At 43.0% G+C, this 70,211-nt stretch overlaps 3 protein-coding genes across 4 annotated transcripts; 1 reads left to right on the top strand and 2 right to left on the bottom strand.

The window, feature by feature from the left end:
• Nucleotides 1-748: 748 nt before the first annotated feature.
• Nucleotides 749-23,376, bottom strand: DYRK4 (dual specificity tyrosine phosphorylation regulated kinase 4). Its single transcript, XM_040062249.2, has 15 exons — nucleotides 23,294-23,376; nucleotides 18,288-18,429; nucleotides 14,545-14,628; nucleotides 13,043-13,192; nucleotides 11,899-12,034; nucleotides 10,557-10,720; nucleotides 10,050-10,186; nucleotides 9,063-9,203; nucleotides 7,316-7,454; nucleotides 5,061-5,142; nucleotides 4,194-4,366; nucleotides 3,260-3,320; nucleotides 2,558-2,687; nucleotides 1,677-1,822; nucleotides 749-1,231 (listed from the first exon to the last, which is right to left on the bottom strand). The coding sequence occupies exons 2-15, from the start codon at nucleotides 18,309-18,311 to the stop codon at nucleotides 1,005-1,007; spliced, it is 1,794 nt and encodes a 597-aa protein (XP_039918183.1). The 5' UTR covers nucleotides 18,312-18,429; nucleotides 23,294-23,376; the 3' UTR covers nucleotides 749-1,004.
• An 8,051-nt stretch (nucleotides 23,377-31,427) lies between these two features.
• On the bottom strand, nucleotides 31,428-37,774 carry RAD51AP1 (RAD51 associated protein 1). The gene is made up of 8 exons (XM_040062417.2): nucleotides 37,670-37,774; nucleotides 35,695-35,744; nucleotides 35,318-35,444; nucleotides 34,569-34,678; nucleotides 34,177-34,251; nucleotides 33,610-33,759; nucleotides 32,809-32,961; nucleotides 31,428-31,955 (listed from the first exon to the last, which is right to left on the bottom strand). Exons 1-8 carry the CDS (start codon nucleotides 37,687-37,689, stop codon nucleotides 31,828-31,830), a joined length of 813 nt encoding a protein of 270 aa, XP_039918351.1. The 5' UTR covers nucleotides 37,690-37,774; the 3' UTR covers nucleotides 31,428-31,827.
• On the top strand, nucleotides 37,731-57,058 carry C4H12orf4 (chromosome 4 C12orf4 homolog). 2 transcript variants are annotated; one of them, XM_040062416.1, is made up of 15 exons: nucleotides 37,771-37,837; nucleotides 38,453-38,583; nucleotides 38,953-39,147; nucleotides 39,407-39,552; nucleotides 40,647-40,828; nucleotides 41,976-42,075; nucleotides 42,155-42,276; nucleotides 43,500-43,606; nucleotides 45,131-45,328; nucleotides 46,532-46,660; nucleotides 47,711-47,779; nucleotides 49,249-49,451; nucleotides 54,486-54,543; nucleotides 55,788-55,855; nucleotides 56,801-57,058. In XM_040062416.1, the coding sequence occupies exons 3-15, from the start codon at nucleotides 38,970-38,972 to the stop codon at nucleotides 56,891-56,893; spliced, it is 1,653 nt and encodes a 550-aa protein (XP_039918350.1). In that variant the 5' UTR covers nucleotides 37,771-37,837; nucleotides 38,453-38,583; nucleotides 38,953-38,969; the 3' UTR covers nucleotides 56,894-57,058. The 2 variants fall into 2 exon arrangements, with proteins under 2 accessions (XP_039918349.1, XP_039918350.1); XM_040062415.1 differs by lacking the exon at nucleotides 38,453-38,583 and having other exon boundaries at nucleotides 37,731-37,837.
• The last annotated feature ends 13,153 nt before the right edge of the window (nucleotides 57,059-70,211 follow it).

Consider the following 70,211-nt stretch of genomic DNA (forward strand, 5'->3'; position numbering starts at 1 on the left):
ATTTCCATATCCTTTGGATTTTCCTTTTGCAAAAGAGCCTGTGGGAGTTCGCTGCTATGGTGACTCTAAACACCTCTGACTGAACACCTCTTTCCCTTGGGGCTGCTGCCGTGTCACTGCTAAAGTAGCAGCTGCTTTTGGTAGGACAGCTTTCTCATTATCCAACTGAACTTCTAGCTCTGAGCTCCAGTAAATGTAAGAGGTGTAAGGAGGTGGGTACTTTACAAATGCAGTGAAAAGATAGTCTGTTCAAAGAGCAAAATACCTAAATTGAACACATAAGCCATAGGGATCATAGAAATTAATTTGGTTTTTGTTGGGGTTTTTTTCAGAGCATTAAGTTAAACTTGCCATGAAGGACAATTTTTCCAAATCAAACCTGCTTGCTTTAATCCCTTCTTCCTGTTGAGTCCCTGTAGAAACGGGCCCAGAATACCACTCTGGCTTTGTTGTTGCTAGAGAGCTAAAGAGCATAATTTACATTTCTAAATCTGCTAGGAAGGTGTGACAATGGTTTCCATCTAGCAGCTACACTATAAAAAGAGGAGGATGGAGAAGGAGGAAAATGAGGATGCTGGGTTTGATCCCTCTTGGTTTTTTTTATGCATAAGTAAATCCAGCAATCTTATCCATTAATTAGTCCTGACTTATGCTGCTGTAAGTAAAAGTCAGTCAACACATTTGTTCTTTTAGATCCAGGAAAACATAAAATTCAAAAGTCTGTTATGACACCAAGAATAAGCCACTCTCCACCTCTACAGTCTCCATTTTATTGCTGCTGGTTGTGAAGAATCTCTGATCACAAGGATGTAGATGAGGAAAAGGAATGGTTCTCAAATTCTGTTTTGGTTGACTAGATGATTTCAGGGTAAAAAGAACTTTAAATATACTTACAATGTGCACAGCCCATGAACAGACAGATATAGCTTATATTCCTGAGTACAAATAATACCTACAAAATATATTAGGTATGCAACTGAGCCAATCATAGCTTGTGCTCTGTGTTACTTAATTGGTGGGAAAAAAAGAGAAGTTTTTGGAAGAGCTCTTTCGCCACTGTCTTCTGCTTGATCGTATTTAATAGGCTTTTCCATGTGGCTTTCCAAATATTTCTCTGGAATAGCATGCTTCCTTGTGTTCTGCACATCACTTTCTGCTGTGCCTGTGAAGGGAGTCAGTCTGTCAGCCAGTTCACTTCTCACTTTGTCAGCTGCATTTTTCCAGAGATTCTCTGCAACAACAAATCATTAAAATGAGAGGGTTAAGGCTGCAGCCTCTTTAACAGCAGAATGAAACACGGGATTGACACAGACTCCCAGCAAATCAGGTGGAAGTTTCCTCCGGGGATCTTACACTCCTCACTGCTGCATTCTTTTGCTCTGAAAGTGACATGCACTGTGTTGTGGTGTCAGCAGGGAAAAGAGCTTTGCTCTCAGCAGGGAAAAGAGCTTTGCATGTGAATCCTCAGCACTTCCAGTCTCCTTGCAGGCAGCTGAACTGAAACATAAGGCATGCAGTTCTACACAGGTGAGGGATGCTGCCTTTACCCATTCCATTTCAGTCATCATCCATTATCTCCGCACTTTCACCTCCCCTTACTCCAGGCAGATGACGCTAAACACAAAGCAACACCAAACACTGATAAATGCGCTTAGTTCTGAGTGGAACATGCTTACGGATCGTCTCTCTTCTGCTTTCCAGTGCTGAGAATGAGCCATCACTCATCTTCCTCGGAGCCGGGCTTTTCCGGAATATTTTTGGCTCCTGGATCCACGCGTGTTTCATCGCTTCATCAGGAGTCATGCGCAGGGAAGGCTCCCACCTTAAATCCACGGGAGACAAATCATTATTCAACTTGTTCCTAGCTCAAAATTAGTACAAAGCAAAAGAGTCAGCCTTGTCTTTTGGAAGCTGGATCGTGAGAATTCTTTTTTTTTTTTTTTTTTTTTGAAACAAAATAATTTTATCTTTTTATCCCAAAACCATGGAAAAATCTTATGTGATCTTCTCCATCCTTCAAAACCTATTTACGTCAGCACTGTGCTGATCAAACCCTCTGCAGCATCAAACCATTTTTAATATGCAGTTCATGGTTCTACTAGGGTAGGGATCCAAAATTCCTTGTTTAAGGCTTGGTTTTTTTGCTCCACTGAAATTATTTCCTGAAAATTCTGATTCAACCAGCAAACCAAAATGAATCAATGATTCACACAGACTTGGCAAACAGAGAACACTGAAAGCAACCTTCTTGTGAAAGAGAGTGGGATGATTTTTTTCTTCCCTCCCCATGTAACCACAAGTTAGCAGTTTCTTTAGAATTTCTTTAGGAAAGTGCTGCTGAACTGCTAGAAAGAAATTGGAAGTCGCTGCTAAAGAAGACATAGTAAACTGTCAATAATAATAGTTATACAAATTATGCCATGTGGAAAACAAAACAAAAACCCAACCAAAAAAAAAGCCAACAAAAAACACAAATACAACTGAGACAAAGATTTTAAAGGTGTGAAAGAATGAAAGCAAAGTCAAAACTAGCTTGTTGCATAGAGTATGAACTCACATTAAGCATCCTTTCAAAAAGTCCAAGAAACCAGCATCATGGGTGTTCAGCACTGTGCTTAGATCCTTGGAGTCTGGGCATCTCTTTTTCCCCTTGCTGTTAGTTATGGATTTAGGAAAACCCTTGGAATCTTTAAAAAAAAAAAAAAAAAAAAAAAAAAAAAAAAAGACATCCTCAAAAAAATTACATTAAAGCCCTTCACTAAATACTTTAAAAAGTTGCATAAACAGTATCCATGTCCATCCCACTAACTCCAGTTTTGCCCTGTTGTATTAATAATCTGCCAGAATTGTGGCAAGCAGGAATGGTTACATCCTAGAGACCACATCCTACACTTTGTTGGTTTGTTTGCTTTAAGCAATTTCCAAACCCAAATTATACACAGAGAAATGAACAATGTAAAAATTAGTTCCCAGAGCCCACTGCATTCCTTTCAGCAACAGTAATTTTAATGAGCAACTTCTCATGTTAATGCCAACTATCACTTTGGCAATTAGAGGCCCATAAAACATGAAGAGCAGAGCTTCAGGTTCGTTTATATGCCTCATTTTATCCTTTCGCTTTTTTTTCATACTTCTTCCTGGAAGTATTTTTATCAGCTAGGAATTAGCTAAAGATCTCTGACCCTATTCTCTACCAGTGCTATTAATTAGTGATTTCCAGGGAGGGATCCAGCAAGGACAAATAATCAGAAGAAATTACCAAAGAATGTTCTCCTCCTTGACGCAGCCTGGATAAAATCAGCTGGTGGAAGACCCAATACCTTCGTAGAAAATTAATTCATAGAGTTACTCCTCATTTCATAAAGATACACAACAACCATCAGGTGAGATGTGGCATTTTGCCCTCCTTATGAAAAGAAGCCGATTGTAGCAATTTACGGAGAAATATCTGCAAAATATTTCCTCTTGTTGTGGAGGGAATTAAGGGATTCCTTAGTGCTGCCCGTACATGCCTTTGTATCAAAAATAGCACGGCCAGCAGAACCAGGGCAGGGACTGTCCCTCTTTCCATGGCACTGACGAGGCCACAGCTCAAATCCTGTGTCCAAGCAGAACCAGGGCAGGGACTGTCCCTCTTTCCATGGCACTGGCGAGGCCACAGCTCAGATCCTGTGTCCAGGCAGAACCAGGGCAGGGACTGTCCCTCTTTCCATGGCACTGGTGAGGCCACAGCTCAGATCCTGTGTCCAGGCAGAACCAGGGCAGGGACTGTCCCTCTCTCCGTGGCACTGGTGAGGCCACAGCTCAGATCCTGTGTCCAGGCAGAACCAGGGCAGGGACTGTCCCTCTTTCCATGGCACTGGCGAGGCCACAGCTCAGATCCTGTGTCCAGCTCTGTGCCTGTCCCTTCAGGAAGGACACTGAGGGGCTGGAGCATGTCCAGCGAAGGGGATGGAGCTGGGCAAGGGGCTGGAGCACAAGTCTGATGAGGGGAAGCTGAGGGAGTTGGGGGGACTCAGCCTGGAGGAAAAGAGGCTCGGGGGAGCCCTTCTGGCTCAAAGAGCCGTCTGGCTGCATTAAACCTCCCTCAAAGGCCAGGCCGTAGCCGATCATTTCATTATTGCTCGAGGTTTCTCTTTGTTCGCGGTGGTGCGGTTTATCAAATGGGTATGCAGAGCAATCCCAGAAGTTACCTCCATGATGCAGGCAAGCTGGTCAGACTCATTTTCCCCTGGGAATAGCGGGTAGCCTGTGTAAAGCTCCGCTATGATACAGCCTAAGCTCCACATATCAACAGCCATAGCGTAAGGATGACCGAGGATCACCTCAGGGGAGCGATAAAAGCGGCTCTGAACATAGGTGTACACTGGATGAAAAATTAGACAAGAAGCAAAATATCACACTTGGGACTGAAATGTCACTTGCAGATTTCACAGAAAAGTGGCATATGTTCAGGAATCATAAATCTGTCTAGCCACAGATTGCTCATATAGGCTCCGGAAACGTTTTCTAATCCCATCCTAAAAGTAATGGGTGATACACTTTCCACTGTTCTATACAGAAATTGTTCTACTAATGCTGTGATTCAATTTATCCATGCTCATTTTCCTGTTTGAAGGTGTTCCATTTGCATCAATCAACAGTTCCTAAATTAAAATCGCCGTTTCCATTTCCCTCCCGGTAGTATTTATACAAAAAGTATCAATTATAATTTAACCATCTCACAAGAGAAAGGCTCTCTGGACCCGACAAACTTCTTGGTAAGTGAAATATTTGGATTATCCTCCTAAGTTTGTTCCAGCTAACCACTCCTGAAAGTGCAGTTGTGATTTCAGCAGGAGTAGAGGAGCTGATCGGGCTTGGGACAAAGAAAAAGAACAGTAATATCTTACTTGTCTCTACCAGTATTTGCTCCACCACCAGCAGCTGAACAATTCACCAGGTTCTAGTTAAGGGCATAGGTCACTATATTAGCCCAATTCAAGAAATAGCTTTTCCACATTATTTAAAATTAAGAAAGCTTATTAAAAAAATTACATCAACTTGACTTTTCTGCAAACCTCTTTGGTCTTCATAGCAGCTTGATCCAAAATCAATAACTTTGACTGAACCTTGGCCATTGTGGTATAATAGTATGTTCTCCTAAAAAGAAAAAAAAATCAAAGGGAAAAGCGGGGTTTAGCACCATATTAAGTTAGTGAACACTTGGGAAAATTAGAACGCAAATCACATTTACACTTCTCTGCACAATGAGAGCTCCAAAATTCAACCTCCTTTGGAACGCATTTGCTAACACGAGGAGGCAGCCAATAACGTGCAATTGTGCAAAGCAGAGGGGGGATTTGGAAAGGTACCCAGGTGAGCCACAAAGGGCACCAGCGAGCTCCCCAAAACTCAGGGTTGCTTATCTAGTAAAAGCCAAACTGCACCTGGCTTTGCGCTGTGCTGAATTAACCAGAACCATCCTTCTGTAAGCACAGAAAGCCCCTGGCCCGTGAAGGAGCCACACTCCACCGCTCTTCCCTGCACTGCTTGCTCCAGACTCTGTGTCAGCTCACCCCTCCCCACCTGTGTGATGCACAGGTCTCGTGAGAGGGGTAAATGGACAAGGCAGGGTGCTGTGGATTCTTAGAGGGGTGCAGGTGGGTACAGCGCTGGATTCCTGCAATCCCAGCTGGAGAAGCAATCCTTAAACAGGCAGCTCAGGGATATGTGCCCTGATGAGCAAACACAGCCTTCAGCTCTCTTCTGCAGAGCTGAGTTTTAGCCTCCTTAAAAGTCTGTCTAAATGAAGGATTTCCTTCTCCACTCCTCAGCAGACTGATGCTTACCTCTACCAACCAGTTTTACAGTGATTATATGCCAGGGCTTTGAATGACTGAACACTTCCCAGGTGGATGCCAAATAATGACGAAGTGGTTTCCTGGGTAATTAGCTCAAGGAAATGCTTCACGTGCCAGGAAAGAGAAGCTGCTACTGGTGAAAGTCAAGGCAAGGACTGACTTCCACATTCCAGCTGCTCTTGGTTCTGGTAAGGGAGGCAGCGTCCCCTCTCTGCAGCTCAGAACCTGTTTGTGCTCATGGTAGGAGACTCTGTCTCTAATTCTGAACCCCTCACAATGCAACAGAGCTGATCAAAGCTGGAAAGCCAGGACTGACTGGAAAACCAGTTTTTGGAGGCAGTGATTACCTAGCATAAAGGCCAGAGAAACTCCATATTCCACCTTACGCGGAGAAATATCATAGGAGGCAGATGGGATAACAGATGTGAGTTTCAGGCAACATAAATTCATGAAACTGTACAATCGTTGAATGAGAACAAAATTGTCTTTTAAGTTAACTCACTGCATTTTCACTAATGTGTTGCTCTATTTAAATACAGACTAGACTAATTGATGCTGCCGACGTCATTCCTTGTCAGTGGCTGCCTGGAAACAGATTTCCCATTGGGCTAATTGTTTGTGATTCAGGTATTTGGGTTATCGTGCAGGCATCTCCTCTCACTACAAATTGGTCTGGCAAAGATGTTGGCAAGACAACAGGTACAGACAGTATGTGACTTCTCAGAATTCTAAATCAAGATACGTCTAGCAAAGTGAGAACGGAGTTTTACCCTCAGCATTTTTACCTGAGGACTTGCTTATTTCTTTATTGGCTCATTTGCCTTTTTAAAAGGAAATCAAGAGAATCTTTCACCTGAAGTGAAAATATAATTCAAATCCTTCAGAAATCTCAGAATATTGCAAAAATTTAAATTTGGGGCTTAAGGAGAAGGGAAATGTTTCACCTAGCATGAATGCTTAGCAGATACAGTAGAGGGAATTGGATGACAGACGTTCCTCCAGAAACAGGTGAACACCCTAAATACTGTTCCACAGAATTCCTTTGACATTTACTAGCCTACGTAATTGTTATAGTTATGCCTAAGAAATTAAATAGACTTAACAGGATAACCTGAAACAGGCTGCCATGTGAATATTCCTTGAATTACAATGGCCCTCATCTTGAAATACTTGATAATTTTACAAGTACTTCTCTTTTTCTCTGAGCAAAAAGTCATTACCTAAATTTGATTCACATTTGCATACGTTTTGGCAAGGAAATAATCTCATTTAATGCTTTGGTGAATGAACTGAATCAACGGTAATAATCAGTTGACTGTAGCATGAACATAATCCGAAATAAATTACAGCTTCTGTACAAACATCATAGTGGGTTTTAGGGTTTCTCCTGACAGTTCCTCTCAATCAGTAAAGAACAGGATAAGCTCATTTGCTCTGTACAGAATACCAGGTGATGAAATGATTGTACTTACAGGCTTCAGATCACAGTGAATGATTCTTTCCTGGTAGAGCACTTGTAAGCACCTCAGCACACACCGAGTGAAGTGGCGAATCAAAGACAGGCTGAAGCCTTGGAAATTGTTCTTTTTGATCAGCTCATACAAATTGATTCTGTGGGGGAGGAAGAAGCAGCCGACAGAGAGCAGATAAGAGATTGGGGCATTTAGTTTTAAAGGCGCGATTAGTTTCCAGTGAATTAAGAGCTTGTCTTCCCACATGGAGGACTCATGCAGAGGAAAATGACAGCTATTTTCCTCCCTGACAATGCTGCTCTGCATGTGATATTCACAGACACCTCCCAGATCTAAAGCAGATGTAAAATCAGTGAACTTGCCTGCTAAGCTCTCTGCTGTTAAGCAGCTGTGCTGATTCTCACCAAGAACAATAATCATTGAGGAACTGAAATAAATTTCCTTCTGTCTCCTGCTGTCATTTCCTTTGCTTTGGCATCTTGAGTAAATAAGTTCTGTCTAAAGGTTTTTAACCAGCAGTAAATATTTCTAGATAACCCCCCCCCCCCCATCAATTCAGGTCTCATTTGGTTTTTATATCCCTCCTGTGACCATCACATCTTAGCTCCTTCCAGTAGCCTGGAGAAAAGGCAGCTCTGGAAGATCTCACTGCAGCTTTCCAGTGCCTTAAGGGGTTTACAAAAAGCAGAGAAAGACATTTTTGATAGTGATAGGACAAGGGGCAATTATTTCAAACTGAAAAAGGAGTAGGTTTCGATTGGATATTAGGAATAAATTCTTCCCTGTGAGAGGTGTCCTCAGCACTAGCACACATCTGCAAGGACACGACCAGCTGGAGCTTTCTGCCTTCCCCACTGGAGTGTCCACTGGTGGCAGGCACAGCCCATTCCTTTGGAATTAAAGTTGCCAAGACTTAATGGGAAAGATCACAAATCAAAAGCTCTTCACGATATTTTAAAGGCAACGAAAAATTTACCAGACAAACATTTTTCTATGACAACCAGTCTTCAAATCCTCTGTAAAGAACTAAAGATAGTGGCTATCCCAATTCCCTGCGTGTTTCCATAGCAGCTTGCAGAAAAGACTGATCTGTGTCTTCCCTGGAGAGGAGTCACCTCTTACCCTGTGTGCCTGTAAGTGACAGACTCACATGCAGCAACACAAGGGATTTAGGCTTCTTTGGGATCAAGCTGTCCATATGAGACTGAATCTTCAGCAGGGGCTGTAGCACAGGCAGCACCAGGGGTTTTTCTCTAAGGGCTGGGGAAGTGTGGGATAATTCCAGTTTAACTCCATTTTGATTCTCTGATTACAAGAAGGCTGATGAATAAAATGATCTGACTTCACCAAAATTCCTCTGGAATTCCTCCTAAGATGCCCTGAAGCAAAGATTCATAAAAAGCAAGACGCAGACTTATTTTTAAATGATTTGTTATTATTCATATTTATATACCCTGAAGTTTACCAGTCCTGAATTTACTCTTTTCCTCACAGGTCTTTCGGGGAAGAAGACTTCAATACCCAGCACAGAAAATAAGGGTTGGATCATGTCATTGCCCGTGTGAAGTCTGAACGTGGCCTTTTTCAGTTCACCTTGGGTGATCAAAGGCTCAGTTATGCAGTCTGTATTTAGACAGTGTTCCTTTCTAGCTGCCAATTCTTCTGAAGAAGACATAAAAATTAAATCTTGTAAGGCACAAAATCTGCAGTTCTCCCCAAGGTGCGTGCAAAGAAAAAGGTACTTTACCCCAGCAGTTCAAAGGCGATACAGAAGTGATTGCGAAAGTAGAAGTATTCCTTCATGTGGATAATATTGTGAGTATCATCTTTGTCTTTCTTCAGCAGAGCATCAAGGATCTTCACTTCTACCAAAGCCTGGCTGTGAAATCTGAAAGATCACATGACACGGGAACGGTGACATCAGCTCTGGGCAGCATTTGTATTTCTGCAAATGCTACAAGCACCACAAGCTTATGGTAAAGTTCATCAGGTGGGACAGTTATTAAAATGTTTCATTCAACCCTGTTAACTACTGTAATTTTGATTTCTTATGGTTGATTCCTAGTCTAAATACACTGGCCTTACATAACACTTCAGGGTACCTAATTTGATTTGTCTGAAAAAAGCTTTAAACGAAAAGGTTTCCAACGAGCATCCAGACTAAAATCCTGGTGCTCTCAAGTCTATAGGAGCGCTTCACTTTCCCTGAATAAGGCCATGTTTCACACCTACCACAGTCAGTGGGTTTTGACAAGCAGCTTTACACGTAGCGCTCACTGAGGGGGAAAACGGAACAGCTGAACATCTGTTTCACTGACTCTGCTTCAAACTCACAAATTTGTAACCAGACACTTAACAGGAACAGGTTGCTTGGGACCACAATGTAGAATTTTTCATGTTCAAGCAAGTGATGGGTGCCTTCCAGCATATTCCTGTGCTTTTGGAGTTTTGTGGGGATGCTCCCCGCTCTCAGTCCTGCACGGCTGGTCACCTGGCTTGTGTATTCACAGTGCAGCAGACAGAGAGACCTCCTTGTGAACCTGGAGAAACTGGGCTTGCTTTCCTAGGCTCTCTCTCCTCTGGGTCCAGGCCAGTTCCTGACATCCTCTTCCCTCAGTGTGCCCTCACTGCGTTTCATGACTGTACAGGAGGTTTGATTTTGATTTGTTGGCGTATATAGATGTTCTGTTTAACAGGGGTGACTGTACTGGTTTAAAGTCAGCAGATAACTCACCTTTTCTTATTCCTTATTATTTTCAATGCCACTAACTCATTGGTTTTGTGATCCAGGCATTTGGCCACCTGCCCAAACGACCCTTTCCCAATGACCTCCAAGACTTCGTAGCGGTAGGCAATGTGGTCGTGTAAAACCTTCGAAAGAACACAAAGAGTTCAGATTCAAAGAGCACAACAAAGACCAGGCTTCCAAGTAGCTCAGGTGTGTGTGTGTGAGTCTGCTGTCCATGACAGATGGTGGGTTAGCCGCAGGTGAAGTCTACATCAAATAAGGGTAACAAGGAAAATCCCGAGTGATGATTCCATAGCCCACCGACCTTGCATCAACCCTGCACGACATGCAAAGCAAATTCTCCCCTGAGCTTTAAAAGGCATTTTTTCACTATGTGAATATTTATCTTCTAGAAACAACATTTATCTCGCAGACAAGAACACTTAAGAGTTTGGCATAAAATCACTACAGACTTACTGAGCTCAAAACGAATACCATAGTTTTTCCACTTACCTTTAAGTAGGAACCATGCTCATCATCATAACAATTATTATTCTGGGTTTCAGGCAAACCTTCAATCTTTTTAGCTTCCAGGCCAAGAAACCAGAGCTCTGTATAATTGAAAATTTCTTTTTGCTCATAGACCGTTAACTGGTTTCTAAAATTTTTCAAGGCTTCTAAATCAGAAAACAAGAACGTAAAACCAAAAATCAATAAAATGTCAGAAACCTGATGGCAAAGTGCTTTTACAATGGAACATTTCGCCGTAGAGCGCGCCCACATCTTTGAGCAGGATGCTGAGAAAAGTTGCTAGAATTCCCTTCCAACTAAGATTTCTCTGCTTCTACAGTTTGGTACAATTTCTATTTTGTTTTTCTGTCTTGCAGTATTAAGTTCAATAAAGCATTCGTGATCTGTCAGCAAGACTTTTAAGAGAGTTTAGGTAAAAATTATTTAATTGTGAGGGAAGTTATGTAAATAGATGGTTTTGAAAATCCCATCTGTTGTCTATCTGCTCCCTCAGGCTCCATAACTTACATGAAAAGTTACATTTTACTGGTTTGATTGCCGTATTTATAAATTGTCAGTAATGTCTAGTTAACCAAAGCTTTCAAGCACTTGCTTTTCTGATAAAAATCATCAAGCTCAGATGCCTGAGGTTAGGAATTAAATGGAGCCCAAATCTGCTTTTCTCCTAGTTCTGATTCTTCCTGCACAGAATTTCAGCTGCCCTAACACCTCCACTCCCATCATTTAAATGTGGATATATATTCAGACAGGAGCATTTTAAATCAATGTGTTGCATGTATGTGTGGGTGTTTTGTTAAACAGTGGCAGATCTTCATCCAGCAATGCAGGGATGCTAAATCATTCCAAAGCAAAAGGCCATTACTTTTTTTTTTTTTTTTTTTTTTTTTTCCCCCTAGACTCCTTCTAGAAATAGATTAACTGTCAGAAACTTTCTGGATCCGAGAACTCCCAAAATGCAATTTAGCTCACATCAATAAAATGGGACACAGCCACAAGAAAGTGGGAAAGGATTTTATCCCTCTAATGGACTATTGCTGTCACCTACCCTGCCTAAGTCTTAGACAAATATACATTCCTTTTTATACTGCACGTTTCTCTTCTGTATTTGTGTCAGTCAAATCACTCTCCTCTTAGGTACCTCCCCAAGCTGGATAATTAGAAATCATTGAGTCTCATCCATATTGCTGTGCTGTAAATTGTTAAATATTTCAGCAGCCATTTAGCATGGCACCTCTGGTCCCTGGGAGTCCTGACTGCACACACTCCTCATCTGTGCAGGCAGCCTGTCACTCCAGTCCTTTCAGTTTATCCAGGGATATTCTACCTGAAGCTGTCATAGGCAGCTTGACCCCAATGCTGGTGCTCTCCAGTTCAGATGGTTTTGTATGGACTCTGGGGTCACTCTCAGGAAGACTGTCTGGAAGGTTAAACTGGGGAAAATTGCCTTGAGTTCCATTTTCCTGTCAAGCACAAAAAAAATTTAAAAATTAAAAACTGCTATATTCACAGAGACAAAGCCACAATATATTTATTTTGGATTAGTTGAGTAATCTCGACGTCAATTTTGTGCTGAGACAGAGCAAGCAAGCTTGGGTGCTAAGAACACCCTGCTTATTCAGAGCAAATTCTGTCAGAAGCACTAAAGGCTGCTGGACCATGGAAAGATAAATCTCTATAAATGAAAGAAGTTCATCTTCCAGATTCATTCAGTATAGGGACTCTCTAGCAATGCCATCTATACCAATGCTGGTCGGCCTTGGAGGGCTGTGGAACAATTCCTCTCGGAAACCACGCCAAACCAATGAAAGACAGGAAGTTGATTGGAAATAACCAGCACAGATATGTCAAAAAACGGTGTCTGAACAACTTGGCTTCTCTGATGAAGTGATTGGCTTGGCCAGTGGGAGAAAAGCAGTGAGCATCTTGGACTTTGCCTTGAGCAGGGCCTGTGACACTGGAGCCCAGTGAGCAGGAGATGAACTGGATAAATGGATCATAATGTGAGCAGCCTGCTCCAAGTTTGCTCTGCTTGTAGTGGAGAGGCTGGGCCAGATGTCCTTCAGAAGTGTCTTCCAACCTAAACAATTCCTTTATCTATTTATTTCTCATCCCTTGAAAAAGTCCTCCTAGAAGTGGGGCTGGATGGAGACTAAAGAAGCTCAGTGTCTGTCTGTGTCAGAAGGGTACCAAAGCCGTATTCAGAAACCAGCACACGGTTGCCAAGACAAGGAGAACCCAGGTGATGGGATATGGACTAACAAGCGGGCGAAATAAAAATGTGTGTAAGTAAAAATGGGGTCTTTTCAAAATAAAGCATCTTCCCATACTTGTCTCTAATTCTGACACTTTTTCTCTCTTCCCCCGCACTCGCACACTTGTGACAATTTGCCAGTGACACTCTCCCAGCGGTGCTTACAGAGAGGCTGGTTCAGCAGGCAAATGAGCTGGCCAGGAGCTTTATAACTCACCTGAAGAGAGGGGAGGACACTCTGCAAGCTCTTATTTGCTGTTTGAGGCAGGCTGCTCTCAAAGGGGGCAGGGTTTGCAGCGTCTGCAGCCAGACCATGCTTCACTTGACCTTCCAGATGTGGGAGGGAAAGGACACCACGACTGACTCTCTAAATAGAAAGCACAAGGCAACGTCACATAACGACCCAGTAAGCAGTTCTGTGCCACACCTACGAACACGAGAGGGATTTAAATTCTTGGCAAATGTGTGTGGTTCGCTTCTGACACCTAAAGGCAAAGGGGAAATGATCTGATGCTAAGGCAGCTCCAGCTGTACTAACGAGCAGCAGGAGGTTGTCTGGGCAATCCGGCACAATTTAGGGAATAATATTCCTCACAGAGGAACCCTCCCATCCAGCAGCAACTGCTTCAGCTGCAAAGGGTGGTTGGGTTTGGAAGCCCAGCTGCTGTTCCAGGCAGGAGGACTCCGGCGAGTGGGGAAAATAAAGCCCACACAGGGTAATAAGTAGGCATGAAGTGTCAATGGCAGAAAATATCATTAACTATTCCCAGTGGCAGAAGAGAAACTGGGACTGGAGTGCTGCCAAACACCAGGGGTGGAAACAGTGGGAAGTCTTTCCTGCGATGGCTTATCCATATTTCCTTCCCCCTCATTTCCTGTGGAGCTCAGTTTGACTGGGCCCTTTTGTTGCACTCCTTATTAGTGAGGAAAAGGCAAGCTCTCAGCAAACTTTGCTTAAAACAAATGCTTATGCTCACTTAAATAATCCAGGATTTCCCCCATTTCCCCCGGACTTCTCCCATTTATTATTTGCAAAACACTTCTATATCATTTGTTAATTACAGTCAGTCATTTAAGGGCACAGTTTAATGCATGTCCTGCATGTCTTTTATCAATGTCTTGAATATGTCAAGTCAGAGAAGTCACACTCTTAGCAGCAAAGAAAACTCTTTCAGGTAGGCTATTTCTTTGGTAAATAATAAAAAAATATTTGAAATAGATCTGAAATAGATCAACTGCGCACTGTGAAATGCAGAATAAAGTCCAGAGAGCTAAAGCTACAACCCATGTAAAAACTGGATTTTTTCTCCTCGGGGAAGCACAGAAACATATTTGGCAAGCTTTTCACAATAAAGGTGAGGTTTGATATTTTCTCAAAAAGCAAAGCAGCAATGCTCGCAAGCCAATCAGCTTCAATGAGTAAGTTTTCCATTCCAATGCTGTGGAATAGCCTTTAAAAACTTAGAACTGGAATTCCAGTAGACTTTTCCTGAAAGCTACAAGAAAACAAAGTGATTTAGCAGAAGAAATGCCTCAGATGCTACTGAACACAGCAAAACCAAAATACTTGCAGGCATTTGGGACAGTCATACAGCCACAAGGGAAATGGAAGAGGACAGGGAATGGAGAACTTGATTATGCCCATATTCATTTATTATAAGAAATCAGTTAAAAAACACGCATTGAGGTATTTTTGAAGTCAGCTGAAGAGCCACGTACCTGATGGAAGACTCTGTTAGAGCCCAGATGATCCCTCTCTTGAACAGTCAGCTGAGACTGAGAAAAAGCATCCACATGGGAAGACTGCAAACATGAAGCGAGGCTTTAATGAAAATTATTCTGGAGGAAAAAATTATGGAATTCCTGCGTGGTTTCTGTGTTTCTCTCCTTTGTGCAATGCCTGTGCCAACACAAGGTGTAAGAGGGGGCCACAAAAGCTGCTGAAAACGTGTTTCACTCTAGCAATACCTCTAGCAATTTCACTCTCTCAGCTGAGCAGCTGTTTTGTGGGCTGGGGCAGAGACAGTTTATTTTGTTATTATGCCTCTCAGATGCTTGGTGTGCCCCTGTGCTCAGCCAAGGGGAAGGGGGCCCTCTGCCATCCCAAAATAGGTACTTGGGAGCCGGCAGTGGGTCTCCTTGGAAGGACAACTTTGCACTGCCTCACGTGAGCCCGTACATTGCTAAAAGCACCATTAAGCTGATTCAACTTGTGCTACAGATTTTAGAAAAACAAAATCAGGGTTTAAGCTTACTGAAATATAGGAAAAAAAAAACCCCATTGCCTCCAATGGACAGATAGTATTAGCAATAAATAGAAAAAAAAAAAAAAAACCATGGGGAAAGTGCTAAGCAGCTCACCATTTTAAAGAGTTTGCTGGTGCTTTCAGCAGATTTTTAATAAACATGCTAAGTAGCATTGTACATTTCTGCCCAATAATGAACTGCAATGAAATGAAGAAATCCTTAGGATAATTTAGACCATGAAAACTCTGTGGCTGAAGATTAGCTCTGCTTTGTAGGTTGGAGTGAACTCCACTGGGTTTGGTCAAAAGGGCTCCTGAAAGAGTGTGTCTGAGCCCAGAAGAAACAGGGACAACTCAGATTAAATGCTGCACCTGTGCCAATGCTCTGCAGATATCCATATATAGTCATAGATACAGACATAGAGAAATATAATATATATAAGCTGTAGTGGGTGAGGGATGCTTGCATACAAACTGATCCACACACACACACTATGACCTTGATAAAGGCAGGGCACATTAGCACGGCTACAAACAGGGAGATCAAACTGAACATACCTTGACAATGACTCTGGCACATCCTGCCTTGCACAGAATCACAGACTGGTCTGGGTTGGAAGGGACCTTAAAAACCAAGCAGTTCCAACCCCTGCCATGGGCAGAGACACCTTCCACCAGACCAGGTTACTTAGACCCCCAGGCTCCAGACGTCCACTGCCTCTCTCAGACAACCTGTGCCAGGGCCTCACCACCCTCACAGGGAAAAATCTCTTCCTCATATCCAATCTAAACCTCCTCTCTGTCAGTGTGAAGCCATTGCCCCTTGTCCTGGCACTCCAGGCCCTTGTCAAGAGTCTCTCTCCATCTTTCCTGTGGGCTCCCTTCAGGCTCTGCAAGGCCACAGTGAGGTCACCCCAAAGCCTTCTCCTCTCCAGGCTGAACCATCCCAATTCCCTCAGCCTTTCCTCCCAGCAGAGCTGCTCCATCCTTCTGATCATCTTGATGGCCTCCTCTCAGCTGACTCCAGAGGCTGTGGCATATCCATCCTTGCATATGCACTTCTACTAGAGACTCTAAAAGATTTTTCCAAACTAAATATGGAGCTAAAACTCTGTATACAGATCTACCTGACTGTATGAAGGAAATGCTGCCTTTTGACTGGTTCAGCTGTCTCCCTATCAGCCAGGAGACACCACTCAAGCTGGAAACTGCCCCTGAGATAACTGCTCTGTGTGTGCTCTCCCTGTTCACAAATGAATAAACAAACCCTTCTGCAAGGGCAGACTTCAGATATAGAACAAACTGAGTTCTAAATCAGATGATTTAGATCTTGAGATGAAGGGTTGAGATGAAGGGTTATGGGTGGCTGTGAAGCACAGGAGAATGGCAGGAAAGGGATAAGTACTAAAACCTTTGCTGGAAATAGTAATTCCCATCTTTGTACTGGAGATCACCCAGACAGGGATAATGGATGATATGCTCTAAATCCAAACTATTCCCAGTGCCAAGACAGCAAATGCCACAGAAGAGGGCCGCTAGATCACTGCAGCCTAAACAGGAATGTCCTGGAGCACGACGCAGTTTCCTCGGAGCACCAAATATCCTCGTATGAATTTCTTTAGATGATGATTCCATGGAAAACAGTGCCAGAGTATTTTTCCAGACAATCTACATACAGTCTTGTCCTGCAATCTACGTATCTTGCATTTCAGGGGACAATCGCATTTGAGGGTGAGTCTGGGATACACATTCAAAACTCTACTAATAATTATATCAGCTCAGCTCTTAGTAAGACTATGAATTTTCACGCATGTTATAATTTTTTTTTCACACTTCATTCATACTTCATTCCCAGCAAGCTATAATTTGCAGTTTCTGGAGCTTATGAAAACACTACATTTCATTTAAAGGTAGTTTCTTAACTGCTTCATGCTTTTCTAGCTACAAGTCAACACAAAGCCAAGATTTTACAGAGAAAAAGCTGTCACTGAAAACCAAAGAAACAATGACTTCACGTACCTGTGCAGACTGCAGAATCCTCACTCCAAAATGGTATTTTATTTCTCAGCAATACTTTTACAAAGCTAGGCAGTTCTGTCTATATTACTAATTTTTTTTTTTTGAAGTAGATTTACCAACAGAGCATGAAAAATTCAAAAAGCGTCTTTAAAACTGAGCAAGAGCTAAGGAAGAAGGTGAGTGGGCTCCAGGTTGTCAGAATTTGGAAGCCATAAATTACCATTCAGTGGGGAAAGATTTACAAGATTTTGAGGTGGACGCTTCTTTACAGTGCAAAAGCAGTCCATGCCTTTTTTTGACCGTGGAAATCTGTGATCCTCTTTGTCTCCCTTTCTCAAAACCAACTTACTAAGGATTTATTGCCCTTTAGGCAATTTATTCAATACAATCAGTAAGTGACCAACCTTCATAAAATTCCCCCAAATGGGTAAATAAACTTTTTATTTGTAGAAAAACTGATCTGTGCTCACACCAGTCCTGCTGGTGGATTGGGGAGCAGGAGAAGTTTTTGGACAATCTACACAGTGGCTTTATTTGATGGCCTTGATCCAGGTTACCCAGCAGAGCTGCTCTAGTAAAACCCTGGAGTTGCCCTATGGGCTCTGCAGCTGAGCTGTTGTGGCTGGGTTCATTCTGGCAGATGCACTCCAAAGAAAAACTGCAGCAACTGTTACTATTCCACTCCATTTCATCCCTGGTCTCCCTGCTCCTGTGGCGCTCAGCCTTGTCCTACAGCTCCAATGCTGCAATCCCAGATTATCATCTCCTGCTATTCAAATCCTGGATCACCTTGCTCATTCCAGTTCCCACCAGAGGAACAGAACAAGGTCCTCATCCACCACCTAGCCCACAGTCACAAAGTTTTCGTTTTACAGCGTTCTGTAAAATCAGACATTGTGACACACTTCTATACTTCTCAAAATATCAGAGTCTCTTTTTTTCAGTATCGTGTTAACCATAGAAACCAGAAATGCATTAAAATTCTGGAAATTTTTAAATACACAACTACATAAAATAAAGACCCCATTGTCTCCCCATTCACATAGGCATTCTCTCCCCTGTTCTCAAAACTGAATGAAGCCCGTAGAATACAGGACAGAATACAACACAGGTGCTAAATCATGCAATATATTAAAAAGCCACAGCAAATACACTCTCTCACTCAGAACACAGTAGGAACACAAACATTTTCCCCACCTTGTCAACTATTTCTGTCAGCATTACTGCAGGAGCTGTTAAGTGCAGGATAAGAGCTGTTTATTCCATTCGGCGAAGGCATTTCAGGAAGCCCACCTTCATCTAGTCAGAGCATAGCAGGAGCAGTTCCATGCACAGTGCCCTGAGCAGAAAAAAAATGGATAATGCTTCTGCTTGGCTTCAGATTTAAATTTTTCTCCCGGAAATATGCCAGTGACTATTAGCTGCTCTAGTATTCTTTTGGTGGCCATCTGTTCCCTTTCTCAGCCTCCTTCTAGCCAAATATAATTTTCCATATTTATCATGGCAAGTCAGTAATAAGAAAGACAAATATAACAGGATTGGCTGTTCTCCTTGTCATCTCAGTCTGTTCTTTCTCACTGAGCTCATGTGCTTGCGAAACCAAAAAAACACTTGAACTTGGATTTTGTCAAAATTTGTCACAGCGACCTTGCTGTACAGTGAGCAAAATCTCTTCAACAAGACTGACAGACTGGAAAATTAAAATTGATTAATTCCTCAAGGGTTGGTTTCTTGTTGGGCACTATATGTCAATTAATGAAGACCAAACTGTGGCACCCTGGTCTCTGGTTCTTGAGGGCATCAGTACAGAGCTGCTCTACCCTGTGAGATAATGAGTCAGTGGATTATTTTGATGTGGATAATGAGACAGAGCTTAGCTGCCCTCCTGTCTTTTCTCTTCCTCCTTTGGATGCTGTGCGTGTGTGATGGGGCACTGATGGAGGTGTCCCTATTCCCCAGCTGTCTTAGGGGAATATCTAAAGCAAAAATACAGTGTGGTCTCCTTCATACAGCCAAAGAATGGTGTGTTCCCTGCTGGTCCAAAATCTGTCAACAACCCAGAATAGTTCTACTTTCACTCAGAAACCAGGGTTTTCAAGGAGGAAAAACATGCTCACCCACTGAAGGCTGCTGCTTTTACAGATGCTGCTGGAATGGTCAAAGGACAAACAGTTATTCCTTTTGCACTCCTGGTGGTCTCTGAAAAGCCTTTCCTGATGTAATTGCTGGGCTGCACCTTCCTAAAAGGCATATTTGCTCCCCCTTCCATCACTCCCACTTTTCCATTCATCCAAGCTTGGCAACCCTCTAAGCAACAAATCCTCCCCAGTATTATAAAACTCATGTGCAAGAGAAACGTCTCATTTTCTTACCGAAAAATCACTCCCATGCCAGCAGGGGAGGAATGCAGATCATAGAAGGGACCTTAAACCATCTCATTCCACCCCCCTGCCATGGGAACATCTTCCACTATCCCAGGTTGCTCCAAGCCTTGTCCAGCCTGGCCTTGGACACTGCCAGGGATGGGGCAACCACAGCGTCTCTGGGCAGCCTGTGCCAGGGCCTCAGCACCCTCACAGCAAAGGATTTTTTCCCCAAAATCCCATCTAAACCCTCAGTGGGAATCCATTCCCCCTTGACCTGTCACTCCAGGCCCTTATCAGTAGTCTGTCTCCATTAGCAGTCCCAGGATAGCCTCCATATCAAAGAGTGAAATACAGATCTGCCCATGTTTCAGTCATCCCCCATTTAGAAGAACATCCTCTACTTTATCTTCATTTCCTTCCTTTGCAATGTTTTTTCTCCTCCTCATTTTACTACATTCTTGTAAACATATTCAAATTTGCTGTGATAAGTCACATAAAGACAGCCTTCAGGATCATTCTTTTGTATTATCTGAAGAGGACCAACTAATTTTTTATGGCATAAGACATTGAATACAGTTTTCTCCTCCATTTCCCAACAATACTCTCAAAGCAAGAGAAACTTGCCAGGATTCTTATTAAGTTTCAGTCATGCCACACTGAAGTAAAAAGCAGTACATAAAAGGTTTCAGCTATAAATTTCAAAGCATTTTTTTTAAGTTTTATGGAAAGATTTATGGTCTTACCAACTCATTTTTAAAAATTACCCACTTCTGAAAAATATTTAATTAAAGGAGGCAAGTGCAATAGCACATAAATTCCTTATGGATGTGATCACTGCCTGTGATCGTTGCACAGACAACATCTTTAACAAATTTGTACGTTTGGCGACATCTCTGGGAAGCAGAATAGTATTAGTGGTAAAGGAAATTAAAGAGCATTCCCTGCAAAGAAAACCCCCTGCATCATGGAGTGGGAAGAGAATTCATTCCATCTCAGCTAAACATTCAAGATAAACAAATTTCTCTGTGGAAGACCCCTGTCCTTTTAATGGCTTGTCTTGAGAAGGAGCCTGTTCCAACAATGTAGATTAGATACCCCAAACTTTTACATCCCTAGAATTAGATTAGATTAATACAGCATTTACTGTTCTACTCCTGCACTTCAGTCTTCCTGATCTGAGTGAGGGCAAAAAGCACAGAGGAACAATGAACTGAGCCCTGTCTCAGTGCTGTGCTTGGGTACTGCCACAGGGAGTGTCCAATGCTGCCACGGAAGGCTGAACCAGGGAAGATAAATACCAAATTCCCAATGTGAGTGGTGTTGACAGAAAACTTTTTAAACCACCCTTGCTCTATTGGCCCTAATAACACATAGGAAGTATGCTTTTTGCCTTTTGCAAAATCAGTGCAAAGGGAATGGGTGATTTAAGGTTTTGCATACATTTACTTGGGCAAAGAACCCACCAGTTGAACCAATCAGTCCAAGTCTGATAGAAATAGGAAAGCCAGTCATGGACTCTGGCTCCTTTAGAATGTTTCTTCCATGGAAGAGTGCAAAAGCTTGGGATATGATAAACTCAGGATTCTAACATTTAAATAAGTTGCTAGTAAATTGGCTCTTTAAAGTTTAGTAACAATTCCTATCACAGTTGAGATCTGTTCCTTCTCCTAGCAAACAAGAAAAGAAAATTACAATGCTGTTTGTTCTAAATGTGCTCAAAAGCCGGATAAGAATCATGAATGCAGTTTTACATAGGGAATTAAGACACTGTGTTGCTAAGGATGTAATCGCTAGAACCTTTTGAGATAATTCCTAACATCTGAGTAAGTGTCCTTGACTGAATTCAAATAGAATTTGGGGACATGGGGATTTTCCAAACAGTTCTTTGACTGTATAAAGCTAAAAGGACCCCAGAAACACCATAATTTCTAGAAAACAGACTGGGCAAAGAAATGACAGCCCAGAAATCAGTGCTCCAACTGATTTTTCTAATGCATCAATCTGTTCTCAGGACTATTCCAAGAACAGAAAATATGGTTATTCCTGGACTCACAAACTGAAGAGGAATCACATGAGAAGCAAGAATTGGACGTGAACCAGACAAGCTGATTTTAAATCAAGCGGGGTGCAGAGATGAAATGTAAATCTAGATATGTTAAAAAGTCACAGGCAAATAAACCCCCCCGAAATCTAACAGGAAAATATATCATAGAATATCCTGAATTGGAAGGTACCCACAAGATCATCCAGCCCAGCTCCTGGCCCAGCACAGGATACCCCAAGAATCCCACCCTGTGCATCCCTGACAGCGTTGTCCAAACTCTTCTGGAGCTGTGGCAGCCTTGGGGCTGTGACCATTCCCTGGGGAGCCTGGGCAGTGCTCAGCACCCTCTGGGGAAGAACTTTTTCCTGATATTCACCCTGACACAGCTCCAGCCGTTCCCTGGGTCCTGTCCCTGGTCACACAGAGCCGAGCTCAGGGCCTGCCCCTCCTCTTCCCCTCGTGAGGAAGCTGCAGAACTGCTGTGAGCTCTGACCTCAGTCTGCTCTCCTCCAGCTGAACAGACCAAGTGCCCTCAGCTGCTCCTTGAGTGGCTTCACCTCCAGGCCCTTCACCATCTCCATGTCCCTCCTCTGGACACTCTCTAACAGCTTTAGATCCTTATATTGTGGCACCCCAAACCACACACGATATTCAAGGTGAGGCTGCCCCAGCCCAGAGCAGCGTGGGACAATCCCCTCACTGGCCCCGGTAAGATCATTATGATGGAAAAGGATTTTTGGCTTGTTTGTCAAGCCCTGAAAGCTTTGCACGAACTTCCCTTCAAGAAAGAGCTCCAACTGCTTCTGCCCATTTGCAGTGAGATGTGGGGAGTGCCTGTGTTATCCCTGTGCTGCCTGCAGTGGAAGATGGAGGCTGGTCCAGGAGAACCAAGGCCTCTCAGAGCGTGTGTAGTTCACAATTATAGTTACTAAATACTTCCCCAAATCCTACTGACATCACACATTCACCTGTGTATTCAGCTATGCTTCCTAAATAATGCCCTCTGAGGAGGGAAACCAGGGAAATCATTTCTCAGCCTCATCACCTCGAAGGGTTACACTCCGTGACATCAGAACCTCAGCAATGAGTGACCATTCACAGTGCTTTTTCTCCAGAAAATCACTTTAAACAGAAGCATCGAATGTCAGTTTTAAACTCAGAAACACACTTTTTTAAAAATAGTGTAGGACATTCGATTTCAGAGTAATGCTCTGTAGAAATACTTAGAGTGAATCGCATCTTTTTTCCCTCTAAAATAAAAAGTAGATCAGCTGGCTACAACATACATATATTTTTAATATACCACAAAGCCTTTCACTTAAACCTAAAGGTCAGTCTGAAATATTTTGCAGACCCCTAGGTACTCTTGAGATTCTAGAAATTAATTATTTGCTTACTATTTATGCAGAAACCTGCTAAGATACCCCTGTAATTTAAAAATGTTAATTTCTTGCCTTCGCAGCAATAGTAATGATAGTGCTTTCATTAAAAATTGCCATCATCAAATCATAGATTCATAGAGCATCCTGAGCTGGAAGGGACCCACAAGGATCACTGAAGCTCTGCACAGGACAGTTTTAAGAATCACACATCTTAATTCCACTTCTCCAAAGAAATTTAAATAATGGTTAATGCAATAAAAATATTATAGGGAATTGATGGCAGATGGTACAACAGACCAAACTATCTTCTTGCTGTTTATTTTCAGTTCCTCGCAACAGGTATGTCACAACCTAACACAAACATTTGTACATCAAACAATAATAATTAAAAAAAAAGCCAACCATTTTTACCTTAGGCTGGACTCTCTTATTTCTTCTCACTTGTAAACAAGAGTTACTGAAGAAGCTGAAATCACAGCAGCTCTCACTGCTCCTTTCTTGCTTTTCCCACAATGACAAAGCTCCGTGTTTTAAATCTGTCTCCATTAAATTGTTCTCTTTGTGATTTAAACCTGACACTGCAGTTAATCTGATCCAACCTGTGCCCCTCTGTGAATAAAAGCTTGGGCTGATTGATGATTTTTAGGGTGAGCTGGTTGCGATCAAGTCCCAGGTTGTTTTACCACGTTCCCTAGCAATGACACAAACCAAATTGAGCTGAACTGGGAAGCTGATGCTCTATGAAATCTTTGAGGACTTTACACCAGCACAACATGTTTGTCAATTAGGCTCAGCAGCATTGCAAACCCATCCCTTGGGGTGCCTCATCTGCTTTGCTTTCCTGCCTTCAGAAAAAATGCAGACACAAATTTTACTAAAGTGAAAGAAGTTTTTAAAAAAAAAAAAAAACAGAGGAGCAATGCCAGCCTTAAAACAATAAAGGCACAGTGGATTTGGAATTTAAAAAAAAAAAAAAAAAAAAGAAAAGAAAAAAGGAATTTTTAAATCACCTTCTCTTTTTTAATCATGGCATCATAGATTGGCCTTGGTTGGAAGGGACCTTAAAAGATCATCTTATTCCACGCCCCTGCCATGGGCAGGGACACCTGCCACTATCCCAGGTTCCTTAGAGCCTCATCCAACCTGGCCTTGGACACTGCCAGGGATGGGGCAACCACAGCTTCTCTGGGAAACCTGTGCCAGGGCCTCACCACCCTCACAGGGAACAATTTCTTCCTCATACCCCATCTAAACCTGCTCTCTGTCAGTGTGAAGCCACTGCCCCTTGTCCTGTCACTCCAGGCCCTTGTCAAGAGTCTCTCTCCATCTTTGCTATGGGCTCCTTCAGGCACTGCAAGGCCACAATGAGGTCACCCCAAAGCCTTCTCCTCTCCAGGCTGAACCATCCCAATCCCCTCAGCTTTTCCCACAGGAGGAAAACCAGTTCGACATGGAAGCGCCAGTGAACCATTTAACAGAAAAGGCACATGACAAACGTAATCAGGACAAGGGGGGATAAATACAGGAATGAACTCTGGCTCTGTGAGTGAATTGTCTGATTGTTAATAGAAAAAGGAAAAAATCAAACAAACAACACAAACAATAACAACTCAAAAAATAAGTAAGTCCATGGCTTCCCAACATTTTGAATTAGGCCTATGAAAGAAACCACCTCTCTCCCCAGACCTCTCTTCACTTTTAACTTCAGTCATCACAACGGGAATTACATGGCTCCTACTAAAACCAACGAAAGGACAGTACTATCCATTGGTTTTTGAACAGAATTAAAACCACTTCTATTTATTATATGGAAATATGCAAAGACAGGATGCAACTTCCAGGCACATCCCTGTGCCTACATTTTCCTTTAGACCACCTGTGAGTGTTTTGCATGGTTCTGTCCTCTTGCAAAGGCAGTATGTGAAGCCCAGGGATTTTGTTTAGGGAAGCTGGATGGCCTTCTGCTGGAATCTACTTTTAGCTCTTGCAAGATGTCTACGTTTAGCTGCATTGGCCCAAAGCCAGTTTTCAGGAATGCTGCAGGCACTTGGGCATTTCAGGAATGCAGGTGCGTGCCTGGTGCAGTGGCTCACTGCTGTCCACTTCTTCCCATCCCCACCAGAGGAGAGCACTGGAAACCCCCGGGATTTCCAGGCTGCTGCCTCCATTTCACACGCTGTGTACCGAGATATGTCTTGAATAACATGCTTGGCCTCCTTTTCTCCAGGCTAAACACCCCCAGCCACTCCTCACAGGAGTCACTCTTTAGGTATCTAGCTCACTATCTGCATACGCTGAATTTTAATACAGTAATCTCAATATATTGACAATAAATGAGCCAAAAAGTCCATGTCTGGCATATGTGTATTGCTGTCATTAATTAAATAGTAGATTTCAAGTATATATTGTGCCTCACTTTCTCTTTGGGGAGGAGGAATTTGTCAGAAATCATCCCCCAGTGGAGTTTCAGGAAAAATACATATTTATTAAAAGAGCTTTCCTGTTATTTGTAGAAAATATTTTAATACTACTCTGCTAATGTGCATTATAAATTCTCAGAATATTAGGGAGACTTCAAAGGAAAACTGCCTTACACACATTACTGCACAAAGAATAATTATAATTAAAGCAGAGGATCCCAAGCAGTGGCTTCAAATCTAAACAATTCTGTGAGAGTGATATTGCAGTGTCACTCTCACCACAGTGACCCTTTGTTTTCAGGTGTTACCACAGCCTTGTCTCACTCTTCACACAACACCACTCACTTTTACACCCTGTGTAAGACCTCCCTGCATGTTCAGCTACAGAGTGCAAGCTAATGTCATCATCAGGACAGTAATAAATCATATCACATGGGGAAAAGTGCAGAATTTGATCACAAATATTTTTCTTCCTTTACACAGAAGAAATGAAGAGTGTGCAGAGGAGCTACTGCAGTATGTGCTGGGTAACATGTGTCTGGAATGATATGGATGAAAATTTAGGAGTTAGGCAGTGTTCCCACTTAGGAACAGGCTGTGATGTGTGGAGGACAGAATGCTTCCCATCAACTTGAATAACACACTTCCCCACTCTTTTGGGAGCAGCTGGAAAAATCTGCCTCCAAATTTCTTTGGCAAGAAAGATGAACGAAAGCAAATGAGGAAAGGGGAAGGAGGAGCTGATCTCAGACAAGCTCCAAAGGGGACACAGCTCAGCAGGGAATGTGTTTCTCCGTTATCTTCTTATTGCAACCTCACTGGGGCTAATGAAGGTACAGGGCACAAAGGTGATGGATGAGGACAATCAGACTTTTTTCCATATACAATCTTCCACCCAAATCAGAGGTGGGAAACACATCTCCTGCTGGCCATGATTCTTCTTAAAATGATCACCTCCAAACTATTCAGTGCTACATATCTCTCTCGCTGGTTTGAATGTTCCCAGCATCTCTGGCAGCTCTCCACATTTGCAGTTCTTCTGCAGGTAGCCTAACTGCAGCCAACTCTGGGTAAATATATCTCATTTGCCTTTGATTTCTGGGCAAGATTCAGCCTTCCTAGAACAGGCTTTGTGCAGGTGGAATGGGTGGGAGCACCAGAACCTATCCACGTGGCAGGAAAATGAGCTTAAAAGGGTTTCACTTAATGAGCTTTCAAGCAAAACAGCTGGCCTGCCTTCCCAAAACCTGACGGTAGCTTCACGGTTACATCTCCACAGCCATGTGAACGCAGCCAAAGGAACATTTTTTACAAGGAAATTGAATACTATCTAAAATCACTTGCAGGACTTTTAGATGTGATCAGAGATTATTAACAGGGGCATGGAGTAACAGGACAAGTGGGAAATGCTTAAAATTAAAAGAGAATAGGTTGAGATTGCGTATTATGAAGAAACTGTTTCCTGTGAGGATGGTGATATGTACTAAAATGCTGTATCCATGTGTGTGAGGACACAGCAGGTTCACCATAAAACCCAAAGAATCATGGAATGGTTTGAGTTGGAAGGGTCCTTGAAGTCCATCCAGTTCTACTCCCCCACCAGGGGCAGGGACACCTGCCACTATCCCAGGTTGCTCCAAGCCCCATCCACCCTGGCCTTGGACACTTCCAGGGATGGGGCAGCCAGTGCCAGGGCCACCCTCACAGGAACAGTGACTCCATCACCTTTAGGCACAGCCCATTCCGATGTCCAATCACCCTTTCTGTGAAGTTCTTCCTGAAAACTGGCCCATTGCTGCCTTTCTTCAATACAGGGAAGCACCATAGCACTAAGTTCCTAGGGAGCTCCATTTCTGCTTCCATCTTCTGGGGTCTATGCAGTTCTCCTAACTTCATTGTCCTGAATGCATCCCTTTTCCTGGCTTAGATATGCTGGGGAAATCACACACACAAAAAAAAAAAAGGCTGGAAGGGACCAGTGGGTCATCTTGTGCCACCACCCTGTTCCAGCAGGGCCATCTCAGAGCACAGGATTGTGTCCAGATGGCTCTGCAATATCCCCAGTGAGGAGACTCCACACCCTCTCTGGTCTCTGTTCAGTCCTTGGTCACCGCCCAGGGAAGAAGTTCTGCCTCCTGTCCAGGTAGAACCTCCTGGGCTCAGTCCCTGCCCGTTCCTCTGGTGCCATTGCTGGGCCCCCCGGAGCAGAGCCTGGGCCCTGCTCTGAGCCCTCCCTGCTCACAGGGACACCCAGGGATGAGGGCCCCTCTCAGCTGGGGCTCCTCTCCAGGCTGGACAGCCCCAGCTCCCTCAGCCTTTCCCTGTCACAGCTGCTCCAGGCCCTGAATCATCTCTGCAGCCTCCGCTGGCCCCGCTCCAGGAACTCCCTGTGCCTCCTGTGCTGAGGAGCCCAGAGCTGGGCACAGCTCTCCAGATGTGCCTCCCAGGGTTGTGTAAGATCTGCCCATTCTTATATTTTTTGACTTACAAGCAACTCTGTTCCTATGAAATTGTGACAGAGACTCTGAAGCAGCCGAACCCCACTCACAAATTGAGTGAAAAAAATCAACATGACTTTTACCCAAGGAGGGCCAACTTGCACTTGAGAAAAATTATAGCAAACATCTGGACTATAACTGTATGTTATAACTGTATAACTGTATGTTATAATGCTTATAACTGAATTAAATAATGCAAGAAATATCTACTAACAAAAGTCACTAATCTGTGAAAATGTATTAGAGTGAGGCTGTCTTGTTGATAGTACTTGACACAAGTTAAGATCATTAAGGCTTATTATTTTTTGTTTTTCTGCTCTTGAAATTTTGCTCACACTTGTCATTTGACCCTTTGATATGCAAGCACTTTGCAAGTACAAGTGATAGCCACATAACTCTACTGCACTGGAATGATAACTCAATGTTATTGTGCCCTCTAATGTTGACTTAGTACACTGTTACATGTTGTAGCAGCACTCCTGTTATAGACTAGAAATGAGCCAAGACACAGACTTCTTGTTTATCACAGTATGAAAAGGGTCCTGGTTTATTCCTCTTTACAGCTCAGCCATCCTGACTCCAACCATTCACTGCCCCTGGCTGCAGCAAGCTCCTGCTGCAGGTTTCCCTTGCAGCCTCTGACTGCTGGTTATTGCCTGCTGGACTCTGACTGCAGGGATCAGTTTGCAGACTGACTGCAGGCTTTTACCCAGCTAGACTGTGGCTGCAGGTTCCAACAACAGGCTCTGACTGCACACCCAGACTGACCTCACAGCAGTGACTCTCTCCTCCCAGGATCCTTCTTCTTCATCCTCACAATCTTCCATGACATCTCCCCTCAGCAGCTAACCCACTCCCTTTCATCACACTTACCTTTATTGGATATAACTGTAACTCAGCAGGGGCGAGGCTGTATTGGGTAATTAAAACACCTCTTACTTATCAGGGACAAGGTCACCTGTATTCCCTTCTCCTACAGTTACAGACTTTCAACAATCTAAAAAATATGCACCTATCTACTAACCTTTATGCTGGGATAGGGTTCACAAGGTATTTGTGAAAGAACTGCCTAACTCTTTAGAATCTTCACCTTAATGAATCCTGCAAAGATAATAAAATGAAAGCAAGATTTACACAGATTTACTGGAAGTAAAAAAAATAAATTGTAACACCCAAGTAAATCTCTCATCTGTTCAAGGCGGCAAACAGAAAGAGAATCTGTCATCTTTGGCTCCACAAGATGCTCTATCATCAAGCGGATAAATATCATCTGGGTTTCAATCAGTTCTATTTCTCATGATTTCCTTGTACATTGGAGTATTGTACGTGTCCCCAAGGGCTGTCAGCATGAAAAAGAATCTGGTGAAGGAATTGGGATGCCTGAGCATTAAACAGAGCTTTAATACACTAAGGACCATTTACATTCTTGTACACTCAAGGCCAGTTAAGTCCTTCCATGCTCTTACTCAGTTGAGGCTAGGAAAAACTGACCTTTAACTTCTGAGTTACATTTAAAAACAATTTAAAAAACCCCAAACAATGGGGAAAAATACAAAATGCAAGAAACTGAAACTTCAGGTTTTTAATATCCCAAATGTACAGGAACAACTCATGCTCCAAGTCTTCATTTAAATGTACACAAGTGTAAATATTGGGGGTGTGAGGACAGATTCAGCACAGCAGAAACAGACTTGACCAAAAAAAGGGGATTTTTTTTCATCACAGATTTTTGGCTTTCTCTCAAGAGAACAGTGTCACACCTGAGTGGAGACAGACCAGAAATTCTTTGTAAGCAGCAGGACAAAGTGTTTCAAATGCAAAGAGCAGGGTTTTGTACAGAGGGTCACCAGAAGTGGTAACATCCTGTTTTCATCTTTGTGGTTTGCACTGATATGCTTTGAGTCTGTTGGGTTAATGAAAGTTGGGACAAGAAAAGTAGAATGAAAGGCAGAATAAATTTATCTGCTTAGACCAAATTACACTCTACCCCTCTGTTGAAAATTAAGAGCAGTTTATGGAATTCCTGATGCAGCTGATCTCAGGAAATGGCATTTGGGCATTTTTGTTTCTATTAGAAAAATAATGGGAAAATATTTATTTCCCTTATTAAATTACATGTTTCTGAATAAGCATTAAGATACATTTTTATTACTTAGCCACTGACAATATTATAATATAATTAGAATATAGACTATCTGAGAATAACCAGTATAGACCTGGGAAATAAAGGTTTTAGACCTTTTGAATTACAGAAGGAAAACATCACACACTTAAAGAGTTTCTGAATCAAAACTAAATTCTGTTTTCTTCAAAAATAATGAAAGCTGGAATAGTGATCTTTGCCTCACAATAACCTGATTGATAATGCATCAACAGCAAACAGACAACCAGTCTGCAAGGAATCAGTGAAACCATTAACAGAACGCTTTGCCAAGGCAGAGATAACCCCCGAAGGACCAGACATCATCTGGAGGGTCCTGGACAGGCTCCAGAAGTGGCCCATGGGAATCTCATGGGGATTTATGAGACCAGATGCTGGTGCTGCACCTGGATAAGGACAAGCCCTGGGATCAATGCAGGCTGGGGATGAGCAGAGGGAGCAGCCCTGGCAGAAGGACTTGGGGGTGCTGTGGGTGAGAGCTGGCCCTGCCCCAGCCGTGTGCGCTGGGAGCCAGAGCCCCCTGTGCTGGGCTGCACCCAGAGCCCCAGGGCAGCAGGGGAGGGGGGATTCTGCCCCTCTGCCCCGCTCTGCTGAGACCCCCCTGCAGGGCTGCATCCAGCCCTGGGCCAGCACAGGAAGCACAGGGAGCTGCTGGAGCCAGGCCAGAGCAGGGACACCAAGGGCAGCACAGGGATGGAGCAGCTCTGCTGGGAGGAAAGGCTGAGGGGATTGGGATGGTTCAGCCTGGAGAGGAGAAGGCTTTGGGGTGACCTCACTGTGGCCTTGCAGTGCCTGAAGGAGCCCACAGGAAAGATGGAGAGAGACTCTTGGCAAGGGTCTGGAGTGACAGGACAAGGGGCAATGGCTTCACACTGACAGAGAGCAGGTTTAGATGGGATATGAGGGAGAAATTGTTCCCTGTGAGGGTGCTGAAGCCCTGGCACAGGCTGCCCAGAGCAGCTGTGGCTGCCCCATTCCTGGCAGTGTCCAAGGCCAGGCTGGATGAGGCTCTAAGGAACCTGGGATAGTGGCAGGTGTCCCTGCCCATGGTGGGGGGGTTGGAAGTGGATGATCTTTAAGGTCCCTCCCAACCCCAGCCATCCCATGATTCTATGATATTCCTTTGTTAATGCAATTCCCTGAGTCACGAGTAATACATGGAGAAATGATCTGCTGCCATCCACTGTAATCCATAGGCTTAGATAGGAAATTACTGACACTGTGGATTAATAATAGCTCAGTTTCATTAATTAGTAACAATCTCTTCACTGCTTTAAGAAACTCCCTACCTTAGCATGGTATCATGATCCTCAATGAAGCCCCAGGAGCTCCAAGGAAATTCCTCGTTGTCTGAGCCTGACTAATGCTGCTGACTTCCAGTAAGAGCATACACAGGCAAAAATATCTGCCAGACTGCAACCAACATTTAACCTGACCTTCAAAATTAATAAATTCAAGGGATACAGTTAGATATTATAAAGTGTTTTATTTTAGGTATTTTTTTTTTAAATACAACATTCTAAAAAACATTTCCCTGTTATCCATACTGCCATAGTGCTGTCTAGACTATGTTAATGCCAGGAGTTTAGGTATAAAAAGAATTAAAATTATCACAAACCAACATCTCTAAATATAATACATCAAAAAGCTGGTGGCCCAGATGTCACTTTGGTTAAATAACATTATTATTCAGTAGCACTTAAAGATGCCTAGCAATTAGCAGAATAAAAACTCATCCTAACATCAGACACATCCGTAACGAGAGTCCTCCAGAATGGATGATTCCAGGATGCTGCCCACCCTCTGTTTATCAGCAAAAGCCTTCCCACAGTCTTTTCCTCTGTGTGGCACTTTGTCACTGACCATTTAACTGCTGGTAGCACTGGGGTGGAGAGGTTTGACTCTTGCCAGCCTGGAGAGGCCAAGTCTAAGGCAGTGAGTAGGTGACTTAACAGGAACACATTTCACAGAGGCATTACTGCTTCCTGATGGAGCTGGAGATGATTTTAAAACAAAAAGAAGGTATTAGAAATTTAAAGGGGGGAAAAAATACCATATGACTGTTGTCTTCTAGTAATACTCTTAGCAGGTCAAAAGAAGCATTCTGAAGAGAGTGCAAAAAGGTCCGAACCACAGAGGCACGTGGGAATCACTCCCCAGGGATTCCTCTCTCTGGGAGCCAGCGCAGCAGGCGTGGTGCACAGTTAATTACCCAGCCACACGCTGCAGCTACGCTGGGCAACTGTTCCCAGCATCCTGGGCATTTTCAGGCACTCCTCAGAGAAACATGGAACACAGCTCCAATGGCAAAACGAGGACTTGAGGGAAAGGAGCCAAACAGAAAGAACCATGCACGGAAAAGAAGGGTAAATATGAAGAAAAATCAACGAATCAGGACTCAGCAGCAGCATGCTCAAACACCTTGAGAAAATAAAGCTTTGAAGCATTTGCTTTATTACAGCAGCTAAAATACTCCAGATTTTTTTTTAATAGTCTTTGTTTGGAATAGATAATAATTTAGCACATACCAGAGATAAAGAAAGCTCTAAATAAGAGAGAAATGGACATGACAAGATCTTTTGATTGAGGTCCGATCCACAGTTTGGAAAACATTTTATAAGCCCCATGCAGATAAAGGAGTTAAGGATAATGCTATAAAAGAAACATAGATAACAGCTTTTCTTCCTTTCTCTCTTTTTTGTTTTAAACCTGTCCAAAGGAAATCTTTATAAAATGTATATAAAGGGCAGGCATTTTCCTGGAATAGTTTAATTTCTTGTTTGCTTTTAGGAGAGATTGCTAAAAGCTTAAGTCAGCTCATGTCTGTGTCTATAGCTGCAGCCTCACCCATAGCTGGCGGTGTCCATTTCGGCTTTCTGTCTGTGACGGGACTCGATGCACGCAGAGGCCTCCCAGCCGCCTCTGAGGGACTGCACATCACCTTCTGCCTCGGCTCAGAGTTGTGCTCTGCTATCCAGGACGGAGAAACTATTGGTGATGCTGGGATGGAAAAATAAGAAATTACTTTAGAAAGATTGCTCTTTAGCAGAGAAATCATCACGGAGGATGACAGATCACCGCACAGCAGAAACAGTGAGGGTGGTACTAGAGTGTCCCATCTCGAAGCAGTAAATATTTACACAGACACCTTGCCTCTTAGGGAATGGCAGACATGGATGCAGCTTGCTCCTCCAAAAGATGACAGTCCCAGGAAGGAAAGAAGAGAAGTTACTTGCTTTTTAAAATAAGCTTAAACAAAGCCAACAGTGAAATCTCCAACACCTGATACTACTCCAGAGTCACTGTTTTGACACAAACCCCAGAAAACAACTGGAAAAATGAATAGAGGATCTTTAAAGATATGAAACTTTCCTGGACAACAAGTGCAGAAGGAATTTCTCCTGACATACAAATGCAGAGAAGCAGTGACGTTTTGCTGGTTTGGGAGAGAATAAGCTCCAGTGTGCAAATTTAGTGTTGAAAGCGCAAATAAGATGTCACAAATATGAGGGGATAATGCTTCAGTAAGGGGGGAGTAAGGGAAAATACAGTAAAAACAGAGCCAATTTCACTATAAATCCAAACTAAATGCAAGGCATCCCATCCAAAGCACATCTAAGGAGAGAGTTTTAGTGGAGCAGAACTTACTGGGGAGAGACTCTGGCTCAGAATCGGGATCACGGGCTCTGTCCTCACTGTCAACCACCAATGACTTGTGATGTGCTGGAACTTTGGCTGAAGCTGTCTTTTGCCCCCCATCACCCTCAGGTGCATCATCATCCATAACCCGATTAAGACCTACAAAACAGAAAGTGGTTCAATCAGCTCAAATTCACAGTAAATCTATTCTCTTCCTCTAAAATAATTTGGTATTTGAGTCCCCAGAGTTCATTTTGGTGATATGAAGTTAGACTATTCAGAAGCATTATCACTGACACTTGTTTTCATGTGCTTCTCACTTTATTTTCTCCTTGTCAAATTCATCAACATTTATCTGTCATCAAGCTAACAAAAAGAAGACAAAAAATTCAGCAATCCACAGGTCTGTTCATTTTAAGACTGGGACCAAATTTTTAATGAAAGAATTGACACATCCTTCAACCTTTATTAAAGACTCTCTTTTCCACATCAACAACAAAAATATAAACCAATGGAAACAAAGAAGAGATAAGCTACTTAAATGCTCTTTGTGAAAAGAATGTGAGAACAACTTACCTAAAAGTTCAGTGTCTACACTACAGTTGGAAAAAGGGGGTCTCCTCTGTGTATTTTCTGATTCAATATTTTTACCTGTTTTAAGATCCATGAAAAAAACATTACTATACAAAAACACATTATAAAAGTAAAAATACTAGAAATTTAAATAGCTGAAGTTTTTATCTGTCTCTAATCCAAGTATATATTTAGAAGATGTTATAGAAGAGTTACTTCTCTCACAGAAAAAAAACCCCAGGAACGTAAGAAAACAGGCAATACCTAGAAACTCTCTCTTGTACTGACATCTTGAAATAAAACACGATTTTCAACTTATTTCAGTGTAAAACAAATTGCCACGTTCAAATTCACTGCACATAAATAAAGAGTGTTGCATGGAACTGTAAAGTAACCTTGTTCTTCTGAATTTTGCACTTCTTGGGGATTTGCAGGTTTTTCTTTGACAGATAAGGCTAAGGCAACTTCCAAATCTCTTTTATAAAGTTTGTCATCCAAGGATAACCTGGGGAAAAATGCCAACATGTTAAATAATAAAACAATTATATGAGTATTATAGAACTATTTCTGGCTCAGTGAACTCTTTAAAATTCAGATAAGTGTGAAGAGATTAAGATTTCAATACATATTTATAGCATATTGTGTAACAAATATTACATTTTGAAATTATTTAGACAAAACACTAATTTTTAAAGCACTCTATACTTTAAAGCATTATGATTGTAAACAGTATATATGTGCAAATATCTATATATCGATATATGTACTATTAACTGGCATTACTACAGGAAAAAAACCAGTGACTGCCTTTGTTTGAAATGCCACACCAAAATGTAATATTTAAACACACCTCTACTAATAATAATTAGATTTCTTTATTGACACTGACTTCGTATCTTCCTTCAAATATGTTCTTTTGGAAGAAATCAAACTTGTCTTTATATTTCTCTGGCTTAGGGGTCCCTAAGAAACTCAGAATTTTTAGAGTTATTTGAAGGTTCATCAATAAGGCTCAAAATATTTATTACAGTCATGAATTAGTTGTTTGTTCTGAGCTGCTTAAAATTCTAGTGGAAAAGAAACTAAACCCAAATGTTCTTATTGAAATCCAGTTTTACACAGAGTTGACCACAACATTTCTTACCTCTTACTAAGTGTCTGTGTCTGTGATGGAGTCACTTCTTTGGGCTTTTTTGGCTTCTCTTTTTTCTCCTTCTTTGATTCCTTGAGCTGTGTTCTGGATTTTTTGCTTGAGGGTGCAAAGTCTTCATCTGTTGGAAAACAGCAACAAGCTCTCTTGAGTTTTCCTATATTCTTAAATTTCGTAATTTTCATTGCACACTGAAAATACATCAAGATAACCTTTCTTGGAAATTAATCTTATTTTAAAAGAACACAACAGCTGTAATTGTTCTATCTTTAAATGTATTTAAAAAGAAAATTCAACACTCTCTTTTACATGTGCTTTTATGTAAGAGGTAATGATTTCAAATTCTTGATGTACAAGAATATCTCACTTACCATCATCTTCCAAATCTCCAAACTGAGAATAATCAACAACTTTCTTGTTCCTGTGACAAACAAAACAAAACAAAACAACAGTATTAATCCTTCCTGACTGAGCATCTTGATTTGGTAACACTTTTGGGTAAACAATGTTTTACAAGGAAAAAAAGCAATGTGTGTTCAGGTGGACAGAATCACGGATTATCCATGAGTTGGAAGGGACCCACAAGGATCATTCAGTCCAGCTCCTGGCCCTGCTCAGGACACCCTGTGCATCCCTGAGTGCTGTCCAAACGCTCCTGGAGCTCTGGCAGCCTTGGGGCTGTGACCATTCCCTGTTCCAGTGCTCCACCACACTCTGGGGCAAGAATCTTTTCCTGATAGCCAAACTAACCCTCCCATGGCAAAGCTCCAGCCATTCCCTGGGTCCTGTCCCGGGGTACAGAGAGCAGAGATAAACCTATAACCAGTGCAACTGTACACAGTGGGTTATTAGGGATAGACTGTAATTTTTTTTTAAAAGGCTCCGCACCCTCTCTGGACAATCTCTTCAGTCCTTGGTCACTGCCCAGGGAAGAAGTTCTGCCTCCTGTCCAGGTGGAACCTCCTGGGCTCAGCTCCTGCCCGTTCCTCTGGTGCCATTGCTGGGCCCCCTGGAGCAGAGCCTGGGCCCTGCTCTGAGCCCTCCCTGCTCACAGGGACACCCAGGGATGAGGGCCCCTCTCAGCTGGGGCTCCTCTCCAGGCTGGACAGCCCCAGCTCCCTCAGCCTTTCCCTGTCACAGCTGCTCCAGGCCCTGAATCATCTCTGCAGCCTCCGCTGGCCCCGCTCCAGGAGCTCCCTGTGCCTCCTGTGCTGAGGAGCCCAGAGCTGGGCACAGCTCTCCAGATGTGCCTCCCAGGGCTGGGCAGAGGGGCAGGATCACTCCCTGAGCTGCTGGCACTGCTCTTCCCAGTGCACCCCAGGGTTCCATTGGCCTTCCTGTCCCCCAGGGCACTGCTGGCTCATGGAGAGCCTGTTGTCCACCAGGTCCTTCTCAGCAGAGCTGCTGGCCAGGAGGTCACCCCCATGCTGTGCTGGTGCATGGGGCTATTCCTTCCCATGGGCAGAATGCTGCATATGGCTTTGTTGAATTTTAGACACTTTTTCTCTGCCAATCTCTGCAACCTGACCATGTTCCTCTGAAGGGCTGCACGGCACTCTCCGGGGTATTGGCCACTCCTCCCAGCTTTATGTCATCTGTGAAGTGCTGATCATCGACCCCCTCATCCAAGTCACGGATGTGCAATTTAAACAACACTAAGCCCAGTATTATCACACCTGCAGGGCTGCATCCAGCCCTGGGCCAGCACAGGAAGCACAGGGAGCTGCTGGAGCCAGGCCAGAGCAGGGACACCAAGGGCAGCACAGGGATGGAGCAGCTCTGCTGGGAGGAAAGGCTGAGGGAATTGGGATGGTTCAGCCTGGAGAGGAGAAGGCTTTGGGGTGACCTCACTGTGGCCTTGCAGAGCCTGAAGGAGCCCACAGGAAAGATGGAGAGAGACTCTTGACAAGGGCCTGGAGTGACAGGACAAGGGGCAATGGCTTCACACTGACAGAGAGCAGGTTTAGATGGGATATGAGGAAGAAATTGTTCCCTGTGAGGGTGGTGAGACCCTGGCACAGGCTGCCCAGAGCAGCTGTGGCTGCCCCATCCCTGGCAGTGTCCAAGGCCAGGCTGGATGGGCTCTGAGCAACCTGGGACAGTGGCAGGTGTCCCTGCCCATAGTAAGGGGTTGGAACTGGATGGGCTTTAAGGTCCCTTCCAACCCAAACCATTCGACGACAGAACCGCGGAGGACGCCACTAATGCCAGGCCTCCAACACGGCCCTGTGCCGATCACGACTGATTACGACCGCTCCGCTGGAAGGGAAAGGGCCCAGCCTGGAACCCCCCAGAGGCCCCGAGGGGATCGGGGAGCCCCTCGCCCCTCAGCCCCGGCACACGCACCTCCTGACCGGCCGCGCCATCACCGCCGCCGCTCGGCGCGTTCGCCACAGCAGCGCCGAAAGTGCCGCCGCCGACACGCAGCTGCGATGACGGGACGCGGTAGGCGGAACATCCCGGCTCTCCCTGCCCCGCGGCCCGCTTAACCCGCGGCTGCCCGCCCGGAGCCGGGTGAGTCGGGACGGGACGGGACGGGACGGGACGGGACGGGACGGGACGGGACGGGACGAGCCGGGTCCCGCTGTCCGCGTTCCCTCCTTCGCGCTCCGCGGGCAGCGGGAGCTCGCCGCGGCGGGGATGGGGCGGATGGGCTCTCGCAGGCCGTGTCGTGCCGGCTTCGAGCCGGCGATTTCAGGAGTAGGAGGCCCTCTTTAGATCAGGGGGTTTGTCCCCTGCTCCCTCTCCATCAGCTTCCTCCCCGCCTCCGCGCTGCATCGGGGAGCAGCGGAAAGAGCGTGCCGGGGTTCGTGTTTGCCAGGATTTCCCTTTGAATCCCAATCCCAGAGGGGCCGGGACACCGCCTCGCATCAATATTGGTTGTCCTGAGATGTTTGTTTTTAAACTGGCTTGTTTCATCTGTGTCTAACACGTTATGTTTGTTCGCAGAAAAACCCACCCAACCCCCCTCCCCCCTCTCCCCACAAACACCCTAAACCCGTGAGTTTTGCTGTAGAATTTTTAATTTTTATTGCCTTTCTTCTCCTCTGGGTACGTTTTTTATCCCAGCCTGTATTTTCACTCTGTACACTGCCCCCTTGCATCTCTTTTGGCTTATTTTTAATACAGGTTACGGAAGGACAGAATCGGCTCTTTCTAAAAATCGTTGCAAACATCTGCTCCCCCACTGCCCAGGCCTTGCACCTGCAGAAAGGAGGAAATAAAATCTCTGTGCACTCTGCGGGATCTCAGCTTTTGAGGCATGTGTGGCAGAAATCAGGGTGTTTCAGTTAATTTTCTACGTATCAGGATTCCCATCTGCCCTGGTTTCGATTTTAAGTCAGGAGATTTACGCTGTAATTTTTAAGAGCAATTACCCAAGTTTATATATTGACGCACTCAAATACATTTTAGAAGCACTTGATATTTTGGAAACTGGTATTTACGCTTCAGTTCCCGATGCATGTACTTGGAAATCAAAACTGAGTATCTAGGAAAATTGGGGGGGGTTTAAGTATTTTTGGCTGTTAATTATTAGCAAAGCCATGGCTTTTCATTACCATTTTTTACTTCTGAGTTTACAAAAAAGAATTCATTTTACTTTCTTGTTACTTTAATTTCTATTGCAGAAAACAATCTCAAGAGGATGAAGCCTAATAAAGGAAAAGCTTTAACTAGAGAGAGAGACTATGTGTACAAATTCAGAGCTGGAAATGAACATTTGGTGCTTACCGTGCCTCTCAAATTCCCTGTGCAAGAGAACATCAGTCATCTGCACGGACGGCTGATGGTTCTGCACAACCTGCCGTGCTTTATAGAAAATGGTATGAATTGATTTCTTAAATTAATCTCGTGCGTCCTTGTCCACAGGTGTCTTAGAGCTTGCTCTAAAAAACCAAACTGAGAGTGTTTTGCTGGAACAGTGTTTACAAAATTGGTGTTTAAACAGCAAAACGTCAAAGAAGATTACTGTCAGTGCTAGCAAGTGCTAGCAAGGAAAAGGTTTTCAGGTGAAAAACTTTACAGGTTTCCTTGGTGATTACTGATGTGTTCTGTTGATGGACCATTTTCTTGTTGTAACAGATCTGAAGCAATCTCTCAGTAAATTTGTAGAAGAGGAAACTATAAAAGATTATGACAGAGAAGCTGAAGTGGCTCTGGAAGCAGTGAAATCAGGAAAAGTAGACATCAACCAGCTGGCAGATACTTGGGCTAAAGCTTATAAAGAGGTAAGATTAAGGCTAGAAAGTTAATATTCAAGGCTTGCTTTTGTGAGCGTATGTGTGTGTGTGCAATCACAGTTGTAAGGATGAAATATTACACTAAAATTCACTGCAATTCTTGCAAGTTTTTTCTTCTTATGTGAAAGTGAGCATCAAGTCTTCATCCTACAAGGTTCTTAGGCAGATTTTTCTTGAACTTAATAGAGTAAAAAGACAGAAAATAGAGAGGCCAACCATTTGTTAATTTAGCAGTTGATATTCAAACAAAAAATAGGCATAAGGCTTATAGTGGCTTGAAATTAAAGCAAGAAGTAATGAAGTGACACTCCTATCCTAAATCTCAGTAACAGCAATTAAGGCTAGAAAGAGGAAGTGTACAGTTGAGAGAGACTTTTCAATTCATTTTTTGAGTTCATACAACTATTTCACATTATTTAGGAAGGATGAGGCTTTGGCTGGAATAATGTCTCCAGTTTCATGTGGGATCTTAAAAATAGTGGAGTGCAAAAGAACTGGAGGAGTCCTAGCGAAGAGTTAAAAAGAATAACAAACCTGCAGTCTTTGAGGAAAAGTTTATAGGAATGGAATTTGCTTCTCATGAAATAGAGAAAAATGTGAAAAAATCCAGAAAAAGCTTGCAAAACTGGCGTTCTTGGGCCATTCTTTGTTCAATAAAAATAGCTTTTCTTAGTTCAGTGTTGTTGGTCAGATTCTTAGTGACATCCGAGGTTAGTCATCCTTACTGGCAAAACATTTTGGTTTGCACAGCTGGTGTTTTGGGCCTTATCTAAAACTCATCAGGTGCAAATATAATTGTGGATATTGCTGTTCTTTGCAAGCTGGTGTTGTGTGAAAATTGGTAATTCCCCGCTGTAGTCCAAACCTTAATGATTCTGACTTTAGTTGCTTTGAAAGAGAAAAAATGGGAGAGGAGAGAATTGAGAGCTAAAGTAGAACTCAGAAAGGTTAAATTAGGGAAGATAATTTATATATGGTAAAGGCTGTGTGTGGGTCCCCATGGTTTTACCCTACCATTATGAGGGATCGTTATATGTTCTAAGAGGTACCTTATCCTTTAAAATCTCTTACATTTCCTTTAGACAACGTTGGAACATGCCAAACCTGAAGAAACCAGCTGGGATGAAGATTTTGCAGACGTTTATCATGATCTGATCCATTCTCCAGCTTCTGAAATGCTGTTAAACCTGGAACACAATTATTTTGTTAGCATCTCAGAATTAATAAGTGAAAGGGACGTGGAATTAAAAAAACTACGTGAAAGGTATTCCATTTTTACTATTTAGGTTTTCCTCTCTTTTATTAAACAGGGGTACCTGCCACTGAGTGTGTTAACTCATAGGACAACGTGTGCAGCTTGAATTTGTCTGTGTAAACCCAAAGTCTTACAACACTTGGGTGGCACAAGAGTGTGTAGGGATCGGGCAAGGGGGAATGACTTCAAACTGAAAGAGTGGAAATTTAGATTGGATATTAGGAAAAAATTCTTTACTCAGGGGGTGGTGAGGCCCTGGCACAGGTTGTCCAGAGAAGCTGTGGCTGCCCCATCCCTGGCAGTGTCCAAGGCCAGGCTGGATGGGCTCTGAGCAGCCTGGTCTGGTGAAAGGTGTCCCTGCCCATGGCAGGGGGGTGGAATGAAATGAACATTCATGTCCTTTCCAGCCCAAACCATTCCGTAATTCTATGATGTCATTAGGGTCAGCTACCTTATATTACTTTGATGGCCTTCTATTATTTTCAGTGACTGAGGAGAATATAAATCTTGATTTCCAGAAAGTGTGGAGTTCGAGTCCTGAGTTCTGGAATAAGCTTGCATAGCTGCAGGTGACTCCTTTATCCACAAGAGGGAACATGTTGAATGTGGATTTTTCTTTTTGTGCCAGAGTAGTTTCAGTAGGTCTGGTTTAGCATTCTGAATGGCAATATTCCTCTTGAGCTGTGTATGTTCAAGCTTGCATTAGACAGTGCATAATCAGTTCATACTATGGTTTTTTCTGGACTGAATTGTACATATTTCTAGTTTGGGGGTCAGGGGTGCCAGGTGTTAGCAAATCTTTTGTTACTCGTTTCCTTTTCTCAAGTGTGCATACAGAAGAAAGGGGAGTATTGTTGTAGGGCTCAGGAGCGATGTAGCTGTGTATTGACTCTGCTGGAATTTATATTTCTGTTGGAATTTATCACAACCCTGTTGGTGGAGCTGAGGCTGTCCCAAATGAGGGTAAGTGGTGTTCTATTTACACAGGAGCTGATTTTAATCCCTGACCCTTAACTCCAGTTTGTTTTGTGGATTTTCATTGCTAAATCTGTGACTGTTCATTCTGTCAGTGACAAACAACCAAGTTTGCTGCTGTTTCACAGCAAAGGGTGTTCTGCTGCCAGTCTTCTGAAGTCTGTGTTTGCTTCTCTTTCAGGCAAGGAGCTGAAATGGATAAGGTGATGCAGGAGCTTGGGAAGTCACTGACTGACCAGGATGTGAATTCCTTAGCAGCTCAGCATTTTGAGTCTCAGCAGGTAACTAGAACATGTCATGCACATAATCACCTTCAAAAGAACACCCACACCACTCAAATTACCATTGCTCTCCTGTCAGGATTTGGAGAACAAATGGGCCAATGAACTAAAACAGACTACTGCGATCCAGAAGCAGGAATATCAGGAGTGGGTGATAAAGCTTCATCAGGACCTAAAGAATCCCAACAACAGCTCAGTCAGGTATTTAATTCTTCTGTGATGCTTAATTCCAGCTGAAATAGTTCAAAGGATTTGCATTTACATAATCTTTTAAATAGGATACTATAGTCCTATTTATTATGATATGATAATTTCTATAAATAATTTACCTAGGATAATCAAAGCATATCAGAGGCAAATAGACCATCATAAAAAATTATGTGTAATTTTAGGAGTTTCTTCACTGTGTGATGTTACGACTTCTCTGTACCAAAAAGTGTTGTAATGCACTAAAGTACAGCTTGACATGAGTGGAATTTCCTCCTGTTTTGCCTTTCCTTCCTATGTCTGTCTTTAACACTGTTCCACAAGGCTTTCTGTTACCACCTAAGCATGTTCTGGAGAATAATGGTACTTTAAATAATGGTAAGAATGGTTTGAATTAACAAGCCTCTTTTCTTTTTCTATGTGTATGTCACTGGACACCTAAAAAATAGAATATTTTAGTGTGAATGCTTGTGGAGAGAGTTGAATGAGAAGCTTTCCTCTGTTTGAGGAAATGGCAGGGAAGTTAGAATTTGTAAATTGACTTTATTCTTTATCACTAGTACATTGGTACTTGGCAGTTGAAATCAGTAGAACTGCTTGCAAGTTTATAAAAGGTTTTTGGAGGTCAGGTACTTTGAAAACAGAGAAACTTCTCACTAATGCAGAAACAAATTGGAGAGATGCCAATGTTCTTTCAAGTTTTAGGAACAGTATTTGTTGTATCAATACCAGACAGTTGAATTTAGGGGAAAAAAATAAAACTGATACCTGAAATGTTTCCTGGTATTTTGAGCACTGTGGAACATTTGATAAGGTGGTTTTTAATCTCCCATTTTGTGTGGGAAGGAGAAAAGAAACACTTTATCTAATAACTTCATAAATAAGGTTTTGTTGTAAATAGGCTGAGGAGAATTCTTTTTGTTTTCCTTTTATTCCTGCATTTTTACTATGTTATAACTAGATATTGTGACTTAATTTTATTTCTCAGTCTTGGAATGCTTTACAAATGGGCCAAGTCATGTAAATCTAACAGTGGAGTCTCCTCTTCCTACTGCCAGGAAGGTAAAGGTGAAACCTCATGTGTGGAGCTCATGTTCATAGGTTTGGTCTCCTGGTTTCCACAGACCAGCTGAGAAAACTTGGAATAACTTTTCCAAAGTTGTTGGTCTTGAATAAAAATTGGGATTAACTTTTTGGTACTTTTCTCATTTTTTTAGTGATGAAATTAAAGTTCAGCCCAGCCAGCTGAGGGAATCTGTGGAAGGAAATGGGAGAATCTACGAAGAACAGAGGCTGTTAGAAGAAAGCTTTACTATTCACTTAGGTAAGTGGAGTAAACCAAGTAACAGCTGGTAATAAATAATGTATCCAAGGCATGTATTATTTACAGTATTTAACTCTCAATGTGTATAATCCATAGTTTGGAATTGTTTCGTGTTTGTTCTTTATATGTGTAAGAGAACAGCATAAACTGTATCAAACAATGTCTGAAATAGGTGGAAATCTTAATGGAAAATATTCTAAAAACAAATTTTTATCCATTTTGGTTGGCTGACTCATGTAAAAAGTCACAGCAACAGCAAAACATATTACCTAAATGATACTTCGACTTTTCTTATATTTGGTAGAAAAATGAGTTTACGAAATTCACTTCCCACGATCAGTTGACAGCGGAATGCATACTTGCAATCTGTATTTTTGTTTGTGCAATAGAATCTTCTTGTGCTGTTTTGACCATGTTATGTTGTGCAGGAGTGGTTTTGGTCACTTAAAAAATCACCAGCAAAGGCATCAGCCAAAGCAGGTTTGGTACAAATTTGCAAAAGAGCGAAAAAGTTCAAAGGCAAGATTCGCTCTATTGCTGTATAGATAAAACACCGAGAGGAAAAATGGATTACAACCAAATCTAAAATGATTTAGGCAGAGATGGGCAGCAACCATCCTCCTCCTCTCACAAACTTGGGAGCTGGCAAGCTCCTAGAGGCATCTCTGTCAGAGGGAGATGCTGCTGCTGCCTGCTGCGGAGCAGGAATGCTCCAAGAACATCCCTGAGGACCACTGTAGGGTCATAACATGATTGTCTTGGGTCATTTGGGAAACATACATCCTCAGGTTGAATTGCTGGAGTTTCCAAAACACCAGCAGCAATGGTGCTGCTCCCCTCATGCCATGGATCAGGTAGGGGATGTTTCCAGGGGCTGCCTGATGATCCCTTCCCCTCCATGCAGCTCCCACTTCAGCCATGCAGCAGTTCCTGGCATGGCCAAGGGATGTCCCAGCACCCAGCTCCTTGCACAAATGCTGAGGCCTGGCAGGAGTTCCTGGGCTTGTGGGGTGGTTCTGGGGAGGGGGGGGGAAGGATATACCACCACACATCAGTACTTCATCCCTAGCCTTGCAGTATTCCTCAGGAAGAGTTTTGTCACAGAAAGGGTTGGGAGGGGCTGCCCGGGGAGGTTTGGAGTCCCCATCCCTGGAGGTGTCCAAGGAATGCCTAGACGTGGAACTCAGTCCTCTGGACTGATGACAAGGTGGGGATTGGGCACAAGTTGGACTTGATTTTGGAAGTCTTTTCCATCCTTAATAATTCTGTGATTCTGCAGTGGGAACAAGGCTCATTTCAGGTATGGACAAGCCTCACTTTGTGAAAACACCACGTTTTTGTTGCTACTTTGCAAATTGCTGATGCGTCTGTAAAACTGAACGTGTGTGGCTGAGAACTTCCTCTGGGTGTTACTGGTCACAGCTCCCTTACAGACCTTTAGAGAAGCACTTTGTGCCCCTGCATTTCAATCCCAGTCCTGAGTTTAGTCTTCCACTGGGATTAAGCCACGTGTGCTCTGTGCAGGAGCTCAGCTGAAGACCATGCACAACCTGAGGCTGCTGAGAGCCGATATGCTGGATTTCTGCAAACACAAGCGCAATCACCGCAGTGGGGTGAAGCTGCACAGGCTTCAGACTGCAATGTCCCTCTACTCAACCTCCCTCTGTGGCCTGGTGTTACTGGTGGATAACAGGATCAGCTCGTACAGCGGCATCAAAAGAGGTGAGCCTTCCAGTGGGAGGTGTCGTGTCAGGGAAAACGAATGAAATAATAAATCAGAATAAAATCTTGCTGTCTTCTCTCACGGAAAAATATTCTTCGTAAAATGAAAATTCGGTGGAGGCGCTCGTGTTTTGGATGTGGTATTGCAAAAGGCTAACAAATGCAAGAAGAGAGATGGATGAGGGCGGGGGAGAGCGTTGTGCTGTTACCTCTCATCTCTTCCCTACGTTTCGTGTCTGAGTAACAAACAGTATTGAAGAGGACCCTTCAATATTGATTTAGGCAAATGTATTATAGGAGTTTCTAACTCTGCAATACCAGATTATCACACTGAACCTATTTGCAAAAATGGAAAAGAAATGTGCCCAGATTTTAAAGTGATAGGTAAATACATAAAAACACCATGTGCTTTTGATACTGTGAATTCCATAAACAAAAGGAATATGACTTCCCTGCTCCTGGAAAGTTTGATTAATAGCCATTTTAAGTGCATGTCTTTTGAGTGGGGTCTGTGATGGTGTTTTCTATCAAGGTTCACCACTGAAACTTCTGTTTATTGCTGTTTGACTTTCCCACCTCCATCTTGAAGTTTAATGCCAAAATACTCACACTTGGAATGTCTTTTTTTGACTATTACTTACCTTTATTCTTGCATGCCATTAAAAAAATGTGCTGTGGTGATATTTCCTGGAAACAGTTGGAATCAGGCTTGTAGTAAGAAGGAGTGGGAAGTGGACCAGGAAAAACTGCAGTTGCATTTGTGGTGTTGATGGTTTCCAAGTTGTTTAATTGTAACAGTTTTGTTTGTTTTTTTGTTTTTTTTTGTACTTGTACTTATTTTGCAGGTACTTTTATAACTGTTTAAATATTTAAATGAATGACAAAAGGAGAAGATCTGGGTTTATGCTAAATTTTAGGTAATGAGAGAAAGCAGACATTTTAAATAATGCCATTAAACACAAAATTGCATCTTCTAGCCACCAACTAGATCCTGCAGCCACAGCAGAGGGGAAAGTATGGGACAATGTCACAATTTGCCAAATACAATCCTCAATAAATTTTGGAAGAGGAGTCCAGTAGGGCTTTATCTGCTTTTGGAGAGTTTGCCTTTATAGCTGGATTTACTTGATCAGTAGAGTAGAATTACATAATGTTACTGAGCACAACCTCAGGATGTGCATTTCAATCTTATTTTTTTCCTAGATTTCGCAACCGTTTGCCAAGAATGCACGGATTTCCATTTTCCTGGAATCCAAGAACAACTTGAAATTGTCCAGAAGGTTGTACTTAAGGCCAGAGCACAGCGTAGCAGCAAGACAAAAAGACACCATGGTCAGTGACAACCAAAATTACCCTCCTTGAAATAGAACAGCGGTCAGCTGGATGTTTGTGGGCAGGGCAGAGTTGATGCCACTCTTCTGCAGTTACTTCATCTGTAAAAAGGAATGTTTGGGTTCATCGAGGAAGTGCATGAAATTCACAGAGATAATGTGACGCTCGGCTGTTGTCTTTGCTGCTCCTTTAAAATGAATCAACATACAGAAGTCACCTTTTAACGGCATGGGAAGTACACCAGGCCATTCTGCTTTTCCAAACTGCCTGTAGCAGCGCAAACTTTATCTGTCTTTACCCTTTTTTTGCCATTTACATTTAAATCTTTAAAAGTTGCAGAAAAGGAGTTTACGGCTTTTCCCCCTTCCTTTAAAGTAAATGCTGAAAACCAAATAACAAATTGCCTAAACGTGTATTTAGCTTTTTAGTGCTGATCAAAGCTTTGGGAACGGTTTTCCCTGCAGTTGTGTTTGCAGATGGCTGGGGAATGCTCTGACCACACGGTGTTTAGACAGTGCAATTGTACATCATGAAACTTTGTTTTCCCTGCAAAGGGCTACTTTATGTGATTGAAGTGCATCAGGAACATGAACAAATACGAGTACACAGAAAAGCAAGTTCCCTTGAGAACGTGCATCTCAGGGGAAATGGTGAAAGGTGGTTTTATGCTGCTGATTTATGTAAATCTCTTAGGAACAAATTTGTTTTAATTTATTACATTATTGAAATAGTAATAGCAAGATACTCTGTGGTTGTGGGGGCAGTCTCCAAAGTTTCAGTTTATGTCGGAGAATATAGTGATTGCTTTTGTCCAAATGAAGAAATAGCATAGAATGGTAAGTAAGAAGGGCAGTGATTTGGGGTTAGGATTCAGTTTGGGGTGTGTTGAAGAGAACAAAAACACTTTTACCAACCCCCCTTGCATTTTGGGGACCTTATGGTAACTCCACAGTCAAAATTCAAGCCAGATATCAGTACATGAGCCTTTTCATGCCCAAGTTTAATTAACGGAGAATATGATTAATATTTGTTCCCTGTGTTCATACACAGAAAACAAAATCAGTGGGAATGAAGATAAATTGAAGAATATCGAACGAAACCAGTCGAACATTTTGCCGGGTGAGTTGTGTGGCATTGACCCCCTCTTCCTGAAGCAAATTGTGTTTCATACGTCCACATTTTTAGCTCTAAAGTCAGAACATAAATTATAAACTGAACCCAAGCTGACCTCAATCAGAAGAGAAGGATGTTGCTGTGGCTGAGGCAGAGAACTGGGTGTCAGGACATCTGGTTTCTATTCCCAGCTTCACCACTGCATCACATGACGTGGGGCAAATCACCTCTCTTTGCCTAAAATTTCCTCTTGGAATTTGAGGGTGAAATAAAAAAGATCTCCGAGCATCTTGGGGAAAAGGTGACACTTCAATACTAGCAGCTAATTTTATTTTTGAAAATGGCTATATGTATGTCACTGTTGCACAGAAAAGCATTTTTGAGTGGACTTTTTAACTTTGAAAAGTCCCTCTGTCAGGTAAACTTGTCTTCTGTGTATATTGTGATGTTTAGTAAGGGAGGCTGCTGTGGAATTTGAAGATGAATATTCAGTTGAAGGGGGAGGAAATAAGTCCGTACAACCCCCCCATGGTTGAGTGAGGGGCTTATTAAAATTGATTTCGTGACTGCCTGAAAGATTGTTAGTGGGAGTGGATTATAAATCAACTTGGACCGGATAAATCCAGGTGTGTCTTGCAGCAGTGGCCTGTCTGTTACTGCTCGTGGATGGTCACTGCTGGGGATTCCTGCCTCCTTAGCAGTCATCCAGAATTAGTACAGGCCCATTCTGTTCCAGTTCAAAGAAAGGATCTTAACTTCAGTGGCCAGTGGGAATAGGTTTGAAGGAAGATGTTTATTTGTTGACTGAAACAGTGGGGGCATTGCATACTTGCTTTTCCCTTGACTGTACTGTGGACTGTAGATCTCTAGTGCAAAGGAACGATGGAGAGATGTGTGTTTCACTGCCTCTCACAAATGAATACCAAATCTAAAAATACCCCCAACAAGATGTCTTGGTTACTTTTTTCAAACAACTCTCTAACTCACCTTCCCGCTACTCTGAATTATTTTAAATCCTAATGGTCACTGATCCCTTTGTGTTCCAGCGCCGTATCTCAGTTGTTACATAACCCACTATCTTTTTCCACAGGCTCTGTGCATCCTTTATTTGAACCCATCCTTTTTTGGCCTTTCCGCCTCCCACATCTGTCTGCAATTCCGTGCTTGCATTGTGTATTTTGAGGATTGCACCTCCTCTGGGTTTGTTTTTCTGTTTTGTGCTATATAGAGATCATATCCTGTACTGGCACTGTTATGGTTTATTACACCATGTGGCCCTGATGCCTGTGGAACCCATCAAAGCCGTGGAGAGAGTGTGGGATGGATGTATAACAGTCCAAGAGATTTTGGATCTCCTGTGTATGTCCCCATCTCTGCTGTATATTTGTATTTGCCTCTTTCCTTTCTTACATTGCCAAACAACGGGATTTCAGTACAGATCACTGCCATGATTTCTGGTTTGCCTTATTGTGCAGGAGAGTTCTACATCACACGGCACTCCAACCTCTCAGAAATCCACGTCGCCTTTCACCTGTGCGTGGACGACAACATCAGGTCTGTGAATGTGACCGCTCGGGACCCGGCCATCATGGGGCTCAGGAACATCCTCAAGGTCTGCTGCACACACGACATCACCACCATCAGCATTCCCCTCCTGCTGGTGCATGAAATGTCGGAAGTAAGTGATTGGAAACGTTTGGGCTGGTTTGAATATCCTTCGATTTTTGCAGAGCGGGTGTTTCATGCTGATTTAGGCCAAGTGGGATGGTTTTTCTCACTCACGGGCTTCTGCCGTGCCACATGGCACTTGTATCTACGTGGTGACCCAAGTTAAGCAGCTGGACCAGTTGAGAACATCTCAGGCAGCTGAATCACTCAAAGTTTTTATTCCCACCCCTCTTTTTGGACAGTTCACTTCCTGGATCCAGCTCACTGCAGTTGTACAAGTATTAATAATTAAGATGGGACTACACAGCTGGAAGCTCTTGCTTAGAAACTCTACCTTCAGAGTTGCTGATGCAGATACCAGCTCCCCACTTTTAATTTTCATTAGCTGTAAAACATTAAAACTGAGTTTTGGAAGCAGCAGAACTGCCAAAGCTTGGCTTAGAGTTCAGTAAATCTAAACAGCACCTTTGCCTTCTGTAAATGTTCTACCACCTCAGCCCTACACAGGAGCAACCAAATTCCACCTTCACTTTGAACTGTCTCCTCCTCCACTGCCTAATTTCTGTCCCTGTTTCCTCTCTTAAGTCCCCTCAAATAACTGGCTGGGCAAGAGGCAGCATATTGCTGGTGCTCTGTGTTCTTACTTACTGTGCTGGGATTTGTATTTTCTTCTGTAGTGGGACTCTGATGTAGAGGGCTCGTCTCTCAATCAGCTGTAACGTTTCTCAGTGCACAGCAATTTAAAACTATTGGCAGCCTCTTTTCTCTGTCACAGCTGGCTCACAGGGAAGAAAAGGGAAAGGGAAGGCAGGGAAAGAAGCAATGGGCAGGGAGTGCAGCCATATGCCTCATATCTTGAAGAGCTGGAAAGTGTGTAAACCTAAAGAAATGAGAAAAAGAAGGTAATTCTGTCATCCATGCAAAGATGTCAGTAACAATTAGTCTGTTGGAGGGGTTTCTTCTAAGTAACACTTGTAAATTCAATATTGCCTTTCCTTTGTGCAAAGTGGCTGACTCACAGCAAGATAAATGCTCACCAGTGGATTACCTTTAACAGTGACTAGTTTTATAACAGAATTTGATTGGAACACAGAGTAGAAGTGACTCTTCTTTGCAGGATTTGGGTCTATTATCCTGAAAAGCAAACAGTGAAAAAGGTAAAAACACCCTATAATGAAGCCTCTAAAGGATGTATTTCCGTACATAAAAATAGACTTTTAAGAACAGATGAGATTATTTCTGAAATTTTTCGTCTCTTGTAGTGGGACCTTTTTTGGGCACAAAGGCAAGTAATCAACATGCAGGAGAGCAGCCTGGGTCACTCATAGGACCCAGTTCCTGTGTTTCAGAAATTTATTTAATATATTGACCTTTTTCTCAATCAGGGTGCCACTTGATTATATTCTTTTTCTGTTTTTTCTTTCCTTTAAAGATGGTTAGTTTTAGCTTCTGTCTGCGTATCTGTATTTTAAACTTCAAATAAAGCATGTGACCAAGCATTCAACATGCCTTGGAATGTGTGAACCTGAAGAATTATCTTCTTGTCTGGTGCTGGATTCATAAAAGGTCCTGGTAAAACCATTTGCCTTTTGTGTTAAGCTCTAAGTCTTTGCAGAAGGTGAGCCGGATGGTAAGCGTGTGTTTAGGCACCGCTGCTTTGTATGACTTGCATTAGCAGCTTGCTTATTACAGTGCTTGGCAGCTGGCTGACCTCATTTGAGGCACACAAATCTGTAGCTCCTTGTTGAGGGAAGAGTGAATGACGAGAGATTTCTGAAAGCTGCCCTGAACTCGGTGCCTTTGGCAGCCGCAGTTCTGACTCTGCATTTGCCACCTACAGAAGAACATTTTTGTGAGGTGGTTAACCAGGAGCCCAGCTGCAGAGATGTTTCCATGCTTCCCTGGGACAGGCATTCATTAACAGTGTTCTCTGTGCTTTTCCCAAAGGTTTTCTCCTCTGCAGCCAGAAGAGTGGTGTTTATAACCTCACAAAAGTAATCACAGAATCACAGACTGCTTTGGGTTGGAAGGGACCTTTAAAGCTCCTCCTGTCCCATCACCTGCCATGGGCAGGGACACCTTCCACTATCCCAGGTTGCTCCAAGCCCCATCCAACCTTTCCTGGAATATTTCCAAGGATGAAGCAGCCACAGCTTCTCTGGGCAACCTGTGCCAGGGCCTCAGCACTCTCACAGGGAAGAATTTCTTCCTCATATCCCATCTAAACCTGCTCTCTGACAGTTTTGACTGTACTGATCTCAATGAAGCCATCAGATTTCATTATTATTTCTACGAAAAAAAATGAAGAATTCTGTTTTCCTTCGTTTTTTCTTACGGCAAGAACAACCAAAACAGATCTCTGATCTGATCATTAAGTTAAATGAAGGAAAGAAACTGGATTTGATACCTGAGAAAGGCAAAAGCAGGCAAGTTTGATTTCAGGACGAGTGAGGTGTTACTGTCTGATCACTGGAATCTGCTGTAGACTGGGGAATGAAATGGCTCTAACAGCAAGGCATTGCTAAAAATGCCAGAGCTGGCACCCTCCCTTGGTAGTTTCAACATTGCTGTTCTCCACGCAGCAACAGTGGCAAAAATGTGACTCTTCAGTGATCTCACTCCAGATGTCTGTATTAACCATAATTTAAGACAAAATTGTTTTTTAAAAAAGTAGAAATTAAAGGAGTGTAAGCTGTGTTTATGAATATAGTTTATGTCCATAGAGAGGTTACTGATGGCTGTATTGACCTCAAATGTTTCTCGTCTGAGTTTTCCTGCTTAAAAATTGAAGAAGTCAAAAAGCAACCAAATTTATATCTGCTCATCCAATGTTTAGGATTTGCACAGATCCACTGTGAGTTAAACACCTTGCTAATTCTTACTGAAATTACCCACTGAAATTTGGTTTGAAATATTTTTCTCACATGATGTATGTGGACTTTTAGTGGTTTAATTACCTGATTATGACATGGTTCTGCAAAGGCCCAAGCCCTAAGAAGCCCCATTTGTGAGCCTGTCAGAAATTAAATGAAAATAAAGCCAAAAGGTTTGAAGCATGTCTTTCTAATCAGTGAAGCTGGTCTCCACACCTCCCCCCTCTTTTTTTTTTTTTCCTAAATGAGTAGAAGAAATCTTAATTTGACAAAATTATTTCATCCTAAAAGGTGTTGAAGTGTGTCTCTGCTAGTGAAAACCACCCAAAGTTCCAGGTATTTTGGGTTTTTTTTTAGCTTTCTTGAATGCTATTATCCAAAACTCCCTCCAGGAGGTTGGCTTGTTTGCTTTATTGCTTTCTTACATCCTTCTCTGTATTCTGGATTGGTGTTTAGCTGAACCTCCATCATTTCCACACCAGAGAAAACTCCTGGTAACGTGGTGAATTCATGGGTTTGTGAAGACGGATTAGAATTGAATCACTACTCTGTCATTTTCAGTTCTTGTGGCTTGCATGGAGCAACATTGTGTTATTTCCCTGAGTGCCCACAAAATTTAACCTCTCTGTCCCTCTAAAATTGTCCAGGGAATGGTGTCATATCCTGCTCTGTTGATCAGTCATTGTTAGGCTCAGTTCCCCGATTGCTCAAGGTGCTCCTGAGAGAGAACTTCACTTCTTAGTCACTTGCATTTTACTAAGCCAAAGCAGTGATCAAAACCAACAGTAAACCTAATTTGTGACAGAAAGCACACATGGGCAGATGAGTTATAATAAACACCAAGTGCTGCTTCCAGAATGCTTAAAAATGTAAAAAGTCAAAAGGCAACCAAACAACAAAAAAGTACAAACCCAAGCTTGTCCAGCATCGTTCTGTCTGATTAATGTGGTGTATACCCTAAAAGCAGCACCTAGGGTTGCAGGGATTTGCGTAATAAAAGCTTTATGAAAAGATAATTCAAACTTCCCCTGCTTTTAACATACAGTGTATTTTGGGGGGGTGGCAGGAGATCCTCCCACCTAAGGAAGAACTTTGGCTTTCAGTAGTTGTTTAATCAAGCCACACATTCAGTTTATCAGTTGTGTTACCACTGGGCATTCTTAGATCACCTTGCCTCTCAAATAACTTTCTTTAATCCTGAAATTAAGCTTTCTGATAAGAGCAGATTGCACTGTGTGTTTGACATTGCAAAACAGAGACTGGCTTTCGTGAATAGAAAACTATGTAAAGCTTAAGTTTGAAAAGGTACTTAGAATGATAAATTGGTTTCCACTTCTATATTCCTATTTTCAGAGTAGAAAACGCTCATCTTCGTGTTAAAAGAGTACAAGAGAAAGGAACAGATACTTCCTTTCTGAGAAGTGTTTGCAGTAAGTCATCCTGTCTCTGTCTCTGATAGAATTACGTCATCATGGCTTTGTAGCATACAGCCAAAAAACATTTCACGAGCTTTAAATTATTTAGCCCAGTGCTTGTAGCCATATCTTAAACCGCTGTGGTTTTCATGTCATGTTTTGCTATCTAACTTCAGGTAAGGATTTGCTGTTGGTATCTGAAACTCCTTCATTAGATGAAAATGATTTTTGTTTGTTCTCTTACCATAAATGCATCTTAAGGAAGGAGGGCTTCTTCCAGTTCTGGTGTTACAGAGAAGGTTTTACTGAAGGTCGTGGCTATGCCAAGAAACCTTAAACAAAATCAAGAACAGACAGGAGTCATCATGCTGTTAGGATGTGGTCAGGAGCCTGCCTTTGATATGCTGAAGCATGAACCTGACAATTATCAGTTGAATAGTAGACTTTTTCTGGAGCTCCACAGGGGAATTGAACAGCCCAGCTTCCAATGGGTCCAATAGCATTTTTATTCAACATCTCAGCTTAAAAATGGATAATATTGTTCTGACACTCCTAGCAAGCAGTAAGGAGTGGTGGTGGTTTTATGGTCACTTGTAAGGTGTGTACACCTGCCTAGAATGTTCTCAAAAACTAGGTCTCAAATGCTGCTTAAAAATTACATTCTAAGGGAAAAAACTTACTGCTTTTAATATTTTCCCTGGTATTCTTTCTGGTTAGATCTGTGGGGCATTGAGGCTTTTTATTTCTTCATTTTAGGAGATGACCATTCCGTGGTGCCTGAAGAGGGCAGAGCTCGTGTTCAAGTGCGTCAAAGGTACGGGAGTGGAGCTCCAGTGGGATCTGGGGATCCAGGCCAGAGCAGGGACGTGAACTCTTTAAAGGGCTGCAGCAGCTCTGCTGGGAGGAGAGGCTGAGGGAATTGGGATGGTTCAGCCTGGAGAGGAGAAGGCTTTGGGGTGACCTCACTGTGGCCTTGCAGTGCCTGAAGGGAGCCCACAGGAAAGATGGAGAGAGACTCTTGACAAGGGCCTGGAGTGCCAGGACAAGGGGCAGTGGCTTCACGCTGACAGAAAGCAGGTTTAGGTTGGATATTAGGAAAGAATAGTTCTCATGACTCAGTGTGGTTTTCTGTCTTTCTAAGTGCTGTTTTTACTTTCTGCATTTTTGTGTGCTGCCCTTAAATAGTTGAACCAGTCACTTTCTTTCAACTACCTGCTTGAGGAACCTCTTCTTACAGTAATGGACTTTTAGTAGTTCACAATGGATATGTGATCTATATCATCCACTTCTATTAAAGAAGTATTTTTCTGAGTGTCCTTATTTGCCACGAGAGGATTCCTGTGGCCTTTGGCAGTTCATCCCTTGAGCAATAAACGACTGGTGAGCTTTTTTCCTATAGAATCATAGAACGGTTTGGGTTGGAAGGCACCTTACAGATTCAAACCCCTTGCCATGGGCAGAGACAACTTCCACTATCCCAGGTTGCTCAGAGCCCATCCAGCCTGGCCTTGGACACTGCCAGGGATGGGGCAGCCACAGCTGCTCTGGGAAACCTGTGCCAGGGTCTCACCACCCTCACAGGGAACAATTTCTGTCTTATATCCCATCTAACCCTGCTCTCTGTCAGTGTGAAGCCATTGCCCCTTGTCCTGTCACTCCAGGCCCTTGTCAAGAGTCTCTCTCCATCTTTCCTGTGGGCTCCTTCAGGCACTGCAGGGCCACAGTGAGGTCACCCCTGTTTCTCAGTGAAAGGCAGCCATGGAAGGAACTCCTGACACAGTGTTTGGAGAAGCCCTCACTTCTGCTGTGTATCACTGTGCTGCACAGTAGGACTGATTATCCTGTCCTCTGTGTAGGTGTTTTGCAGAGCTCTTCATCAGATTTTTCTACCTTTCATTCAGATTGCCCAAGTCTGATTTAAAGGCAGTTGAGAACATCCCTAATTAAGGCAGTTCCAACCCTCCTTGCGTGTGAAAACTCTCTCAGTGCCTGCTCACGCTGTAGCTGCTGGGGAGAATTGCACAGGTAATCCAGACAGTGTCAATGCTGGTTTTTTAGGTTTCATGATGGAAATGGCCTCATGGGATGGAGGAATTTCTCGGACTGTACAATTCCTGGTACCACAGGTAGGTGAAACCAAAGACATATCCAGCCTAGGAGACTGTTGGTAAAAAGTCACATCAGCAGATTTGGTTGTGATTTTTTTTTGCTATTGCCTGTGCCTTTTGAGTGAGTCTAAATTAATCAATCCGGTTTTGTTTCCTTGCCTATAAAAGAGGAGTAAGGGTGGGTTTGTATTCTTGAATACCCAATGGTATTTTCTGAGAGGATGCTAAAATTTCAAACTGGGAAGTTCACATTTACAAATGGTGAATGCATCACCTTTGAAAAAGAGACTGTTTTGCTGTTCATTACTCTGATGGGCTAACCTTGCCTTACATAACTTGAGTTGTTTATTACTCGTGTTGTCTGACAACATGGAAAGCTGCAAAGCAGAAAGCTCATCATGCTTCCACAAAATCATTAATTGCTCCAGGTATTTGAAGTTAGTTCTAATTTAGACTCTGAAATTATTTAATTTGGAGTTGATCTTCAGAAACAGGAAGATATCCAAAGATGGCCAGCACAAGTTCTAAAAAGCAGTAAAAGTAGAGTTATCTTAGGAAAGGAGTAACATGGTATTTCTTGACAAAGAAAGCTGGTGAGCAAGGAGGAAGCCACAAATAAATTCCAAAGTTGACTCTCATCCTGAAATGCAGAGAGCAAGAGTCCTGTAGATAGCAAGCATCGCTGTTCTGCGTATGTTTGGCAGAAATAATCAATCCCTGGAACAAGAAATCTACTGGAAATGCATATATGGATATGTCAAATAAATACAGAGCCAGTATTTTTACGTCAATCTTTTAACTGGATTCAGTAGAATTATAGCACACAGTTTGAAAATTATTTTAGTTGTCTTCTGAACAGCAGCAATTCTCTTAAATATCAAGAAACAAAGTTGAGAGAGACTTGATTCTTCCAAACTACAAAAATCCAAAGCTTACTTGTGTGTTGGTTGTTTTTTTTCCCAGACAATTTCTGAGGAAATGTTTTACCAGCTGAGTAACATGCTGCCACAGATCTTCAGAGTATCCTCCACACTGACTCTGACCTCCAAGCACTGATTTCTTGGGGCACTAACCTGTATCCTGTTGGCAGAGGATGAGATTAAGGAGATTCTGCACTAGGACGTCTCTTTCCTGTGGACTGATGATCCCAAAGTGGCATTTGTTGCAATTTCAAGAATCATGTTGTAATAAAAGATAAATGTCATCTGTATTTGGCTGGTAGCAGCTGATGTTTGCCTCTTGCTTTGTTTCAGCACAGGATTGATGATAAATTCCTCACCTTTATCTGACAGATACTCAGTATAACTTGTATGAAATCTACAGAAATATATAGTTAATTCTCATACATAGGATAAGAGCTTATGCTAGGAATGCGGTCTTCTGGCTTCGACAAACGTTTTCTGAATTTTCTCAGAGACTTTTAAAATAACATGGAGCACATCAGGTATTTCCTTAGAATAACCAATGGAATTTGTCATAGTGACCACAGTGATTTTATTGCTACAAAATGAAAGACTTGAATCAAACATTTACCCTCTTACATTTTGTAGACTGTGGAAGTGTTAAAAAAAATCTAAGCAATATACACTTGTGACAATAATCAGAAACTTTAAAATTCTGTGGGTTTTTGTTTTTGTTTTGTTTTTTAATGCTATAATCGCTTTTTGCTTTATTTCCAAACTTCACATTGACAAGTTTATCCTATGACCAACTTCATGGGAACACTAAAGTGTTCTGGACTCTGTTATACACATAAAATTTGCTGTTTATTAATTACTAACATTTTATGACTAATCAGAAATGCCAGGGAGACAGCTCAGGATGCAGCTATGAAATTTCTTGGGACAAACTTGAATCCAGTCAAAAAAAAACCCAACCAAACCACCCCTGCATCCCAGTGATGGGGGATAAGGGGAACACTGGGAACTGCTTTTCCCCCATCATGGACAATCTTGGAACTCGGCTGTGGACCCAGGAGCTGGAAGCAGCCCTTCCATGGCCACAGGGCAAGTCCTGTCTGCATCTGGGATTCTTGGGATTGCCAGAAACACTGAGCTCACAGCAGAGCAGCTGTGGGGGTGAGGGCTCCAGGTGGTGGGATTTCCAAAAATCCACACTTCTGCCGTGTGGGAATCATGGGGATCCTGGCAGACTTGGCTTTGAATCAAAAACCTCTTCCTATGTACTGCTGAAATTCTGCACTGGAAACAGGAGAACCTGGGAGGCAATTAAAACACAATTTATTTTCTGTCTTCATAGTGATTTTCTTTTTAAATGTTATTTAGCTTAATAAGTGGAAAGATTAAAAAGTTCTGTTTGGGGGAAGCTACGTAATTTAAAATTCTCACAGAGAACCAAAGGAATATTCACCACTTCATGATGACTATAAAGTCACTGTGTAATTAACAGACTCAGCCTAGTATTTTTATTCAAGTCTTGCATGCTGCAGAAAGTCGTGTAAGTGACCCAGCAAACATCTCATGCTGAACTGTCAAATACTCTCTTTTCCTCTGCCAGCAGCTTCTAAAGAAGAATCGTGCAAGTAATGTGACCTAATTTGGTGTTCTAGAAAAGAAGGATGTAAATTCCTCTAGAAGGAGCTGGATTAATCCTGTTACAGCTCATTTTACATTGCTGGCCTTCAACTGAAATCAAACTCTGGTCCCAGAAAAGCAAGTGCTCTAACACTATTCTGTCTGGGAAAGGTGTGGTGGCAGAACTATTCCTTTTTAGAAGTTGTAAGGTTTATCTATGTGTGAAAAAGATCTTTGTTAGCTACTTATATTAGTTCTACATTTTCCTTCAGTCACTAAATCTACCAACAAGGAACACCAATTCTTGAGCAAATATCGTGCTTATACTTCTAGACTCTTTGGTAATAAAACCCATGTCTGGTATTTTTGCCAAAGCATGAAGACTCCATTTAATTTAGTAGCATTTGGGTGAAACTGTCCCTAATTTCTAGGAAAATAACTCCGCTTTTTTGCCTTTTATTTTTGAAATGTTTGTTTTCAGTTCTCAGCAGATTGCATCTAACCTTGTTGGTCTGATACTGAAAAGAACAAACAAGCTCTAGTGATAAGGTTTTGAAAAGTCAAAGTGTAAGGAATGGTATAGGAAAGCTATTAATAATTCTTGCTGAGGTGTAACCCTTGTAAGTGCTGAATAAGCCTGCCAAAGGGAATCTTTGTCTGGAGGAGTCATGAGAGAGCATTTAATATTCCCGTTTTCCATACCTGTCCTCAAGGAAGTGGTGCTAACAGCAGATTCGGTAGCTGGCTTTGGAGAAAAGCAGAATATAGAGATGGACTGACCTAAACTGTACTTTCTGTTTGGTCTGTGCCTGGCAGCTGTAGAATACAGGCTGCAGTTTATGGCTCTAAAGCCACCTTAGAAATTCTGTTTCAGTCATGAAAAGCTATTCAAGATTAAGAGGAAAATGACTTAATAGCCATGAGGTTTTCTATTTGTATATGCAGTGCAGATTCCTTGGAAGGGTGACAGTACTTAATGCCTTGAAAATGTCGTGTAAAATTATATGCATGGCTTGAATCAAATAAATTCTTGCCACTGGGAGAGGTGAGGATCAAATGCCATTGTTTAGCTTTTTTAACTTGCTCATGGTGACCACTGTAAACTGCAGGTGCCCTTTACAGAGTCTGAACAGAGGTTATTGCAAGGGGAAAAAAAAAGCCAAGAGTGAATTAGTCATGATAAAACTTAGTGCCCTTCACCTCTTGTCACAGGCTCTGCAACCTGTGTCTGCTTCTGTGGGAACTGGTGACAGACAGGAGGAGAAGAATGCAGGCAGCTAAACTCAAGTACAGATCTTGTCCTGGCCAGGTGCCTGCTGCGATGCCAGAAATGTCACTGTTAGAAGGTGGCACTGCCCAGACAGGTGGGAGTTGTACCCGAGGTCCGTCCTTCTGCAGTAGTTCACTCTGGACAGCAAAACCTTAATGATGAAAGAGTTATTTTAGAACTTTTCCTGTTGTATGAGAGGTGACTGGAGCCACAGAAGGTGATTATGGAGAGGGGATGTAATGTAAGGGAGGAAATTGTCATGGAATGGTTTGGGTTGGAAGGGGCTTTAAAGAACATCCATCTCCATCTGAGAGGATTGAGACTGCATGTTGTAACCCAGTTCTGGTATTTCTCTGAGCTTAGAAGTTGATCAGTTTATTGCATCTGTACCTCATTTTTCCCTCATTAGGGGAAAGTTTAATTTATGCTTGTGTAGTATTTTGAGCATTTGTCTTTCATGCCTCATTTACTGTTATTTTTTGCCAGTGCTATACCCAAAAATACAAAGCTATTCCCTGGTATTCACACCAGGTCAGCTGTGTAAAGAGATGCCTGTCCTCTTCTTGTATCTTTGCCTCATGGAGCTCTCAGGACTGACCATGAGTGCTGCATAAAAATAAATTTATTACTTCATACTATATACTGGATGGGATAGAAATCAGTAGCAACCTCAGGACTGCTGTCCTTTGGGACCACAGAATTAAAAGAATATGTTATTATTATGTATAAGGACAAACAGTTTAATTTCTGGTTGCATAAGTGGAAGGGCTTGATTTAACGATATAACAGCATTTAAACACCAAGGTGTAATCTTACCTCAACATTTAGAAGCAAGTTCTTTTGAAGATTATTCCTTGGAGGTTAGGCCAGATTCTGGGTAAAGAATGGTGATTCATAGTTCTTTATTTCCTTTCCCACTTCTGAATAACCTGCAAAGAGAATAAAACAATATTCACCCTTTATAATAAAGGCTCTAAAAGAGAAAAGCCATGGAAATGAATCAACTTAGGATGTGAAGTCAGTTTTGCAAGCTCTGCCAAGTGCAGCTTGGAGAAGATGAGACAGCTTGAGCAAGCAAAACTTCCCCACGGCACACATTTTCCACATGACATATGCTTTTAATTTGTGGACTTCAGTTTGTGATGCTCAGTTCTGGTCTCATCGGTGAGTTTCTCTGCTTTCAGAGCAGACATAGAGCAGTATTTTCAACCAGCCCTGTGAAGAGCTGAGAAAAGGTGGAGAAATGTTCTCTGCTGGAGTAATTATCAATACCCATAGGAGATAAAAGTCACTGAACAAAACAAGGTTATTATGTCATGTTGGTAACACACAGAGAAATACAAAGTATTTAGTATCAAATATTCTAGGTAATGTAGAAAAACCTCTTAAAATCAGTGTTAAATCATGCAAGCATTCTGCATGGACCAGCACACAATGATGTCCTATATCTCACTTCTCAGAGGAGCCATGGTTGGTACTGGTACTGGTACTGGTACATCTTCCTGATGGCTGTTTTAGTTCCCAATTTCTTCTAAATCTTCACTCCAGTCACTGAGAATGAAGCAAAAAACCACCTTGATAGAAAAGGCACCAACCAGTGCCTTTTCTATCATGGTCTGTGGCCCACAGGATGCGATGTTAGTTTTGACTGTCAGCCTGGTTTTCGTTTTGGCATTCACCTTCTGCTCTGTCTGTTGCTTGTGTCAATTCCATGTCTTGTGTCAAAATCAAGTTTGCTGAGTTACTCCAGAATCACAGAGATGTAACTGAGAGCAGAATTTGGCCCTGTGTGCCCCTCCAAGGGCGCTGTCTGAAGAGATACACACAGAGCAACACTGGCTAAATGGCAACTGAAGGGGAATATGAAAACCATCTGTAAATATTTAAAGGATGCAAAGACTAAAGAGGAGGCGGGTTTGGACTGCATGTTCCGCTAAGAGTTTCAACTTAACTAACAGGGACAAAACTAACAATGGGAAACAGGGAAGATTTAGAGAAGCAGTGTTTCTGAAAACTTAGAAATCAGTCTCACAGTGTACAAATATTTCTCCGAGAATGGAGTGATACCACTGTGTCATTTCCAAGGTAACAGGAGGATACAGCTATGCCTTTGTGCTATAACGTACTCCTAAGCTGCCTGGGAGATGGCAGGACAGGGCTTCATGTCTGCCTTTCTGTTTGGTCAGCAGAAATGGGCTGATTTCTCCCTCCCTCTGTTCCATCTTTGGGAAGCACATGGATGGCCATCTGGATCCGGACAGATGTGCTTCATCTTCAGTTGGCTTAATAAATGGATTGATTTTAAATCTGCAGAAAGGAGGATCCCATGGAGAAAAACTCTCCGTTCCTTCAAGAGGTTCCTACCTTCCATGGAAGGCAAAGCCTTGGGGGAAGAAATCCTTAAGTTAAATTAATTCAGGTTGAGATGAAGGGAAAAGAGCATCATATGCTCCAAGGCACTATCAGCTCTTTCCTGATGGGCATTGGCTCACTGTTAACAGTCCCAAATATCATCAGAGCATCTTTGTGATCCAGTGGTTTCAGCAGGAGTTCAAGGCCCTTGGCCCCCAGGCAGGAACAGACCCTGTAGATATCAATTTAGGAGTGAGCTAGGGAGTTACCAGAGTAACTGGTAGCTTGAACTGGGGAAGTTACCGGAGTTGAAGCTGGTTTGGTTGTCTCCCAAAAGTCTTATTTTAAGCTCCTTAAACTGAACCATAACAGCTCCTGCCTGGCATAAATTATAATCCTCCAAAATGCTCTGTACTCTCTTATGCAAGTCATTTATAGTGACTGTTTCAACTCTTTTCCAAAGAGCAGTTTTAAATCCCAGCAGAAATAGCCTGACCCCACAAACAGGGGCTGCTTCCTTCCGCCACTCCTCGTGTGTGCAGCATCCAAGTTATCAGAGTGCTCCGTGCCTATCCCCACAGCGGAAACCCTACCAGCACAGGCCAGCCAAGCCTCCCCTTTTTGGAGAAATGAATCTCTCTCCCCGCTCACCAACCAAAGATGGAAATTGCAGCAGGTCATTGGCAGGAGCTTGGCCCCAAGCTTGACCAGCTACACAAGAGGATGCGAGTGCTTCTGTTGAGTAGTTGTTTGGAAACCGCTGCCTGACCACCAGTTGTTATCTTGGATGTGTTTTTAGCCATTTTGGGCACTTCTCCCTGCCCATTGGAAGTGGTTCTTTCTTTCAAGCACTCCATAAATTATGAGCAAGTTGTGCAAACTGATGTTGCTACATGCAAAATGGCACGCACCACATTTATATCTTACTTTTGCTTACAGTGGGAAGTCTTTTGCTGCAAGAGGACATTTTCTAGCTTTTCTTCTCCCCATGATTATTTTACAGCAGGTAGGTATTTGTGGATGAGGACGATCGGCCCCTTTGCCTGGCTGTGAGACCCAGCAGGTGAGTCAGCATCTCCTGATGGCTGAGAAGTGGTGTTGCCCAGGGGTCTCTAATGGGACCAAGTCATTTTTGGTGTCCTCATCAATGACGTGGACATTGAGAATGACTGCACACTCAGCAAGTTCGCAGATGACACCAAGCCGAAGGACAGGTGGGCAGTGACCCACCTGAAGGACAGGATGCCATCCAGAGGGACTTGGTCAAGCTCAAGAATTGGCCCAGCTCTGGTGGCAGAGCATGGGAAGGACATGGAGCTGCTGGAGCCAGTGCAGAGGAGGGACACCAAGGTGATCAGAGGTTGCCCAGAGAGACAAAGGTTTCCCAGAGAGGTGGAGGATACCCCATCTCTGGAGACATTCAAGGTCAGGCTGGGCAGGCCTCTGAGCAACCTGATCTGTTGAAGTTCTCCCTGCTCATTGCAGGGAGGTTGGGCTACGTGGCCTTTAAAGGTCACTTCCAGCCCAAATGATTTTATGATTCCATGAAAAAGGCATCAAGAATTTGGAAGGGCAAGCTCTGTACAATACATGGTGGAGCCATGCCTTTTTTGTATTTTCTTCTTTTTACTGGTGATGCTGTCACGAGTAGCTCTTTAGAGCAGCATTCTGCTCATTAACAACTGGCCTGCTGGATCATTTACCTCTGCCTAATCCATCTTAGTTTTTATAGTGGAGTCATACACAGCCAGACTTGCCAGACACTTAGAGAAACAAAGGGTAGAAAAGATAAAGCAGTCAAAGAGAGGTAAGGATGGGCCAAGCTGGAGTGGTGTAAGAGCCTTTAACTTCCTGTTTGTGTCAGGAAGACTTTAATATAAAGTTCAGCAACCCAGGACCTATTAACATGCACTCCTGAGGCCAGTCCTTGAACTGGGTCCTCAAGGTGGAGATTATTGTGTCATAAGCACCATTAATTTTCACAACATTATTTCCATGAGAGGTTATTACACATTAAATTACAACATTCCCATGCATCCAGGCTTCTTGTAACAGTAGGAGAAATGGTGGGCTGGAGAAGACAGCTGGGTGTGCACGTGGTCTATGTCAGTTTACTTAAGCAGAACAATTTTACTGCTGCTGGGGGAATGCAGCAAAAGGTCAGTGCTGAAACTCCACTGAAGTAAGCTGAGCACACATTCCATCTGCCAACATATGCTCACTCCTTGCTTGATCAAAAAGGAAATTTCAGAGCTCTGCTGCATGCTTGCCTTGACCCTGCTCCACACCGCCTGTCCAGCGGGCATCAGACAAACCATTCTCTAATCCTGCGTGGAATATGCATTCTGCTGAAAGGATGCTTGGAATAGCTGCAGAGCAGCAGCAGCAGCGTCATCCTGAACCGGGCCCGTGCACAGGGAGAAGTGCAGGACAGAATGGACAGGGATGTCAGGAGAAGTGTTACATGAATGCATGAAATGGAAGGGTTTATTTCCTAGTCCTTTGCACCCATCACAACCTGACCCTGTCCAAATGAGACTCATCTTTGCAGGGGAAAAATAAACTCAACATTGTCATTCAGCCCTTGCATTTTCTTTGCCTGTCTTCTTCAAACGTTTCGTCTTCTGGAGTCTGCCTGATCTGGTCAGTGTCAGAGGAGGAAATCTGTACTTACAATGTGCACAAGGACCTGCACCAGCTTAACTGGGCTGTTAAAAATTGCAGAAGTGAAGCTCTTGGAGCTACGAGAGCTTTTGGCTGATTTAGAACATGCCCTCATAACATCACTTGACAAAAATATGACTTGGGCTTTTTAATAGAACAAATTACTTGGGCTTTATATTTAACCACGGTCACTGTTAAAGCTATAACTGGTTTTCAGAATATTTTAGGAATCTGATCTTGATCTTCCATATGTTAAAAACCATCACAACAAATACCTTACACTGTGGTTCCTGACGAAGAAATAACAAGGTGGCTGCAGCCTTAAACACAAAAAGTTTGCTTCGGACTCAGACTTGCTGCTGTTCAGAGTGACTACCGGAAATTATCATCTCAAGGCAAAGAAGGAGATGGCCTTGAACCACAGAAACTCACAAACCTGCATGATTTTTGTAGAGAGGCTACTGATGTTCTAGTTACTCGCCGCCAGCTCTTCAACAAATCCCAGATTCCAGGGGGAAAAATGGCACCAATATTGAGGTCCCTTCGATGCACTGAAAGCAGAGGATATTTTGACGCGGAGAGTTGGGCTCCTCTCTGAAAAAAAGGACTTGCAGTCTTTAAAAATAATATGGAATGACCACTGTAATCAACCAGATTAGAACTGCATTTACTCGTTTCACATTGTCTCTGGGCTGTGCCCTGAGGGCAAGATTCAAGTCCATTAAGTGTATTGTATAGTCATGGATTATGAGGAAAACATCTCAAATCACACACAGAAAAACACGACTGTAAAAAGACGAGGCTAACGAATGAGGTCTTTGATGGCAGAAACCAAATTCATTTATTTTAATATTGTATTTTACTATTGTATTTTCCTATGTGTGATGACCACATGGAACCAAATCACAATGAACAATAATTTGGAGAGTGGAAACAACATCCTGCATGAATGGCATTTGAGGAAGGATCCATCACTACCCCCATATTAGTTTATTTTCCCTAACCTGCAAGTCTGCAGTTGACGACAATAAACTATAGGAAAAGTTGATACAATGAGGGTAGGGCTGGCATCCAGCTGGCCCCTGAAAAGCTGGAATAACAAATTGACAGGATTCTTGTACAGCCTGGCATTAGGAAATGCAGAGCCTTGAGCCTGGGAATACATTATTCCTAGCAATAGTCCAGGCTGGGCACTGACTGGCTGGGGAGCAGCTATGCTTTGAGAGGAGGCTGGGGATCATGGTGCAGAGAGCTGAACCCAAATTCGTAGCTGTGGTAAGGCAGGACTGCCATAGACTGGGCTGTGCTCGCCCAAAGGTGGCCAGGAAGTCAAGGGGTGAGGGAAGGGATTATTTCCCATCACTGGCACACGTGGTGTGCTATGGCCAGTTTAGGGCATCCTAGCACAGGAGAGAAGTCAACAGATGGGAGGAAATCCAGTAGAGAGACCCAAGGATGCACAGGGAGCATCTTGAAGGTGTTCAAGGAGAGGCTGAAGGTGTTCTCAGCAGCTTCTGAAGGATCAAGAGACTGCTAAGCTGCTTGGATCATTTTTGACTGAAGGGGAAAAAAGCTTGTGTTTGCCTTGGAAAGATGCCTTAAGAATAAGGTCCTGGTATCATCAGGGAAGTAATTCTGTCATCTTTCTGTGGAGGATTCAGAACATTGCGTCATAAATGCATCCCTCCTTCAAGCACAGAGGATGCCAACAGGGTGCAACCCTAACAGCTCTGTGCAGGAACAGCGCAGGTCTCATAGAATGAACAGAGTGCCATGGGAATGGGAAGAGGGTGGCAGAAGAGGAGAGGAGCAGATGTCAAAACCACAATCCTTTTTATGGAAATTAAACTACAGATCTCAACTGCTCAAGTGATGAATTACAAGCTTCAGACCTTCAGGTGTTGCCTGCCACGGAGGGAAAAAGGACCAAAACCAAACCAAAACAAAAAACACTTGAAAAACTCAGGAAAAAATTCAGATCACTGCACTAAAGGCTTCAGAATTCTCCTTTGAAATATGAGAGAGGATCCAGACCAATGGATGAAGAATTGACATGCAACAGAAAGTCCTCAACTGAGCCAATGGTGCACAACACAAGGAAGACACACTTGCCTGGCAAATGACAGAAATTGCCTTTAACCTTCTATAGTCATTATGTCATTTAATCTGAATAGTCAGACATCACACATCGGTCATCTGAGCCACTGGACAGAATCTCATCACCAACAACAGTAAAAACAAGGGTTCTTTTTGCTTTCCTGCTTGAAATGTTACTTAAATGTGGCATTTAGCATCCCTGTTCCCGCAGCGTCCCTGTTCCTGCAGTAATGAGAAAACTGTGCATGAAACAAACCAACCAAATTAAACTTGTCCCTTGTCATTCATCTCTTCTGATAAATAACACCAGGCAGATCACTGTGGGGGTGGCGGCTGTCGCTTCTGTTTTCTTCAGCTCAGCCTTTTACCCTTGGACTGCCTGTCCTTGTGGAGTGGGAACAGCTGAGGAGGTGATGAGAGAAGCAGCGTGGGCTGGTGGGCACAGTACCAGGTGGGAAGTCATAGGTTCGCCGTGGAGTCGCCGCTCTGTTTTCTGCCAGTCCTTTCCATTTCTGTGGGACGTGGAGAGGGAGACCTGGCCAGCTCAGGAGACAAAGATGGGCATATTTGACTGTCTCTGTGCTTGTCATACCCTCTCCAGAGACCGAGTTCAGCATGAATAAGCAGCAAACCAGGATCTTTTTCCAAGCAAACTAGCATCCACCTAGTCCGAAATCCTCCAGAGTTTCCTGTGGGAGTAGATACTTTTTCCCACTTCCCTCCAAAAAGAAAATAGCAGGAAGCTGTTCTGTGATTTGTGCTTGCCTATAAGAAATCGGCCTGTGAAATCTCAGTGAGAGATTTCCCTGTAGAGAAATGGGAAGATAATTATTTGAGATGACTCTTAAGTTGTTAAATTTACACACTCTCCTGCCCAGGTGTGTCTGTGGAACCAGGACCTCTGTGTGTGTGTGACAAAATGGAAGTTTCCTGTTAATATCTTGGCTTCCACATGACTGGTGATGACAAACCGTGTTTGAGCAGGTCTTGTGCATGCTTTAGGAGTCAGCAGCTGCAACGAGGGGATAGTTTTGGGTCAGAAGTTTGCTTGTTTCAGCCTCCAAGAGCTCATCAGCTGCCAAGGCTCTTAGGCAAGGTTGCTGTCTGTTGTCCTGTTTGTTCATTTTTGGGATAAATGGAACAACAAATTTGCCTCTCTGTTGGGTAATGGGAAGAGAAATAACAAATACAGAGTGCTACAACTCTTTTTGTCATCCTCCTGCTGCCAGAGCTCAGGTCTTCTGCTGATTAATCATCTATTCCGTGTTCCTATCCAAATTAGCCTTGATGCCAACAACACCCTCTTGAGTGTTACCAGTTCTACAGTTTGGTGGGGTCCTTGTGTGTCAATACAGCCCTGCAACCTTTGCTCTGTTATTTTTTTCTGCTGCTTTCAAATCGTGATTCACATTTCGTTCACAGAAGTCCTGGTGTCTGTGTTACAAATCTCTCCACTCTGGCCAGCAAACCCCGTTAACCTAAAGATGATCAGATGGGGCTCCATGGTCATAACTGGCCTTACAGATTTTTATGCAACTTGCCCAGAGTCTGCAACACCTGCCCTAACCGGCAGATTTATCACCTGGAAATCTCCCTTCTTCACTGTCCGCCACCAGTTTGGGTCTTTGCAGGCAAGGTGAACAATTTTAGTCCATCCTTCTGTGTTTGAATGAGGGATTGCTCTTTCAAGGCCTTAAAATAGGGAGAGACTTTTAACAGATTTGAAAATGGACTTAGGACCCTAAGTCATCACACATTCTTTGAAAGATGTGCTCTGCATCCATATCATGTTACTGCTCAGCTGCAGGACTTTTCTTAGACTATCTGAAAGTGGATCTGAACTGCTGTGCTCCAAAGAGGGGTTATTTTAACGTTGTGCTGAAATACTGACAATGAAAACTTGTTGCTTTAGTTAGGCAGTGAGCACCGTCACCCCAGGTCTTAAGAGTTTGAGTAAGCAGAGTTTTATTGCTGAAGTAAACTTTTACCATTCTGGAGTTCACAGGGTTTATTTTACTGCAAATGCAGTTGGTGTCTCTCTTCCAAATTTCAGCGGGCACACGAAGCCAGGACAACATGCTACCTGCAAATCACAAAGTTACAGCGTGTTTTCTGGAAACAGTCACTCCATGGGCCAAGAGGACAACTTTAAGCAGAATGAGACATCTTTTAGAGCAGACAAGGCTTGCCTAATTGAATCAGAAGCTCAAGAATTTACATGGCAGTTCAGATGCTAATACACAGAAACTCAGCAACCTGCTGGCCCACGGATGCAGCTGGAGAAAGGTTCCAGGCTCCCACTCGTATGCAGAATGCACTTCATCTCCCAGCTGCACACACGTGGTCTGGGGCCAGACACCAGGACTCCTGGTCTTGAGAGGACCAGGAGACACAGTGAAATCACAAATTTTAGCTATTTGGTTTGGTTTGCTGATCAGGCAAGAAAAGTCCTGAGTTTTTGCAAGGAAGTAATCTGTGCACCCTTTCCGTACCGAATGCTGTCAGATGGACTTGCTCAGTAGGAAACTGCTGGAACAAGGCTGTCCCTAGGTCACCACAGCCCTCAGCAGTCACTTTCCAGCTGGACTGAATGAAAGGCAAAGCAATGCATCCCATAGACTTGTTAGAAATTACCTTTTTTTTTGTTTGCTTGTTTTGTGTTTGACCATTTGGCTTTACTTCTAGGATCAAGGGCACTGGGATGAGACACGGTGCATCCCACAAAATGTTTCTTTAACGTGTGCCATCAGGACACCTTGTGAGGAATCTGCACTGGCAAACGTGCCAGCAAAAGTTAGAGGAGCTCATTTAGCCCATGGTTTGTCTTTGCTCCAAGAAGCCTGATGAATGAGACATAAAGATGCAAAGGTGATTAAAGCTGAGGATGGAAATCCAGCTCTGCACCCGTTACAATTGAAAAGTTCTCTAGGGGGAAAAACAAACAGGAAAGAAAATATTACAATGCATGTTTTTACAGACAGTGATGGCTCTGAGATCTGGCAGTGTTGCTAGGAGTCACGTGCATTGGGAATGGGCAGGTTTCAGACTGCAGCATAAGAAAATCTGGGAGATCAGTGCTACATGCTTGTAACAGGGACCCTGGGCTTTGCTCCCCAGTGGTGCTGGCCTCTCATGAGGGTGTAAAATACCAGTATTATTCCTTCCTAAAAATTATATATGTGCTTTGCAGAGATGAAAAATCATCAGATAAAGTAGAAAGCGGGAGAGAAAATGATCTGAGGATTTTCTTTGTCGGCAAAAGATATCCTTCCTTTGGCCACCTCCCCAAGCCTGCCAGAGTTCAGGGACTGTTTGGACAGGGCTCTCAGGCACAGGCTGGGATTGCTGGGGTGTCCTGTGCAGAGCCAGGTGTTGGACTTGCATGATCCTAGTGGGTCCATTCTAGCTCAGCTTATTCTGTGATTCTGTGATAGTTAAAGTTGAGCTTCAGCAAAGG

Source organism: Hirundo rustica, chromosome 4 (assembly GCF_015227805.2).
Source record: "Hirundo rustica isolate bHirRus1 chromosome 4, bHirRus1.pri.v3, whole genome shotgun sequence".
NCBI classification, from domain to species: domain Eukaryota; kingdom Metazoa; phylum Chordata; class Aves; order Passeriformes; family Hirundinidae; genus Hirundo; species Hirundo rustica.

Excerpts from the sequence above, each read along its gene's own strand:
- DYRK4 (XM_040062249.2), bottom strand. The coding sequence starts at position 18,311 with ATGCTGACAGAAATAGTTGACAAG. Across the intron at positions 9,204-10,049 it reads ATAATAAGGAATAAGAAAAG|ATTTCACAGCCAGGCTTTGG; the intron begins GTGAGTTATCTG and ends GTGATCTTTCAG. Across the intron at positions 1,232-1,676 it reads AAGCAGAAGAGAGACGATCC|AGAATCTCTGGAAAAATGCA; the intron begins GTAAGCATGTTC and ends TTGTTGTTGCAG.
- RAD51AP1 (XM_040062417.2), bottom strand. The coding sequence starts at position 37,689 with ATGGCGCGGCCGGTCAGGAG. Across the intron at positions 34,252-34,568 it reads GCAAAATTCAGAAGAACAAG|GTAAAAATATTGAATCAGAA; the intron begins GTTACTTTACAG and ends ATCTTAAAACAG. Across the intron at positions 33,760-34,176 it reads TGTAGACACTGAACTTTTAG|GTCTTAATCGGGTTATGGAT; the intron begins GTAAGTTGTTCT and ends TCTGTTTTGTAG.
- C4H12orf4 (XM_040062415.1), top strand. The coding sequence starts at position 38,970 with ATGAAGCCTAATAAAGGAAAAGCTTTAACTAGAGAGAGAGACTATGTG. Across the intron at positions 45,329-46,531 it reads GTACAGCGGCATCAAAAGAG|ATTTCGCAACCGTTTGCCAA; the intron begins GTGAGCCTTCCA and ends TTTTTTTCCTAG. Across the intron at positions 47,780-49,248 it reads CCAGTCGAACATTTTGCCGG|GAGAGTTCTACATCACACGG; the intron begins GTGAGTTGTGTG and ends CTTATTGTGCAG.